Source organism: Symsagittifera roscoffensis, chromosome 5 (assembly GCF_963678635.1).
Source record: "Symsagittifera roscoffensis chromosome 5, txSymRosc1.1, whole genome shotgun sequence".
Taxonomy (NCBI): domain Eukaryota; kingdom Metazoa; phylum Xenacoelomorpha; order Acoela; family Convolutidae; genus Symsagittifera; species Symsagittifera roscoffensis.
The window spans coordinates 56,809,744-56,872,517 of NC_087066.1; the positions used below are offsets into that span (position 1 = coordinate 56,809,744).

At 38.7% G+C, this 62,774-nt stretch overlaps 4 protein-coding genes across 4 annotated transcripts; 3 read left to right on the forward strand and 1 right to left on the reverse strand.

Moving 5' to 3' along the window:
• The first annotated feature begins 29,600 nt into the window (after nucleotides 1-29,600).
• Nucleotides 29,601-30,899, forward strand: LOC134846247 (threonylcarbamoyl-AMP synthase-like). Its single transcript, XM_063863520.1, has one exon. It carries the CDS (start codon nucleotides 30,099-30,101, stop codon nucleotides 30,732-30,734), a length of 636 nt encoding a protein of 211 aa, XP_063719590.1. The 5' UTR covers nucleotides 29,601-30,098; the 3' UTR covers nucleotides 30,735-30,899.
• Nucleotides 30,900-32,914: 2,015 nt separating this feature from the next.
• LOC134846172 (cap-specific mRNA (nucleoside-2'-O-)-methyltransferase 1-like) lies at nucleotides 32,915-43,091 on the forward strand. The gene is made up of 6 exons (XM_063863413.1): nucleotides 32,915-33,395; nucleotides 35,283-35,577; nucleotides 35,847-36,167; nucleotides 36,526-36,882; nucleotides 38,399-38,955; nucleotides 42,162-43,091. Exons 1-6 carry the CDS (start codon nucleotides 32,925-32,927, stop codon nucleotides 42,774-42,776), a joined length of 2,616 nt encoding a protein of 871 aa, XP_063719483.1. The 5' UTR covers nucleotides 32,915-32,924; the 3' UTR covers nucleotides 42,777-43,091.
• Nucleotides 43,092-45,674: 2,583 nt separating this feature from the next.
• On the forward strand, nucleotides 45,675-54,826 carry LOC134845589 (jmjC domain-containing protein E-like). The gene is made up of 5 exons (XM_063862550.1): nucleotides 45,675-46,247; nucleotides 46,491-47,048; nucleotides 47,459-47,641; nucleotides 50,784-50,923; nucleotides 54,601-54,826. Exons 1-5 carry the CDS (start codon nucleotides 45,681-45,683, stop codon nucleotides 54,695-54,697), a joined length of 1,545 nt encoding a protein of 514 aa, XP_063718620.1. The 5' UTR covers nucleotides 45,675-45,680; the 3' UTR covers nucleotides 54,698-54,826.
• Nucleotides 54,722-60,505, reverse strand: LOC134845588 (uncharacterized). The gene is made up of 7 exons (XM_063862549.1): nucleotides 60,176-60,505; nucleotides 59,648-59,803; nucleotides 59,254-59,445; nucleotides 58,757-58,969; nucleotides 58,095-58,428; nucleotides 57,695-57,777; nucleotides 54,722-55,326 (listed from the first exon to the last, which is right to left on the reverse strand). Exons 1-7 carry the CDS (start codon nucleotides 60,399-60,401, stop codon nucleotides 54,920-54,922), a joined length of 1,611 nt encoding a protein of 536 aa, XP_063718619.1. The 5' UTR covers nucleotides 60,402-60,505; the 3' UTR covers nucleotides 54,722-54,919.
• Nucleotides 60,506-62,774: the final 2,269 nt, after the last annotated feature.

The following is a 62,774-nucleotide window of genomic DNA, read 5'->3' on the forward strand; positions in this document are numbered from 1 at the left end:
TCTCTCCGTTTCTGCGAAAGCCACGTGTAGGATGGCGTATAACTCCCTTGAGCTCAACTTGCCCCTGTCATAGACCGGCATCGAGACCTCCACTATCCTTCTTTCAACCATGAAGTCTCTCAGCCTCGTTAGTGCCAACATCACGTGCTCAGGATCTATCGTGTTCCTTTCATTGATCCTCGTTACCAGAAAGCACAGGTTTTTACCCGGGACTTGTGAAACTGATGGGGGAAGCGCAGCTATTCCTCCCAACCCCGGTCTCTGCCTAAATGGAAACTCCACGTTCTGATATTCTCTCTGAAATTTGGCCTCTAGTCTCGATTTGAAGCTCATGTCCGCCGTTATACAGATCGCACTAGTCCTGTCTGACAAAATGAAGTCGCTGACTGTTATCAGGATGTTCTCCGAGTATTCATTTGGTATCTCAAATTTTGTTTTGAAGTTTCGTCCTGTGGTAGGCTCAGCCTCTTCCTCATCCAGTTCCAGCCCGCTGGTCTCTCTCACTTCTCTGAGTTTCTTTATCATCAAAGTTTCGGTGTGGGTAAGTCCTACCCCCACTCCCCGGACAAAAATATTTATCGTCGTCCCCGTCGATGATGCTGGGTCTAATTATCTGGTGGTATTTCGAGCGGCCTGTCGGTTGCCGTCCAAATGAAGAGGGGCTCTTCCGTTTTCACGTGTTGTTCTGCTGACACGTCGACTTGCTGGATGCTTTGCCCTTCATCTCCTTTGTTCTTGACATCACGCATCCACTCTAGTACTCTCAAGTTTGTGTTTTCCCTCCTCTCTATCTCGCTTTGCTCCAGATCTGTTTCTTGTTCTGGTGTGGAGTATCCTTCCTTCGGGTAGTGTTCGCGGTCGTTGATGATTTGCCATTCATCGTCCGCTACCAACTCACCGACACTCAGTAACTCCTCTCCTAGCTCATCAGGCTGTATCTTATCAATCAAGAAATCATCCCTGTACCTATTGTACCTCATGCCTGTCCGTTTGCGGTTGCCACTCCTTGTTTTGCTGTTATCGGCAAGTCTGGTTCCGTCCACTTTGGCACCTCGTTCTGCTCTGGATCATTTCAGTCTTCTTCCACAAAAGTTTCCGCGTCTGAGTCTGCTTCTATCTTTTCATTATCATCCATGCTCATGTCCTCGTTGCCATCATTCTTTCCTCTGGTGCCTTTTTCGTTCACTTCGCATGCTGGCTCTACCAATAGGTACTCTAGTCCCTCCAAATTCTGCGGTACGCATCAGTCCTCCGGAGATGGGACATGAGCTTTCAGATTTTCATAGTTCGATGCTCGCCCCGTACTCAAGCGGTAGAACCGTCCCTGCTGGTGTACTTCTGTGATCATGAACGGTCCTCGCACTTTCTTGAGTAGTTTTTTCGTCCCCTTGGGATGTATAACATTCTGGAACACCCAGACGTATTGGCCCACTGCATACGGTTTAGCTTGAAGTATCTTCTCATCATATTTCTTCCGCTGCCTCATTTGTGCTTGCACCGTGTTCCTCCTGCAGAGCTCGTTTAGTTCCTGTTGCCTCTTGACCGCTTCCTTAACATAAGCTTGAGGCGACGTCTTTTTCCCTTCGTATTCTCGGTAAAATAACGTCAGGGGCATTGCTCTCTCCCTGCCCGTTAACATCATGAAGGGACTGATTCCTGTTGTAGAGTGTTGCGTGCTGTTGTACGCCCCTACCACTTGCGGCGGATATTTATCCCAGTCTGTCATGTATCTCGAGCAATATACCCTCAGCATGTTCACCAACGTTCTGTTCTGTCTGTCCACTAACCCTTAGTCTGAGGATGGTAAGTCGTTGAGTGCGCTTGAGCAACGTGTGACCTCTTCATCAATTCTTTTGTCAGGTCACCCACGAAGGCTTTCCCGTTGTCCGACTGAAATGTCATCGGACAACTATATCGTGATATCCAATGTGTTATAAAGTGGTCACAAGTCACCTCCGCTGAGGCTGTTTGACAGGGCATCGCTTCCACCAACTTTGTAAACTGGTCTATTATGACCAGTATCTGGTTATATCCCGACTCTGTCATGCAGATCTTCTGATGGTCTATCTGCACAACCTCATTGAATTCCGAGCTCTCAACGGACTTGAGTGGGAACTTCATCTTCCTTGGGTCTTTCACATGTAGACATGCCAGACTATCGTTCACCCATCTCTCGCAGGCCTTCCTCATTCCCGGCCAATCAAACCTGTGTAGTATTCTCTGTTGCACTTTGTCTATCCCCTGATGCCCAATTTGATCGTGCGATCTAAATAACACCTCCGTCTCGTACAAGTTTGGTAGTATGATGACGTTATCCTTGTGTAGTACCTACTCCTCATCCTTTCTCCTGCATGCTACCACCCCATCGGCTGTGTGATAGAGCAAATCTTTCCTCTCCTTGCAGAACTGGCTCATGATCATTTAGCTGTCTTTTTCTAGGTCCCCTTTCTCATCGGCTCCCGTCCGGATCCATTTGGAGAGGTCGCTTGTCATCTTGTCATTCTTTTGGGCTCTTATGAGATCCGACAGCCTATATCTCGCCTTGACGTGTTCCTTCAGTGCCATTATTTGACCATTCAATTCTCCGGGACTGTGGATGTCATCTTTCAGTTTGACGCAAACTATCCTCCTCAAGACCTTCCCGTCATCTTCTGGCACCAGGTTTGTTCTGACATTCGAGTTGCATGATAACTCCCTGAACGGTTTCCTTGATACTGCAATTCTCTCAAGTTCTTCACCTCCGCGCACCTCCTGCTGATCCAAATTGTACGTTCCTGAGAAGGGATCCGTCTGTAGTTCCCTGTCGCGGTGCCTCATCTTCTCTTTCGCCAATATCATGCATAGACTATCTTGGTCATCGCTGCTCTTCTCTGAGTCTTCATCCCATTCTTCAAACTCCCCGGACAAATTTTCTTCTTCAGCATCTTCCTCTGCAGTGGGCCACTCCCCGGACTCTTGACTCAGTCCGAGGTGTTCAGCCTCCTCCTTGAAAGCCACCTTCTTCTTTCTAACCATAGTCCGCTCAAGTATGTCCTCAGAGATCCTCTCAACCAATGACTGCACGACTTCTTTCCTATCAGGTTTCCTTTCTTTCAAGGAGTCCTCGCTACCATCAGCATCATTCCTTCTCAATATCGTGACCTCTGGTTCCTCTTCACCCTTTTCTTTTACCACGGGTTTATCGTCTGCCAGTTTCTCGAGTAATCTCCTCAAGTCTTCATCTATCTGTGCTCTTCCCGTTTCTTCTTGGTTGAGATCATTGCATTTTGCTTTGAGTATTTCTCTCACAATTTTTGATTTGAGCATTATATCCATTGGCATCGCTTGGGTTTTTTCAAGATTCTTTTCTCTGGACGTTCCTTAGGTAATTCGCAGTGATCTTCTATAGGTTTGACAGACTTGTCGAGTCATTTCGTGAGTGGAAGACTATCATACGTTTCCTTATCCATGATGGAGAAGCCATCTTTGATTTCTGGCCTATCTGCCTCCCTCTGTTCCTGTCTCTCGTAGAACTCCGTCTTCTTACTCAAGCTATCGGCATTTAGATGTTTGTCTCTCGTCCTATGCCTAATTATCATGTTGTATCCATCCAGGGGAACTATCCATCTCCCTATGTAGCTCTAATCCATTGAGTACGTTTTCAACCAGCTCTGTGGCCTGTTGTCGACTCGTAGCTTGAGGGGCTCGCTACCTAGGTATGCCCTGTATTTTTCGACAAAGGTAAACACCGCGAACATCTCTGCTTTGGGCGCCCCGTACTTCATCTCCGTATCACTCAAGACTTTACATCCGTATGCTATTGGTCTCAAGACTGTCTTCACACTCCATTCCTGCTCTTGTTGGAGAATGCCAGAAATCGCTACTACCGAGGCATCAGTGTCCAGCACGTACATTCCCTTTTCCGCTGGCATCCCTAGCGCCGGTGTTTCACACAACTCATTCTTTATTCTCTGAATGGACTCTTCTGTCGCATTGTTCTACGTGAACTTCTTGCCCTTGTGCCTCATCAGTTGTTGCATCGGATACACTTTGTCCGCAGAGCCCTGAATGAACTCCCTGTATTAGTTTGTAAAACCCAAGAAATTCATCAGTTGATGATTCGTTTTTGGCGATTTCCAGAAAACCGCTTCTACTGCATCTGGGTCTGGTCTGATGCCGTGTCTATCCACCATCCTCCCCAGGTATTTAATCGAGTCCTTGAGTACTTCGCACTTTGATGGTTTGCATTTTAGTCCCGATCTCTTCGTGCAGGCGAACACTTCGTCTAGTCGCTCGATGTGGTCCTCTAGTGTCGGTGTCGCAATTACCACGTCATCCACGTAGCAAATTACCAGGTTGCCGTATTTCTTCGTTACACCTATCAATGCGTGTGCCATCAATCGTTGAAAGGTAGCCGTGGCGTTGCAAAAACCAAAGGGCATCCTCTTCCATTGAAACAGCCCCAGCTCGCAGGCAAACCCTGTTTTATCCCTGTCTTGCTTCCTCAGTGGAACCTGCCAAAAAGCTGATCCTAAATCAAGAGTCGTAAAAATTTTTGCGTCCCCTTAATTTGAGAGGCTCTCATCAATCCTACGTATGGGATAGGCATCCTTCACCGTGACGGAGTTCAGATATCGAAAGTCGCATCAAAACTTCAATTGGTCGCCTTTCTTCTTAGCCATCGCTACTCCACACGACCACGGTGATTTGGATGGTTCTATCATATCATACTCTACTAAGGTCTCTATCTATTTTCTACATGCATCCGAATGGTGCGGGGTCATACGCCTCGCCCCCTCCCTGTGCGGCACCGCCGACTGTTCAAGCTCTATTTCGTATTCAACAAAACTACAACATCCAATGTCTGCCTTATGTTTCGAAAAAACGTCCTCGTTCCGCTCTAGTACGTCCTTGATTGCTTCGAGCTGTTCATCCGTTACCTTGCACCTCAAGTGCTCTATTTCAGGCAAAACCGGTTTGTCCATTTCCATTTTCTCTATCGTGGGTCTTTCCGGGAAATTCGAACAGCTCGAAAGTCCATCGTCTGTTTCTGACTTAAGTGATTTCACAAGACCTCATGAATCTTTTATTTTTTTTTAATCTTCTCAAGATACGAATCTTGTCCCTATGATTAGGACAATCATGAACTTCATTCTCTTTTACATTTTCAGTCATTTCATATCGAGTTTCCACGGGTAAAGCGTATCCCATCTTCCTTCCCCTCTGGACTGTGATGGGTATATCAAGACTATTCAACAAGACACTGACGCAGGAACGCTCTTGGTTATCGAGAGGGATCTTCCTAAAACAGCAGCACTTTTCTTTGACTATTTGGATTTGGGACTATGCACACTTGCTTGTCGTCACTTAGTTCATTATAATTTTTCTTTCGCAAGCTTACAATTGCCGCTTCGTTTGCTTTCAGCCTCAACCTCCTACTCAAGAATACTGGTGCTTTATTCTCATTCGCCATTATTAAATTTACCGGTTTAATTACGTACTTCCTTTTTCGATATCCGAATCCTGAACATGACATTGTTTAAATCGCTTCTTGTTATGTCGAAATTTTGATGAAGTCTCTGGCTAAAATGAATTGGTCAGACTCGTCTAGGTTCTCCACCACAAGAAAGCTCATCCACAGGTTGCGTTCCCCTAGGTTTAGGGATATTATTGGTGTCCTGCCTAGTACCCGCAGTGCCCTTTTGTTTGCAGCTGAGTGTCGAATTCTCGAGTCTATCAAATCGTCTTTGTCGAAGCCCATTCGCTCCCAAGTTTCGATTGGTATAATGCTCAAGGCCGCTCCCGTGTCCAGTAACCAGCGTAACTGAGTCCTCTTGCCACTTATGTCAAGCACGTGTGCTTTTACGTCCGCTTCTGTACCGATATGCATTGCATCCTCTTCCAACATGACGCAGTGTCCAATCGATCTCACTTTCACCTCTTCCCTGCCCACGTAGATCTGTCCGGCTAGGTCTTCGTCACATGTTATCATAGTCTTCGTGTAGATGTTTATTCCATCTATATTTAACATTACCTCATGTGGACCGTAGGCCTCCGTGTATCTATTTTCGATGCGGACTGACTTGCTGCCACCCCTTGTGAGTAGTGCTCTCAAGGCTCTAGAAGTTGTCTGTGGACTTATTGCACTTAAGTAATCTGCGTACACATCAATGTGCATTGTCGTCTGAACGCTTGGTTCACTCAGGTTTCTCGTTAATTCGTGGCCGCCCACAGTGATTATCGACATTATTCTGGCTCCGATTTTTGTTATGCCGAATGGCTTTTCCCGTCACCATTTTTAGATTGTTGCAATTTCCACTGCTTGTCGCTCCCACTTCGGCTTCTGGCATTGGCACTGACCTACTTAATGTCTCATTTACCTTCTGCCTTTCGATCTCCTGTTTTAGTCGTTGCTCAATTTTTTTCGTTGCTAGTTCATGTTTGTCTTTGTTGATGTCCTCCGCAGCTGCTTTCTCATAGTTTATCTCTAAAGAATTCCTGGTCTCATCTTCTATGGAATTTTTGACTTGCGCTACAGCCTTCACCGTTTTTGTCGTTAGTTCCGCAATTGGTGCCTCCGAGTTTTTTGCGTCAAATTCGGCTTGCCTGTTCCTCGTGTTCTGTACCGCCGCCAGCGCTAGCTTGTGTTTGGAATGACTTTGGTTGTTCACTGCTTCCCAAAACAACAGATAGTCCATCCGGAAAGTGGCCCTCTTGATTGCAGAAGAAGCATCTCGCACCTATCTTGATGATCAAGCCACTTTAGAACTCAAGTTTTTCCGTCTGGCTCATACCTTCTTCGTCCGGCGCGTATCCCAGACTCTTCGTGCCTTGCTTGTACGTCGTGCAATCCGCCACGTGATGATCCGCTGATCCGCAATATGCGCATGACCTACGTTTGTTCATATCATCTCTAGGCTTGTACCATGACGACCTATCTTAGTTGAACAATGTGACTAAGGTCTTGAAGCGCTCTTGCAGATATGAGAGCAGCCATCGATTTGTTGTACGTTAGGGAGGTACTTAGTTTGTCTTCAAGGACCACTCGAGTCGAAGTTGACTCCCCCCTTGCATGTTCTCATTCTCTGAGTACGAGTAATTCTTAGGTTTCATCAACATGTGCTCCCTTGACTTTTGCCTCATTTCTTCTGGAGTCGATGCATTATCTTTCGACAGTGTATAGTACGTTGCCAACATTGTTCTCAAGTCGTCACTTAACCCCATCGATAAATTTCGAGGCGATGCTGAAGTTCCTTCTGTTTGTTGATTCTTCAGGATCACTCCTTCTTCTCAAGCTCTCATTGGTTCACCGTCCCTTTGTCTTCTCTTTTCGAATCTCATCATAGCTTGGTGACCCTTCATTCCTGGTCCGAATCTGTTCAACAATATCTGGATGATTTTGTCTGCAGTATCACGTTTCTCTTCCTTCTTTGCAACTACACATTTTAACGCTGTGCCTTCTAAGTTGCTGAGTATCGCCGTGCAGGCCTGTCTCTCATCATTCAAGTTGTCTTGTTCCAAATGTAGTCTCATTTTCTACCCAAGGGTCGATGCATCCATTTGAGTCGTCCTTAAATTCTTTTGGCTTCCTGAAGTTTTTCCTGGATTTGCCACCTCCTCTTTCTCTCGAGTCAGTGTTCTTTGTAGCGAACGCTTCCATTGTCCTATTCATCATTTCCCAGGTGCTAGCCCACGTCATGCCATCAGGTCCCACATTGTTGCTCGTTGTGGAGTCCCCTGGACCATTTGTCGTATTTGAGGTTCCACTCATCATAATTGTCTTGCCCCCCCCCCCTGGTCCTATGCTCGCTGCACCCGGGGTAACGGTACCGGTGTGGACTCCCGCTTGTTCCGTTGTGATTCCACGAAATTGACTCTGTTGCCTTGCGTTCGATCTGTTACCAGCTTGTCTTATGATGTAGAGTTTCTCAAGATAGCATACAGTTTGGAGTGTATGGCACATGAACTCTCAGACTGGTCTCTGCTCATTGTGTCTATTCTCGTCTCCAGACTCCCCAACTTACTGTTCCCATTGTCATACCGTTGCTTCATTTCTCGCATGTCTTTTTTGATATTTTTGTCTCTCTCTTTGTCGGTAGCCTCTACCTTGTCTGACATTTGCTGTAGCTTCTTTTCAGATGCCTTCGCCAGATTGAAGCAATTGTCCAGGCTCTCGCTTATTGTTTCGTATCTCTTGTTTTAGAATTGGCGATCCTCTTCACTGTGCATCAGTTTTTTGTCGATTTGTTCTAACTTCGCCATCAAGTTGCCCAGTTCAAGAGAAGTTGTTTTCTCTTGGTTAGCTGTTGCCCCATTGTTAACTGTTGTCTCATGGTTAGCTGTTGCTACAAGTTCGACCTGATCATCGTCTCGATTGTCCTCTGTTGTTATTGCAGAAACCGTTCCAAATGTCTTGCCTTTCTCGGTCGTTGATGCTATTTCCTCCTTCTCTCTTAGTTTCATTCCGACTATCAGTGCAATCCTCTCTGTGAACGACGTTCTTTTTGTTTGAGAGTCATCCTTTATCGTTTCCGGCGTGTTGCTCGTTGTATCATCTACAATGTCAATCGATGAGAACTCTATCTTCTTCTTTTCTTGTTCTTCCTCATTCCGCATCAGTGTTGACTCCGTTGTTTTCCTTTCCACCTCATCAACACTCTGACCTGGTGTCTCAAGATCAATTTCTATAGCAGGTACCGTTCGTCCCTCCTCAGCGCTTACTTTCGCTTTGCTCTCCTTTGCGTTTCTTGTGTTGACGATGCTCACTGAAAAGTTCTTTCTCATTATTTTTTGGTCCGACGGCATTGCTTTCCGTTGCGACGAGTTATGATTTTTCTTTGACTCTAGAACTGTTTTTTCTGCTATTGGTACCCTACTTCGCCTCATAATTCTTATTTACAAATTTCTCTCTTTACAATATTATTATTTACAAAATTCTATTCTAAGGATAAAAGTTCTAAAAAAGTTTTCCTAATTCTCTTAAAATAAAATCTTTCAACTCGTGATCTTAATAGAGCGGGTTTTTCCTGATTTAATCGTTCTGACCGGGCCTTTGTACTCTTACTTAAGTGTTGGGATATTTCACACTGTCCCAAGACCTATCACTCAAGTGTTGGGCTACCTGGCACTGTCCCAAGACCCTTTTCGCTCCAATGTGGGGACACTTCGCACTGTGCCAAGACCTCTTAGTACTGTCCCAAGACTTTTTTGTACTGTCCCAAGACTTTTCGGTTTTGTCGCAAGACTTTCCCGCACTGTCTCAAGACTTCTTGGTACTGTCCCAAGACTTTTCCGCACTGTCCCAAGACTTCCTGGTACTGTCCCAAGACTTTTCCGCACTGTCCCATGACTTCTTGGTACTGTTCCAAGACTTTTCTGCACTGTCCAAAGACTTCCTGGTACTGTCCCAAGACTTTTCCGCACTGTCCCAAGACTTTTTGGTACTGTCTCAAGACATTTCTGTACTGTCCCAAGACTTTTCTGTACTGTCCCAAGACTTTCCCGCACTGTCCCAAGACTTCTTGGTACTGTTCCAAGACTTTTCCGCACTGTCCCAAGACTTCCTGGTACTGTCCCAAGACTTTTACGCACTATCCCAAGACTTCTTGGTACTGTCCCAAAAATTTTCCGCACTGTCCCAAGACTTCTTGTACTGTTCCAAGACTTCTAGGTACTGTCCCAAGACTTTTTGGTACTGTCCCAAGACATTTCTGTACTGTCCCAAAACTTTTCTGTACTGTCCCAAGACTTTCCCGCACTGTCCCAAGACTTCTTGGTACTGTTCCAAGACTTTTCCGCACTGTCCCAAGACTTCCTGGTACTGTCCCAAGACTTTTCCGCACTATCCCAAGACTTCTTGGTACTGTCCCAAAAATTTTCCGCACTGTCCCAAGACTTATTGTACTGTTCCAAGACTTTTCTGCACTGTCCCAAGACTTCCTGGTACTGTCCCAAGTCTTTTTTGCATTGTCCCAAGACTTCTTGGTACTGTCCCAAGACTTTTCCGCACTGTCCCAAGACTTCTTGGTACTGTCCCAAGACTTTTCTGCACTGTCCAAAGCCTTCCTGGTACTGTCCCAAGACTTTTCCGCACTGTCCCAAGACTTCTTGTACTGTCCCAAGACTTTTCTGTACTGTCCCAAGACTTCCTGGTACTGTCTCAAGACTTTGCCACTCAAGTGTTGGGACACTCCACACTGTCCCATGACCCCTTCTTTTTTAGTGTTGGAATAATCGGATCTCTTCTTCTTCGTTGTTGGGACTCTTGAACCATTATCCCTGGTACCACCACTTGAGCTCTAGTATACAAATTTCCCCAAATTCCAACCTTACTGGCCAAAAGTTTCGATTGCTATCCCCCTGTGTTTATCTCCCTTTATTAATCGGATGCAAGTTGAAATCCAACTTGTTCGCAGGTGTCTTGTGATCACCATTTCGTTCAAAACCGAAAACTAGTACCGAAAACGTAAAAATTTAAACGAGAAAAATAATAAAAACAGAAAAATGAACGCACCTAAAATTCAAAGGTGACCAATGTCGTCCTTTTGTAAAAAAATGTCTGGTACCTGATTGTCACGCGTTTCCCCCCCCCCCCCCCCCCTACTAACAGTCTTTTGGGGTATTTCCCTTCCGGGTCACAAAAACTGTTCATTTCCGTTCCCCCCACCCGATCCCACCAGGGTACCTACCTTAACTCGATCTTAAATTTGGATATCCTCTCTCTGTAATTCACGCCTGTAAGATTACAATGTAACTGAATCGTTTATATCGATTGATTAGTTACTATAACGTGTCCCCCTTTTCACAATTTGCAACCGCCAACCTCTAACCTAACCAGCCCGCCGTCTAACCTCCCCCTTATTTAGCCCCCCTCTTAAGCCGAATGTTACTTTAAGCGCTGGGTGCTAAACCTCTTGAGATAAAACCGTAGGAGCTGTTTCCAAGCTCTGCTCAAGTAAAAACGTTCCTCTAAACAGTGGGGTTCCGCTTATCCAATTTCACACTTATCCTCTATAATGTATTGTGGATTCTAACGATACCCGATTGACCAACCAGAACACCCCTGTGTGTCCTCCTCTGGTTGTTCTGATTCCGTGCTGGATGTCTCCTTGTCGTGTCCAGCACTTGTCGGTTTCCCTTCCTGTGAACCACTTTCCTACTTGGCTGGTCCTCTTTTCCAGTCACGTCTCCTAGTGATCCAGATAAGTTGCAAGCTATCTGAAAACCCTTGACAACGCCCCACACTCGGGCACCTTTTTAAATTGCTGAAATGATCGAAACGATTGATCTTATGAAAACGGTATGGGTATACTATTTAATTAATATAAATATTTGATCCAACTAATCTGGTGTCAAAGTCACTGTCCTTTTCTGTTTTTAGTTTTTGTTCCATTTTCTATTCTTTTTTGGTTTTTTTTCGCTTTTTGTCTTTTTGCTCGTTTTTTTCTCCCCCTAGTTACCCCCTTTACTCGGTTAGCTAGGTCTCGTTCGGAGAGCGTACCAGGAAATTTTTTCTCGAGTTTTCCTAAAAAGGTATCCTGGTACGACCGGAAGGTTCACACGTTCCCGCTGAACCGTACCACCGGTACTCTAGAATAGGCATGTATCCCGGAGCTGTGTCAAGTGGTTTCGTCATGATGTCGTAAAAACACCCAGGAGCGCCATAAACACACTATGTAACAGTCGCCTACTTAAGTCACATATGAGGTTAAAGAAAAATAGGCCCTATAACCATTGGCTCAAGAGTTAGGGACACTATCTCTTGTGTTTTTCTACCTCGAACGGTCGGAGCCAATTCGGTTTACTTGCGACATGAGACTAATACCCGTTACAGCTTAAAGGCTACTACCAAAATATCCCCCCACTCTAGAAAATAAGAACGTTCCCATACTTAGGTCTCAAAATACCCAAAATACACGAACGCCGTTAAAAACAGGGTCGGAACAGTCCGTTAGTTACTTTTTATTAGACAGTGGAACTTTGATTCATTTCAGATGGATCAATCTAAAACTCTCCTTACCTCAACATAACAATTATAAAACACACTCAAGAAAACTAAATTGGGTACTCACATACCAGCACACTCGAGAATTGGAGTAACTAATTTAATGAGCAACTCTAGCCTTAAAGGGAATTAAGTTTTAACTCAAGAAATTTGTAATTAATGAAATCCAGCAAAGGAAATGAGTTTTAACTTGAGAGCTGAGTTTTTGGGGCTGGACCATTGAGTAACTTCCATGGCATAATACATCCCTAAACAAGGGAAATCCACCCTGAGGCGTTGCTTCCGATTGCAGAAAAAGCCTCTGAATACTATCATTGCCTGCAAGCCATGGTAGAAATAATACTATTATAGTCTAAATTGTCCTCATTCAACGCACAAACTAAAGCATTCTACGAGTTTATGTACTTTGCGAAATCACAACAAGATGATCCAAAACGGGCAAAAGAAGAACTCTCCTGAACCATGAACAATTAGTCTCATCCAAATAACTCGCTTCTCTGGTACTTAAGCAATTTTCGGGATTTTTCTGTGCACAATATCTGGAATTTTGCATCAAGAATTCCAGATAAACCAAAAACGGACGCCATACTACTTATTGTTGCAGAAAAAGCCTCCAACTCGCTCAATAGAGAACTTGCTCTAAAAATTGTAGAAACCCTTTGTCCGGCGCTACATCATGAGCTGGCCAACTCATGTAAACATCCCTCAAGTCTATATGTCAATAACACGGTTTTGACATCTACCGAAGGCACAACGCAAGGTGATCCCCTCGCAATGGCTATGTACGGAATTGGGATAATCCCACTGATTGAGCTCCTGCAAAAACCAAATGTCACCCAAAAATGGTACGCAGATGATTGAAGCGCTGCAGGTGATCTTAAGAGTCTCCGCGCAATACTGGACAACCTGGATGTGCGCGAAAAGGCTTTCGGATACAATGTGAAGCCTTGCAAGTGTCAACTCATAGTAAAAGAAAACCGTCGTGACAGCACCATAAAAGTATTCGAAGGCACAAATATTACAATGGTAGACGGTTTTAGAGTCCTTGGATTGGTTATAGGAACACCATCAGCTTGCGATAAATACATGGAAAGCGAAATTGGAAAGACAGCTAGCCTAACTAAAAAAAACTTTCCAAAATAGCTAAAACATCACCACAAAATGCGTACTCCTGCTACACAAATGGAGTTCAAAGTAAATTAAGCTTTCTAACCAGAACAACTCCGGAAGCGTTTAAGAAAATGGATGAAATTGAGAAAGATGTAAGACATCAGCTACTTCCTAGTATTACTGTTAAAAACCATATAACCGATGAAGATCGCAACCTTTTTGCACTACCACTAAGAATGGGAGGATTAGACCTCCTCAGTAACACGGACTTTTCCAGTAATTAAGAGTGGTCACAACCCATTTGTGATCCGTTAGAAAACAGTGATCCAGAAATAGCTGAAACGGAACAAACTCTGATAAATAGAAACATCAAAACTGAGAGACAGGACATCACACTCTCAAAAAAGGCTAAAATTATGGAAAATTGCTCATCAGAAAAAAACTGACAATAAATCTAGCGTCACAGAAAGAAGCATCGAATTGGCTTAGCGTGCTACCCTTAAAAAGATACAATTTTACCCTCAACAAATCAGAAATTGAAGATGAATTATATCTGAGACAAGGATAGGAACCACCAAACACCCCACATACACGTCCATGTGGACAACCGTTCACACTGATCCACTCTCTACACTGTCCCGAAGGTGGATAGACTCACCTAAGACATAATGAAGTTCGCGATACCTTTGCGACACTCCTGGACGAAGTATGCCATGATGTTGAAATAGAGTCGAAACTTCAATTGTTGGAAGGCGAAAGCTTTCACAGCAAAACAACCACTGCTGAAGATGATGCTCGACTTGACATCAAGGCAAATGGACTCTGGGCAGGCCGATTCAGCCGAACCTTTTTCAAAGTAAAAATTTTCAATCACCATGCTAAATCCTGCCCCAAAACTATATCTGACGCCTACAATTATCATGAGTGTCAAAACATTAAAATATTAACAAAGAGTTCTGGATGTGGAACACAGCAGCTTTGTTCCAATAATTTTTGCGTTTACAGGAGGAGCAGCACCAGGCTCTACAAAAACCATCCAGAAACTAGCAGAGAAACTAAGCGAGAAACGGAACGATTCATACTCGGACACAATAAACTTTATGAGAACAAAAATAAGTTTTGCACTTCTTAGGGGGTGGGTGCAAAAATCTTATAAATACATCCAACATAGACAATTCTATCTGTGCTATAAATGAAGAGGGTATATTTTAATTGAAAAATCTCTTGATGCATTAGTATCGACTTGATTTATTCATAAAATTTTGCCGATGTATTTATAGCGTTGGTACGGCCCTATCCAATTTGTGCACGTACCGTCGCATGACGGAAGGGCCCATTTTAATCAAGAATTCGAGTGTCGGTGCTTTGTCTTCAGCCAGAACTATTTATTAGGCTGAGATGTCTTTATCTAATTAAATTTTGTTTCAGTGAATGCCATAATTGAGTGGCGATGTTTTTCCCTACAAAACTCAAAAGATTCAAGAATTTTTAAAACTGTATTATTTTTCGCTGTCGGTGGCTTTCAAAATATTTGTTAATTGGTTTTCTGAATTACTGGGTCCGAATCTGTTCAACAGGATTTCATTTTTTAAGGTTGCTTTTTTGTGCATAATATACAGCTGTGGATGAAACTTTTAAGCATCAAGTGGCATTTCAGATAAATTTGAATTTCTCGAGGAGCAATGGTTGCCTCGCTCTAAATGTCAACCAGGAGATATCAAATTTTTAAAACATCTTCGTCAAAGAACCTTCTGATAGCAGATTCGCAGGCGCGACACTTGGAATTCCCAAACACAAACATCTTGTCATTACCTGGAGCCCGTATCGCTGCGGTCAGAGGCTTCCTACCTCCGAAGGACAAATACAATACCATTGTTTTGCTCATTGGGGGAAACGACGCTTTTGACGGAAGAGAGCCCTCCACGGTCCCTGAAGAAGATATTGCAAACGAACTCTCAGAATTAGCCGAGGAGCTAAGCAGACTAGCAAAGCAGATTTTTGTCATCGGAATCCCTCACCGCAGTGAATATTGATTCCGATCGGCGAGAGTGAATCGCGAAATACAGAAAAAGAAGGGAAATTGGAAGTATAGAGGCGTGTGTGAGAAGATTTACAGTACTTACCATCAAGGCAGTGACGAAATTCACTTAAGCCCAGAAGGTCTCAGGGGCATCAAAAGCATCATAAAGAACAAGATACTGTACAAGAAATACTCTGACGCTTTCAACGACGAAGGTCATCTCACCCAGTACGAGTGCACCTTCCGACACTGCCACTGCCCTTACTGAGTGTAAGCTGCCGGTTTGTGAGCTGTACTTCCCTCTGTCCTTTGTAGAAATACAAACCGCAGGCGTCCCCTTTTTGGGATCCACAGGTTTGTATATTTCTCTGACCCCACCGAACGTTCTAGAAATATCAAAGCGCAGGCGTCTCTTCTCGGGAATCACAGATCCCTCTGTAAAGTCCCCATCTGTTAACTCTTCAACGATGAGTCGCACATGCCGAACCTGCACAAGGTCCATACCGAAAGCCGAAAAAAGTTACAACTGTGTAGCGTGTGGTTGTCACATGCATCTAGAACCAACATGCACAGGATTATCAAACGTAGCCATCAACGGATTAAAGGAGCTTGGTCGCAACGCAATGTTACTCTGTAACGTCTTCATTGAAAACAACGAACGCGACAACTTCATTCGGAACAGGACTGTCAACAACCTGGAAGAAAAAAACAACAAAAACAAATCTAGCAATGCTGAAACACTCGAAACGCAAATTGCCCAAATTGTCGAAAGAAAATAAAAGAAGCTATGAGGAAAACACACGACAGATTAGACGAGAGTTACGCAAACGTCGTGAAGAAAGTTGAAAGGTACAAAAACGTGAATAGTCCCCAAAACTCCAAAAACAACAACAACACAACAACTCACAGCATCGAACCCAATGTAAGAGTGCAAGGGATCCATGAGGATCCTAATAAACCACGCGACGTAAATCTTGTCCAAACTCACAAAAAACTAGAGGAAATTTTGGGAACCATAGGAGTTAAACCGAAAATAATCCAGTTTAAAAGACTTGGAACATTCAGCAAAGAAAGGAAATGCCTAGAACACTTCTAGTTACGCTTAAAAATCCAGCAGAAGTCAATCTAGTGATTGCAAAAAGTATTGAAAAAAGAGACGAAATGAAAGAAATGAATAAAGTTCTGTCACGTGCCCTATCTAAAGAAGATTCTATCAAAAAAAACCTCTGCCTGAAACGACGTAGGGAAATGCTTGAAGAAGGCGTACCACGTGAAAAACTGAAAATAAGAAACCTTGAGCTTTTCCATGATGGAGCAAAATTTCAATTAAACCAAACATCCCAGCCAGAACAAGAAAATGCAACATCCAACGTTTGACTAGATCATCTATCTCAACATTTTACAATTTAATGCACGCAGTTTAGTTAACTATGAAAGAAGATTCAAAATGGCAAATGCAATAAAAATTGGTTTGTACAGCGTTATTTGTATTTGTGAGACCTGGTTAAACAAAAATATTTATAACTCTGAACTAATACTTGCTGAATACAACATTTACCGAGCAGATAGAGCAAATCAGTCGTCTAACACTCACGGAGGTGCCCTGATTGCCATTAAGAACTCACTAAATTCCCAAAAAATAAAACTCGACGTCGAATGTTGTGTCCTATGTAACATAACCCAAGCAAACGAAACCATCTATATATGCTCCTTTTACAACCCCCCTAGAGCCAGTCAATACAGATATGACTACCAATGTTTCAACAAAATTCTCGAAGCCATCCCTAAAAGAGTAAAGCAGTCATATGTGGAGACATTAACTTTCCATCTACAAACTGGGTCATCTTCAGCAGTCAAGAAAACGACGAACAAGAAAACCTAGAAATTTTAGAAGATAGGTTTCTTCAACAGAACATTAACTTTCCGACCTGCGGCACAAACACGATGGACGTTTTTCTGCATCAAAACTGTCAAATATACTCTGAACACGATGAAAATTTTGATAAGATCTATGACTGCTCTGACCATATTGCAATCAGAACAGCAATAGAACTTGAACATTTCGATCCTCCCCCAGCAATGACAAACTTCTACAGTTTTGGGTCAGGAGATTATGACCGGATTGTTGGTGCCATGAAAGATCGGCTCTTCAAACCCCAATGCTACACCAATGTTGACAATATGTACAACGAACTTCAAGACTACTTAACCGACTTGATAGACACTCACATCCCAAAAAAAACCAAATATCGTCAATCGCTACCACCTTGGAATACACCGAGTACATCATATCAGATGAAAACGCTCAACACGCAAAAGAGTTTACTCGAAAAACGACCAACTAGCTACCGAAAAAATATGGTCCTAAAACTAGAAAGCCAAATCACTTGATCATGATCGAATCTCATATCAAGAAAAAATTTTTGTTTCAAGAAATTGTGGTCAAATTTACAAGCACCTTAAGCATATCAATAGAGCTTCGAACATCCCGAAAACGATCAAGTTCAAAGACAAAATGACATCAATTCCAGAAGAAAAGGTATAAATGTTTAACACATTTTTTCACTCAGTGTTTTCAGCTAAAGAGAACTACAACTTCCTTGACATAAAGTGCGAATCACCAACCCTAACAAACTTCAGCGTTTCAAACAAAACAATAAGTAATGTTCTGCCAAATATAGACACTACAAAAACTCGTGGGCCAACGTCTACCTCCTGGGTTTTACCAACGATGAGGCAAACAAATGAGTAATATACTCAATAAGCTTTTCAAGACTATTAAACGCATACGCAAAATGCCAACGAGTTAGAAAATAGCGGCTGTAACAGCCATTCACAAAAATGACGACCCTAAAACATGTTGAAAACTATCACCCAATCTCCCTTCTAAACATTGACAGCAAAATCTTTGAAAAATGCATGTACTCTCCACTCTACGAGCACTTTAAAGACCATCTTTCCATAAACCCACACGGTTTTGTGAAGAAACGCTCCGTTATGAGCAACATGCTCCAATTCCTAAATCGAATCTACAAAGCCCTGGATAGAAATCCCTATGATGAGATCATTGCTTTTTATGCTGATTTCTCCAAGGCCTCCGAAAATTGAGTGATATTGGTGTAGGTGGATGCCTACTCGAAATCATCTACGACTTTCTCAGAAACGGAAAGCAATTTGTTCGGGTTGATTTCTACACATCCATCGTCCTCGAAATAACCAGCGGGAGACCCCAAGGTTCACTCCTGGGCCCACTCCTGTTCTGTGTTTTTATAAATGATCTCCCTGAAGTCCTACGCTTCAGTGACCCCTCAATATTTGCTGACGATCTAAAAATTCTATCTGTTGGACGCAAACAAGATGAAATACAACTCGACTTAAACAAAATCGAAGATTGGGTTAGACAAAACAACATGGAACTGGCATTCGAAAAATGCGCTCAAATAAACTTCAGAGGTGTTGATATAAATCTATTTTTGAAAAGAAAAAGTGTACCTCACCCAAACTCTATAAAAGATCTGGGTATTCACATGTTAGGAGATCTTAGTTGGAGCACTCGTCTAACCGAACGATTAAAGAAAGCAAACAAATTACTATACAGTCTAAGACGAAATGTAGCATATAACGTCAATACCTTTGTAAATTTAGCTCTCTACAAATCAATATTACTACCAGTCCTAACCTACGGCTGTCACTGTGCGAAATTTCTGAGAAAAGACCTACAAAAACTTGAATTTTTTCAAAAGAAAGTAGTAAAGTGGATATGTAGAAAACACTACCAAAAACACACTGATCAACTTAAAATGCTCAACATTTTACCTCTGCCAATGTTCCTACAGACCAATGACTTACTTTCGCTTTCAAAACTCTGCACTGACTAGGAACACTACAGCATCCCACTTCCCACAGCTAACAATACCCTAGACCGACGATTAGAGCCCTTCAAAATTACCCAAAACTCGAACAGAAAAACGCAGGGGAGAATTCGTTTTTCGTACAACCAGAGTTGCAAATAGAATTGATCATTTAGTCAATTTCAGGATAGAATAGGGACTCAAGCAGCGCACCACAGCTCTTATGTGGAAATTCTACAGTAAAAAATACAATACCCTCAACCTCTGCACTTGGCAGATATGCTGCGACTGCACAACGTGCAAAAATAACTGGACAATATTATCAACTCTGTGGAAGAAATTCCCACCAGTATTCTTCTGGAAAGCCACAACAACAACAACAACAACAATCCAATAGTGGCCATTGATTGTTTTCTGCCAAAATGAGAATTCAGAATGTGCTTGTCGCCCTATACCAGTCCAATGGTTGAGTTATCAACAGCAAAAATGATTGGATTTCTAGCCTCCTGAGAGTACCTTTGGTGCGCGGGTTAGCCTAGCCGTCCGCTTATCGTAGTTTCCCGAATCCATCCAGAAAAAGGGTTAAAATTCGAAGTCCATTGTAGCTTTCTATTGCTTTTTGTTTCTGAATGTCTGATATTTTCGAAACCAAGTTTTACCTTTCCGTTGTTTTCATAACCAGAAAAGATGCTCTCTGATGCGACAGTTGCAGATTTAAATTAGGCGAATTTTTCATATTCACTTTGACGTTTTCAATGAAAAAAAGCAAAATGCGGTCTTTTGTAACAGTCTTATTAAGTCGCTGAAGCGTTGAGAATCGGTTATAGGCTCAAACTTATTACAAATTCTGGTTGCAAAGAAGGGGTGTTTTCACTTCGCATAAATTTCTTTAAGGGCCAGTTGCTAGAATTAGGAAATTAGGCTAGGAAATAAGGTCTGTCAGCGCGAGCGTTTAGACTCTTCAGTGGTAGTATAACTTCTGGTATCATCTGCAGGGTTAAGGAATTTCAAAACGTAATACCACTGCTCGTGTTTGGATACGTCCAAAAAGTTGTGTAGTCGATTAGCCGCAAATATCTTGTGTAGTAGCTTTGATGTTCGCAGTGTAGTAGTTTTGGTGTTCGGTCCAGAAAAAGAGCTCATTGATTTGTAACTCATCTGATCGGTAGCGGAAAATGGCAGCTGCGCAGCATATACTGCGGCTTGCTTTTACAGATTTGGAACAATAATCTGTTTTATCGGAGCGATCCTTGCCTTTCTGATGAAACGGATTACTATACAATCTTTGGAACTGCAAGTCACAGTATATGCTGCGCAACTGTAGTAGTAGTAGTAGTAGTAGTGTAGGCTTTAGGATTTCTCCATGGGTTTTGAACCCTCGTTTATAAGTTCATAATTTTTCCCGGTGGGTTGCAGTTTCCACACCAGCAAAGAATTCTCCACATACACAAGTTGTTTTCTGCAAAATTTCTGTTGAAGAATTTCCAAAACGTGTTTGTTATAGATATTTTCAGGCTGTCATAATCTTGATTTTCGAAGTCCACAATTTGGCTAAAGTAGTTGTATAGCGTAATAGAACGTATATAATAATTTTCATTTGACTTTTTCAGTCTTGTTGCATGAACAGCAATCTCACCACGTGTTGCTTGTCTCGTTCGTGATTCGTTTTTATGAATAATTGTATTCAAATCAATGTCATGTTTATTTTTTAGTAGTGAAACTAAGTACAATATGTCGTGTAATTCAAAGTACATTGAGAGTGGAAGGAGCTTTAAAAATTTCAGTCTTTCAGTATAACTCATTTTGAAGTTATTTGTAATCCAAGATGTCGCTCGTTTTTGTACTCTTTCTAGTTGTCTTAATTCTGCTTTGTTCGGATACCATGTTTGCGATGCATAGCTTATGATTGGTACGATGTATCCGCAGTATAAGTTTAATTTTGACTTTAAAGATGTTTTTTTTCGAGATATTTCGTTTGATTTTGTAAAAAGCTCCCATTGCTTTTGATATGCGATTTTCAGCATTTACTGACCACGAAAGGTTGTGACACATTAAAATACCTAAGTCTTTTTGGGTCTTTGCGGTATCAACATTTGTATTAAATAGTGTAACTTCCATTTTCCCTTTGAGGTTTAACAAATTACATTTATCTTCATTCAGCGGCATTTTATTTTCTTTGCACCATTTTTCAACATTTGCCGTGTCTTTTTGCAGATGAATTTCTTCAGTAGACAAGATCTTCATATCGTCACAATAGCCAAAACAATCTGAATTCTCAATGCATTTGGGAAAGTCGTTAATGAATATGATAAAAAGTAGAGGGCCAAGAATTGAGCCCTGTGGTACACCGCTAGTTACTTCTTTCAGAGTTGATGAACTTTTATTGATTTTCACAAACTGCATTCTATCTGTTAGATAGTCTTGTATTATGTCTTGTATTTGAATGCTTAGACCTATGTTCCGTAGTTTGGCGACTAAGATACTATGAGGAACTTTATCAAAGGCTTTAGAAAAATCTAGATAAAGGACTGAGAGTGTTTGAACATTTTTGTCATCGTAGAGTTCATATACTTTGCTCAAAAATTGTACCATTTGTAGTACTGCTGACCTTTTTTGCCGGAAGCCGTATTGTGCGTTTTCCAGGAAAGGTTGAACTTTGGGGTATATATTATCAAAGATAATTTTTTCGAAGACCTTCGAGGCGGAGCATAAGAGGCTAATTGGGCGGTAGCACTCGACTGACGCCTTGTTCTTTTCTTTAAAAATTGGGGCCACTTGACTTGTTTTCCAGTAGGTCGGGAAGAGCCGCTTGTTAATGAATGTGCGGAAGAGAAGATAGAGCGATTTTGACAGAGTTTCAGAAAGATTTTTTAGGATTATATTACCTATACCATCAAAACCTGACGCTTTATTTGTTAAAAGATTTTTGAGAATGTATTGGATTTTGGTTTCTTCAATGTGTATTTGTGTACAGATTTCTTCTGTAGGAGAACAGTTTGTATTTCGTGCGAGAGGGTTAGGAATTGATTCCTTTTGATATACACTGATGAAAAATTCGTTAAAAAATGTAGCTTTTTGGGTGTCATCTCTTGTGGATTTTTCCTTGTAGAACATTTTTTGGGGATATTTCCTGGAACTACTTATTTTGTTCAAGTATTTTTGCAGGTCACTGAATCGTCTACTGCTTGCTACTGTTTCTTCGTAAATTGCTTGATCTGCAGTCAATGCTATTTGAAGATTTTTTTCCAGTTTTTTGTGTTTTAGGATAATGCTTAAATTAGGTTTGTTTTGCCGATCGATACGCCGTTTTAAGGTTTGTACTCTTTTTAGCATGTGAGACGTACTTGGCTTCACCCATGGGGGGAGAGTTGATCTGTGTGATGTAACCTTGGGTACATTGTTCTTTATTTTGTCCCATAACCATGCATACCACTGACGAAGGAGCTCATTTACATTACTGTAACAATACGGTATGAAAGGTTTGTCTTTTATTTCTTGATTTATTATCTTCCAATCGGCTCTGTTAAACGCCAGACTTTCATCTTTGTTTATTTCTTTGATACTGGCTTCCATGTTAATTGTTGCAGAGTAAGCATAATGATCTGAGCAAGAAACTTTGTCGATGCTGTATGCGTTTGTTGCTGAATGGTCCGTGTGCCAGTTGAGTATTACTCCAGGGTTGTTTGTTAATAAAACATCAAGCTGCTTTTTTTTGGAGTCGAATAATTGTTCATAGTCAAGTTCAATGAGCTTTTTTAACACTGCATTTTCATATTTGTCCTTTGAGTGCATCATTTTCCAATGAGTGTATTCAAAATTTATATCTCCCGTAATCGACACTGCGTTACAGTTGTGTTGTATTTGTAATTTTGTTAGGTTTTCGAACAAACTGATGAAGTTTTGTTGTTTCCATTGGTATTTACTGTTTTTCGGGGGATTATAAACACAGCAGAGTATTTGATGATGCCCAGTTTCACCTGTTAGTTTGGCCACTATGCATTCTTCATTTTCTATTTGAGCATCAATTTCTTCGTAATGCACATTTTCTTTTATCGCCATGAGTACGCCTCCGTGATTGGTTTTTAAAGTGGAGTTTTTTCTATCTTTGCGAATTATATTAAAACCAGCCAAATGCAGAGCTTTATCTGGTATTTCCTTTACCAGCCATGTCTCTGTGAGACATAGTATATCGTAGTCTGTTTGTAAAATGGCATTTGAAAGAGCTATTCTTCTGTTGATGTCTAAAATACTTCTGACATTTAGGCATAACATTTTTAAATACTTGGCAGTAGGTAGTCAATTGCTTTCTTCGACTTTTTTCCAATTTCCACTTTCTTCGTCATATTGGTAAAGGACAAGGTCCCTTAGCCTTAGGTTTTTAGCTGATACTCCAGTTTCTATCATTGTTCGTCTTTTCATAAGAAGTTTGTTCTCAATCAGAAATTCACTTGGGCTGAGCTCTTTTGACACAAAGACAGTTTTGTCGTAGTTTTTCAATTTTGCCAAGGACATTAGTATCAGTCGTTTTTGCCATTCATTTGAAACATTTACAACTATTGTGCGTGGCCTTTTTCCTTCTTCGTATTTTCCTAAACGTTTTAAATCTGTGATTTTTGCTTCAACTGTTAAGAACGCAAACAGTTTGTTCACCTCTTCCAAGTCGTGTTCGTGTCTATCTCTTGAACTTTTTGAGCCCAGTTCAAGCAGTCCTCTTATCCGGATTCCGTTATAGCTTGATTCTGGTTTGTTTAAGGCAGGTTGCTTTGGCTCATTTCTGTTTTGTGGTTTTTTGCTTGTTTCATCTATCTTTTGCTTAAGTGAATCTATCTCTTGTTTAAAAGTAGAGAATTGTTCGGCGATTTCATTTAGTTTTGTTTCAGCAATGGATGGACGGGTTTGCATCAAATCGTTGATCATCGACTCTTTCCTATTGTTTCCAACACAACAGTTACAGAGCAGGAGGACGTTCTGGCTGATCTCCGAAATTCCAAGGATGGCAGTTTCAGATATTCCAGTGCATGTTTTTGTCATGTGCATAACATCGCCACAGGCAATGCAATTAAAGATTTGACTTTTGTTTGTGATCGGCTTTTTGCATGTTTTACAAGATTTCTCAGATGCTTGCGAGACGCTAGCATTTCTGCGTCTTTCTTCTGAGCCCATATTGCTCAAAAAAATCTTCTCAGAACTGACACTCCAAGGTATAAAACCTCAGGAGAAAACCAGACTAGAGAAGACTTATTGAGTTTTTTTGATTCCCTTGGACTGATACTCCAAGGTATAAAAACCTCAGGAGAGAATAGTCTCAAGAAAATCAGACTCACCAGAACTAGTGCGATGAGGATTGGGCTGCTTGTTTTTTCTTTGCTGCTGCTCTCTTTGATTTGGTGGGCCGTACTCTGGATTTTGATCTTTGCTGAAGTACTAGTGAACGAAGGTTGTGACGTTTCGAAAGTACTTTGTTGAGCAACTTCAGCTCAAGAGACGGAGGGGGGTGTAGTTTAGAGAGGGCAACAACTGTATCAATGTCGTTTTGTTTTTGTTTAGGAAGAAGTCGTTTTATCGCGTCGATGATAAGAGGTTTCGTCTTCCGTAACTTTTCAAAAATGTGAGGGGTACCGTCTCGACGAATGTATATGATCGCAGCTATTTGATGCTGAAAATTCGTGATGATTTCAGTTAACTGCTCCGGGGAACACTTCGTATTAAAGTTTTTGGGATGTTTTGTGATACTATTGTTTATCACGTCGTGTTTATCACGTCGTGTTTATCACGTGTTTATCACTGTCCTTTTTCGTTTGCGAGAAATTCGAATTAAATCAATTTAACTTTTTTCTTGTCACTTGTATGGCGCCATTTCAAACGTTTCAGCTTTTTTGTCCAATAGTAGATTTGAATAAGTGTTGGATGATTGCCTTTTTCCTGAAACTTTATCGCATAGCAAACTCCCATTTTTTAAGTTTTGATTCATAGGTTAACAGTCACCAAGTTTTGATATTTGAGTTTAAAATTTTGATTCATGCGTTAACAGTCACCAATTAGATTTGTAAACAGTTGATTGACTTTGTAATTAGATGGGGAAAGTCGCAGTAAAAATGAAATCAAGTTCCAACATCAGTTCTTGGAATTCACACATCAATTCATCGAATGAACAAACAGGTTTCAAATCTTCTTATATCATTTTTCATCGGCTGCTCTTTCAAGGCTTTTTTTCCACTTGCTCTTGTTTTATTTTCTAATCATGTTTTATATCAATTCGCTTGCACTGGCAGCCAACCCGAGTCGGAGTGCTCGGTTTATGATTCGATGTTGAAAGTCGAGCAAGTGCCGTTTTGTGACTGAAATTCCGCGGTCCAGAAGCAAACTCAGGTCGAGCACAAATCCGAAACATTCCCAATTTCGGTCGAGAGAGATGAAACAAACCTAATTTGCAAAAACTCAATTGCTGGCAATAATTTGTTGCATTTCAAATTAATCTGGAATGCTGACCTGTTCAGTCAAATTTACATTTCAATTCCTGTTGCTTATCTTCAATACTGACAAAACGTTCCGTTCTATCAAGTGCGTATAATACAAGCTCAAATCTCTCTAATGAATAATACTTCATTTGAACTTCCAATCTAAAAATTCAAATATATACAGGATACATCGTACAATTCTCTCCCCCCCCCCCTTCCAAGTTACTTAGAGCGATTCAGAAATTGACTTAAGCAAAAGAAATTGATTCAAATGAGTAAAAAACACTCGATACCAAATTATGATAAGTTAATTACGCTATCAACAGGATAAAAGAGCGCTACGATAGGTCCTTGTGGAAGAAATGGTACGGTGAATCCTTAATTTGTTTGAATTCTAATATGATTGGCTTCGAGTGCAAAAATTAGTTGTCATTATACTTAGAATTTTTGTTTAAGTATCTTTTTTCATTTAACTTTCTGAAAGTTTTCAAGATCGGTTAATAAAGTGGTTGTTTTTGGAACTCTAGTTTCTTATCTCAATTAAACTTAGTTTTTAAAAGACAATAAGGAAAATGATTATAAGGATATATAACTAAATAATCAGGTGAGGCAATAAAAAATAAAAATCTAAAATTTTTCCCGAGGCCATAGGCTCGATCCACTGTTTTAGCCACCGTGCTATCTCCGCTAGGAAAGTCTTGCTAGAAACGTTTTCAGTGCTTTAGTGGAAGATCCTTTGCGTTTGCGCTTTCCTTTGAGTTTATGTTATGTTTATCTCAATCGGTTACCTGGTCTATGGGTAGCGAAAGCCATTAGAATGCAGGGCTTTTAACGGTTTGAATCCTTCCCAATCCAATCTCTTTCTAACAAAACATAACGAAGTAAATGTGTATTTCTAAATTTTCGTGGCCTAAAACTTTCTAAATTTTTCTTTAAAAAATAAATCATAAAAAAATTTAAGGCTCTTTTTAGTGCTATAAATTCACCCATAAGTGATTAACTACACAAATCCCTTGAAACTAAATCAAGTAAAACTTGGTTTTAATTATTAATATGCTTAAACCAAAAATAGTTATTAATGTGTACAATGGTGTGTTAGGGAACGTGTTTAGTTTAGTTCTAAGAAGCTTAAACCAACAAACATGAGTTTTCAAAAATTTTGTAATTGATAAAAAGTGTAATTGACAACAATCTGTAATTTTGTCAAGAACGCTGTTGTAGCGCTCCAACTCACTGAGTGACAGGTACTGTTGGCACCGAAGTGCCAGAAAGGTCCAAGGCCGACAATGAACAGAACTCGCTGAATGACAAAATGGTAGGTAATGTTGGCACTGTATTGACAGACAAATCCAAGGCCATCATTGATTAGCAGTCGCTGAATGACAGGTACGCTTGCTGGATGAGAGTGGTTGAAACAATAAGTTAAAGAATCTTTGACCTTTTCAGGCATAATTTGGGTCTCAAGGTCCTCTGCAACATCGAGATTACATGCAAAATTTTGTCAAAATTCAAATATATGCAGGATCGTACAATTCTCTCCCCCCCCCCAAGTTACTTAGAGCGATTCAGAAATTGACTTAAGCAAAAGAAATTGATTCAAATGAGTAAAAAACACTCGATACTACTTGATAGCCTGCTGAAATATTACTTTCATTACACAAGTGAAGCTTTGTGTGATACTTCCAGATAAGTTTTTTCCGACCCAAGTCGCAAGTATTGGTGCTACTGTGGTGGTGGTATGTTTCAGCAGAAAGCTAATTTGGATTTTTAATAGCACGTGCTCTGATTTCTGATAAGTTGGTGCAACAACACAGTTGGTAAAACAGTTGCACTGTTTAAAAGCAGTTGTTGCATTTTGATTTGAGCAATTGACCTGAAGAAAGCTATAGCTTTCACGAAACAGTGCTTCAATTAAAACAGCCATCAGAAAGTTTCCAACTCAGACTTGATCGTAGCTTATAAAAATTATGGCTTTATGATTTCCATTTGTCCCAATTTATCCAACCCAGCCATCCGTTAATTAAGTGATCAATTATTTTAGCGATCATTCTATCCAACCAACTTATCATACAACCAGTCATCCATTCAATCAGCCATCAAATCAGTTATTCATTAATTGGTACATACATTTAGCAATCCTTCAACTCATCAATCTAGGCATCCGTAATTTCGTTTAACCATCCATCCAAGCCATTCTTTCATCAAGCGATCCATCAGGCCATCCATCCGTTCATATAGACATTCATTCGGACATTCATCTAGCCATACATGCAAGCATCTATCCATTCGATCATCCATCCATGCATTAGGCTATCCAGCCATCAATCCAACAAGCATTTCATTCATTAAATCATCTATCTAGCCATCATTTGTCTAGCCATTCATCCATTTAGCCATCCACCATCTACAGTCCATCCAACCACCAATCCAGCCAACCTTGCATCCATCTAACCATCCATTTATTAAATTAGCCGTCCATCACACTCTCCATTTACCCTGCTATCCATCAATCCAAGAAGTCATCCAACCAGCTATCCGCTCATCAAGCCAATTCCTTGTCCAAGCATCTATCCGTTAAGCAATCATCTGTCCGTTAAGCCATCATCCGTCTAGCCATGGATCCAAACAACCATCCATTCGTTTAGCAGTCTATCGATCAACGAATCCAACCATCCATCTAACTTGCCATCCTTCAACCCATGGATTCATCCAACCAGCTATCCGTCCCGCAAATCAACTAGATATCACTCAGATAACCCATCCTTATCCAATCATCTTTCTAACCAGCCATCTTATCAGCCCACCATCCATCTCGTAATATAGCGAGATGTAATATAGCCATCTTATCAGCCCACCATCCACCCACCCATTCTAGAATTCGTTTAACCAGCCATTCATCCATAAGTTCGTTCATCTAGCGATCCAGTCGTCTATCCAATCTATCATCCATCTAACCAGCCATTCATTCGATCATCTATCCAAGCAGCCGTCTCTGTGTTCAGCCATGACTTGAGCTATCCATCATTCCAACCAGCCATGGCTATCCATTAGTTCATCTTTTCGGCTAGCCATGCATCGAAAGATCCTCCCATCCATAGATCCTAATCATCTCTATACTCCCACGCATCCACCCAACCGGCCATCCGTCTATTTTTCTTCCATGGATCTAGCCATTCAGCTGTTGATCCCGCCTCACATCCAGTCAAAAGCCAGACTTTATCGAAATAGCCCTCCGCCCATCTTGCCATCGAGCTATCAACTCATTTTAGCCAGCTATCAATCAATCGGCAGTTCATCCACTCGTTCACTGAGTCATCCATCCAGCCAATCGATCTAGCCATCCATTCATTTATATATCCACCTTTCCCGCATCCATCAATCCATCCGTGCATCCTATTATTCATCTACGCAGTCATCCATCATAGATCTAGCCATCCATCCAAGAAGCCATCGATCAACCTGGCCATCCATTCCGTCCCGCTATCTACCAAACTGCCAGCCATCTATCTAGCTATCCAGCCAGCCATCAATCCATCTATCCATCCACCCGTGCTGTTTTCAATTCAACTATCCATTCAACCCTTTATCCGTCATGCCATCCATACATACAGCCAGTCATCTTTCGGTTCATCCATCACTCCAAGCATCCTTACAGCGAGCTATCTAGACAGCCATCCATGCGACCATCCTTCAGACCCGACTGGCGCAGGGTAGCAAGAAACAGGGTAAACGAGCTGCCACAGGGTATGGATCCAAGAGAAGCGACCCTGAGAGGAAAAGATGCAAAGAACGAAGAAAGGTACCAGACGGAAACACCACCAAACTCAACCCACCGACAAGCTTGCAACGGAGAACATCTACCACGCTCAGTAAACAGAACGCGCGCAGAAGAGACGTTTCTGTACAGACTGAGAGTAAACAGAGAAACATCACTCAAGGACGCCAAGTACAGATTCCGGCTATCACAGAATCCTATATGCGAGCACTGCGATGAGGAAGAACCAGAAACAACGGAACACTACCTACTGAAGTGCACAAATTAGGACCGGGCCAGAAAACAGCACCTGGGAAGAAACCCAACCTTGACGCTTCTGCAGACCAACCCCATTAACATCATCTTATTCGCAACAAGCACTGGACATTTCAAGTCCCCCGATTATCAAGAGGGCTCCTAAACACACACACACACACCATCCAGTTATCCATCCATCTATCCTGCGTTAATTCCATACATTCATCCAGCAATCTCTGCAACCAACTAACAATCCATCCATGCAACTTTTTTTCTGTTATAGATAAAGCCATAGTTATATATTATTCAGATTTAGCTGCAGTAGGCATGCTTGATAAATTATATGTATGTTTTCGTTTCTAGATAAAAAACTTGGGTTTTTGCGAACCAGTTCAAGTTTTCAAAAACAATTTGAATTTTAGCAAAGTTTCATCGCTTGATAGTTAGTAGCTAGTACCACTCAACGAAAGCTTAGAAGAAGCTCTCCATTTCCAAATGCCGCGTTTGAAGTTTTAACGCTGAATAGCTCATTGTTTTGAGCCGTGTAAAAAAGTTCGACTGCTAAAAGGCGCAGTCGCAATTTGGCTGCTCCTTTGCCTATTATTACTATTTACTTCTTATAAGAACCACGATGTTTTTTCGGTCCTGTAGATGTTCTTAAATAATGATAGTTGACAAACTGACCAAAGCAGTTCTGTCAGACATTGTTAATGCATTACGCAGTGGAGGAGTGATAGCAGTTCCGACAGATACGATATACGGAGTGGCGTGTCTCGCCCAGTCTGCAGAGGGAATCAGCAAAATCTATTCTATCAAATGCAGAGATAACTCGAAACCGTTGGCCATTTTGGTGCCATCTGTGCAAAGTATTGAAAAAGTTGCAGTTGTAAATGACGATACAACGATGAGTATTCTGCGAAAATTGTTGCCTGGCCCTGTGACAGCTGTTTTAAGAAGGCAGACCAGTTTAAATCCTGGGTTGAACCCAGAGATTTCTTCTATCGGGGTCAGGGTGATAGATACAGATACTTTGACTCAGTTAATGAGCGAGGTCGCCGAGCCCTTGGCTCTAACAAGTGCAAATGTCAGTGGGAAAAAGAGCTCTCTTTGCATCAGTGATTTCGAAGAAATTCATTCCAAGATTGATTTCATCATAGACGGGGGGAACCTGGAAACTCCACGAGACGGAAGTACTGTTATAGACTTGACAATACCAGGAACATATCACATTGTCCGAAAAGGACAACAATTTGAAAACACGTTGTCAGTATTGCATGATTTCGGCCTTGAGAGTGCCTAGATTGTGGTTGTTTTTGTACATATTGTAGAAAATTTACTTTCTATCTGTGTGATCAGTGAGAGCTTAATAAGTGAGCGTTTGACCAGCCGAATTTTTTCTTCAACCAACGCATTGGCTTGGGCCGATTTCTGCAAGTGTTACCAAAAACATATTTGACATTGCGATTTGACCGGGAATTCAATTTTGTTGGCAAATGTTTGTTGAAATTGATCCATTGTTTACCTTAGCGATAAGCAAGGGTATTACAATCGGGTACTAGAGTTTTTTCCGTAAACAACTTTGTCCACAGGACTCATTGTACTCCTGATGTACCTTGGTTCATAATGAATTCAAATTTTGTAGTGCCTCTTTTTGTGGTGGTAACGAATACGCTTGGGACAGCAAAGGTTATTGGTTCGGATCTGACCAGAACCAGTTTTTTCAAACGGTAAATATTCCGGTTCAAAAAGATATCGGCCTATTATTTGTCTGCTTATGTTTTGTCGGCTTAGTTCTCACATCTCAGAGTCGTTTATGTTAGCTGTAAACAATTTTCGCTGCAGTTGTTTTTAGCATTTTAAAAATCTGGCAGAATCGAAATTTGCTTTTCACGTTGGTTGTAAATATTAGCAGCTCGATTTGTTAAAATTGCTTTTTTTTTAAAATTTTTTGTCTTTTTAGCGGCTTTATCGTTATCGACTCAACTAAAATCGACTTAGTGGCCTCTTTTTGCGTCCTTACGATCGAAAAGTTTTTGTGCACGTATGTGTGCTCTGAGGGGATAAGGGACTTAATTTAGTTTTTTGAATTTTTTTTCGACATGAAGGGTTTCTTAGGTATTTTCGGCTTTGTTACTACTTGGTAATTATAAATTAAAATGCAACAAACGATCCGGCGCATTTGGCGTAGAGGTAAAACAACAGCTTGAGACGGTAAAGGGCGGTAGTTTGAATCCGACCGGGCACTTTTTGCAAACTACAGTTTTTGTGCTTTTTCGCATTATGGTCTGTCTTTTCGTCGGCTTGGATCCGTAGCTCGATGGTCCCGTAGCTCGATAGTCCCGTAGCTCGATGGTTCAGCTTCATTCAAAGTTGCTGTAACCCCCCATGCTTGAGACGTCAAAGCACGGTAGTTCGATTCCAGTTGAGACCTGTTACTTTATTTTGCAAATAGAAAATTTTTGCTAATTTAGATTATTTTCTGTCCGCTTTTTTGTCTGCTTAGTTCCGCAGAAATTTTTTTTAAAACTTGCCTTCTTATAGCATTCCCAAAGCTCTTTGTAGAATTTTCAAAGCTGCACGTAATTTTGTTTTGAATTTTGTTCATTTTTTTCGTTTGATTTTACTTATAGTCATTCTATTTTATATCGCTAGTGGCGCGAAGCTCAACTTCGCCTCTGTGTTACTTTTGTAACAAGAGGAGGTACATTTTTCTCGGTTGGCATTCGTAAAATAACGCGGATCCCGACGTAAAATAAAGCGAATTGAAGCTAAAATCAAACTATTCGTAATCTAGTTACCCTTACGATTAGCAAGCGTTATCAAACCGGAATGTAGAATTTTTGCGGTTCAATAACTATATTAACAGAATCACTTGACTCATTTTAACTTTGGTTCATATGAAATTAAACATCAGGCGTTAATTTGCGCATGTGGCGAAAAGGTAACGCACCTGCCTATAAATACTAAGGTCAATGGTTCGAATCCAGTCAGAACATGTTTTTTTTATGCGAGCGGAAAATTGTCCGCGATTCAAAAAATCTTCATTTGTCTGCTTTTTATTTCGGTTTAGTTACCGCAGCACAAAATTCGCGGTATTAAAAAGCATTTCAGTGTATTCCGGGTTTGGACCAGTAAGACTTCCGATTACTTTTGCCTACTTCATTTATTTAAAAATTTTTCATGCTGTTCATTAAAAAATTTTGATAGTTGTCTTTTTTTTTATAAATTCAAGGAGAGTTCTGTGCATTTAGTGCTTGAGACGACAAATCCCAGAAGTTCGATTTCTGTCGGGACCTGTTTTTTTTTCGAAACTGAAAGTTTTCGATTATTCTAGACTTTCGTGCCTGTTACTTTTTGGTAATCATAGTCATACATTTTTGTGACGCAAGTGATGATAAGGACGACTGATGTACAATTAAAACATTTTTCTGAAAGCAAGTGGATAGATCAAAGAAATCAAGAAGCTGTTTGTTTTTAGATTAGTTCAGATATGGCTCTAAAAAGAGACATGAAAAGGGATCACGACGATGAGGAAATAGATTGGAAACGACAGAGAAGTAGTGCCTTCAACAACTATTTCACGCCTTACCCCGAAGTCTCCGATGATGCTATCCCTGCGCTGAACAACTTCAACCATCACTACACATCATCAGACAATGCAATACCAATACCGATGACGTCTCATGGTTCATTGGTGTCACCAGGGTTTCCACACAGTTCAGCGATGCCTGAAACTTCTCATAATCAGGCCAACAATCAATACAGCTCCTTCGCCCAAAGTTTGATGAGCAAAATGGGTTACCAAGAGGGCAAGGGTTTAGGAAGGGACAAGCAGGGGATATCTGCACCTATTGAAGCAGAAGTGCAGATTGACAAGAAGGGTCTGGGGTTCAATCGTGGAGAGTTGAAAACCAACTTCGGAGCATCGTTTGAAGAGGAGGAGATTTACTGGGATAAAAAGGCTTGTAAAATGTAGTTCAGTTCAGAAAATTGCAAAGAATGGAAACTTGCTTGTCTTTTACTACGCTTACGATTAGTGTTTTGACTTCAGAAACAATCGCTCCATTATTCGTATCATCCGCACTTGCTTTTTGTCCCGAATTTCGAGGAAAGTGACGAAATATTTGCGCTCAGTGTGTTTATTTTTATACAAAGAAATCGATTTTGAAAGCCATTTGAAAAATACTGACTTCATGAGCTCAAATTATTAAGATATTTCACCTGTAATCTTTTTTCATTAAGTTGCATGGGTTGTGATAATTTTAAACATTTCAAGCTTCATTTTTTAAAATCAAATACCAATCTGGTCTTCGCCCTTTATTACGAGCAGTCTTGCATGTTCTACTTCGCCTTCCTTAAGTGCATATATTTAAGATACATTTCTGAACTCGTTTCTTATTTTTTGCAGCGTCAGCTTAATAATGATTAACTTGTCGCAGTTTTAGCCAAATCGTAGCAAAATAGCAATTGCTAAATTTTCATTCCGGGCAGTTTTTGTTCTTTTTTAATCATGCTACCGCGACCAAATTTTGATGACCGTCCCGACCGAAATGTGGCATGTGCATGCCATAAGCGCACGAATTGAAAACTGAACAAAAACAGGATTAAGAGTCGAGTTCCCAACTTAGACACTGCATAACCGCTTATTTTAAAACTTTAAATCTCATAAATATCTTTAAATTAAAAAGTACTTCTTCAAATTAAAAAGTACGAGCATAAAGACGGGGAAGTTGGCGCACAACAACGAAAACGAATCTACAATATTTTTTTGATTTCGTTAAATTATTTTGTGTCGTCCAAAGCAAAAAATGATTGAATATTTTGAAATCAGGTAGTTAATGTTGCAGGATTTCAAAGTTTTGAAACCTAAATGCTTAAAAATTTTTATGAGAACAATTTTTGTCATTTTTGTTTTCGGGTCAGTTGGCTTCTACCCACTTTTGTCGGCTTAGGTGCCGCTTGGTAAATACTAGAGCTTATGTGATTTTTGATTATTTTTCTGGAATTATTTTTTTCCCCAAAAGATATATTTTTTTTTATTGATTTGGTTATTTCCGTCTCATTTTCTATTCGCTAGCTTGCAATGTCGCGCTTGCAATGTTTCGCTTCGCCTCTGTGTGAAATAACATGGCATCATATTGCAGGTTGTATTTTTTTTGTTTTTGATTAAAATTGGAAAGTTAAATTTTCTGACTTGCTAAAGTTTTCAGTTTTTTTTTGGTTAATTGTTTCATCCACGCATTTAGAGTGGCTGAAGTTTTTTTAATTGTTAAACTGTTTTCTTCATTTTTTTTTCTCTAAGATCGGAAAATTACTACATGCATGCACAACAGCCGGATGTATTATTTCTTTGTTGTATTATTTCCCCAAATTTTACACGGCGGTTTTCTAGAGCGGAGCTTCTTGTGGCTTAAGGCTGTTTTCCCCCACCTTTACACTCGCGCGTTATCATTACTGCAGCTGAAATTGGTACGGCTGAGGTCTTGTTCATACTATCATTGCCACGGCAGGGGTTCGAATACACGATTTCAAAATGAACGCCTTGAGACAAAACTAAGTGCTTTTATTGGCTAAATTAAAATGCTCTATTGGGTGATATTTTGCCACTGTTCATTTGGGTTTGGAGCAGTATTAGAAGGAAATTTGGTTATCGAATGGTTTAATTTATCATAGGATGTCAAGTGAATGTAAAAAAAATATTAAAAAAAATAACCAAAAAAAATTACATGTAGTTCTTAAACGGGCACAACAGCGGTTCGCCGTGATGAGCTGTACAGCTCGTATGTTGGTCCTTTCCACCGTGGATAAATGGTCTTAAATGTTAGTGTTTTGAACCGTTTAATTGTAGGTCGAGTGGCTGACTACCTACGAAGGTGAGATGCCGAACGACGAAACCTTGAATGACTGGATGGACTTCGGAGACAAGAAAACGAGTTTGGACGATGAAGATCTCTTCACGGAGGGAGATCTGCTCCTGAAGATGCTGCAGCTGAAAACTCAGTTTGACTCTCTAGATGGGAAGCAACTGATGAAAGCGAGGAGTAGGGCAAATCCCTATGAGCAGCTGAAGTGTGCTATATTTCAGAACAGGGCGGCTCTGAAGATGGCCGATATGGATTACGCAACTGGGTTCATTTTTTCGGGTATTTTTGTCGCCATATTGAAAAATTCGTCTGAAATATTATACCTTGCATTTCGAAGGTTAAGGAGTATTAATTTATATTTGAGTCATTGCTCTGAAAAGAAAATTGCCATGAAGCATGAGTAGAATACCACATAAACCACGGCAGTTCAAGAATCAAGTTTTCTATTTATATTTTGACGGTTTTAATGATATTAACATCACAGCTTGTTTGAAATACTGGTTAGTAAGCAAAACATAATGTGATTATTAAACTTTAGATTTGTTTAGATCCAAAAACGTCTGCTGGAGAATCGAGGCTATCTGCAGACCAACCAGAACTGCTTCTGTTTGCCGATATTTGTGCGGGACCCGGAGGCTTCACAGAATATCTGACATGGAGACGCGGGTGGCGCTGCAAAGGCTGGGGACTGACGCTTAAGAGTCCAGAGAATGCCAGTGATTTTAGGCTGGACAAATTTCTGGCCGGGTCCTCGGAAAGCTTCGAGCCTTACTATGGCGTGGACGGAGCAAATGGTGATGGAGATATTCTGAAAACAGAAAATATTGATGCGTTCAGAACTTATGTGTTGGAGCATTCGCAACCGGAGGGTGGGTATACTTTTTGGATCTTTACAAGTTTGTCAAAGCCAAGTCTTAATGAAATAATTTTTTGAAAGAGGTTTTTTCTAATCAGCTCTTTGCGAATGTTCAAATTCATAATACGATTTTGATCAACCTAAAAATATCTGCACCTTCCTGTTTGTGAAACCGTTGATCCGCTGACTAAAAACGGAATTTTTGCGTTGAAGTAATCAATAAGACATATTGACAAACGTTTGTGTTTAGTTAATTGTTCATAACGTATTGTATCAATAAAAAACAGACGAAATAAACAGATAGACTTTGATCTGACTCTCATTCTCAGCAGAAGAGTTGGCTACTTTTGATAATAGTTGAATCTGTCCAGGTGGTGTTCATACCGTAATGGCCGACGGAGGATTTTCAGTGGAAGGCCAGGAAAACATCCAGGAGATCCTCAGCAAACACCTTATCATGTGTCAGATCCTGACTGCACTGAGCATCTTGTGCAAGGGAGGAAACTTCACCTGCAAGCTGTTCGACTGTTTCACTCTGTTCACTTCTGGTTTGGTGTACTTGTGTCACATGTGCTTCGAATCAGTTGGCATATATAAACCAATTACGAGTAGACCAGCTAATTCGGAGAGGTACCTGATGTGTAGAGGCTACAAGGGTCAGCAGGAGTGTGCCAGTATCATTTCACACCTGGAGAGCACCTCGGATAACCTCAGAAATTTGAATAAAAGTTAGTGCAACGTCATTTGAGTTCTGAACCTTCCTTCAAAATGAATTCCTTTCAAGCGTCAAACTCATCGCCAGCAAAGTTAAAAGCAGCAAAAGGCTTGCGAGAAAATTTACAGAAAGAGAACGCAAGTTTGATATTTGAAGAAGATAATGAACCGTTGAGACCGTCAATCAGTAAAAATGACCAACAACCCCAACTCAGGGTTTTGACACCTTGGCCACCCAAAGCTTTATGTTTGGTAATTTTTCATGATACCCATTTTGGCCTACAAAACCCAAATTTTTTCGAAAGGAGCCTTTGGTGCCAATATTTACTTATTTTTTTACTTTTTCGGCGCCTCATTCTTCGGTTAGTCTGAGTCAAAACGAAATAATCTGGGTGAGATTTGTAAATGAAACAATCTAGTTGATAGGGGAGCGATGTTGAAGTGGTAACGTCTCTGCCTCTCAATCGAAAGGTCGGATGTTCGAGGCTCTTCGATGATCAGTTCTCGTTGCTTGAGGATGAGTCAGCATTTCATGTCTCAGAAAAATAACCAAAAAAGTTGCAAGTAGTTTTTAAGCAGGGGCACAACAGTTGTTCTCCGTGAAGAGCTGAACAGCTCGAATGTTGGTCCGTTCTCTTGTGGATAAACCGTCTTGAAAAATATAGTAAAATATCTCTCCTCGTCCTAGAATTTGATAGCTGGATAGATGTGGAGCCTTAAATTATTAAGATTCATGAAGTTAGTGGTACTCTTATAAAGGTCTTCGTGATTTTTTTTGTTTTTCTTTTAGAAAAATTTTGTTTGCACTTAAATTTGGTTTTTCAAGGTTTCAATTTTGATTTCTTATGTTTAGTTCGTTTCTTTTATTAAATAGAAGACAAACTTTAATATTGAACAGTAAAAATGTAAGAACGTGATCGGCTTCTAGTTTCATAGTTGATTTTAATTTTACATTTGCGATAATCAGATATCGCAGCGGAATAAAAAATTTTACCAATTGATCGAGTTTTCTCGAATTGGGTTAATTTATCAAAAAAGGAGTGTCAAACAAATTCCTCTTGAAATTCGAAGAGCTCTAAGGCCGTTTTTCTTCCTTTTTTCCGTAATTTTGATATTCGAAAATTGAAATCTTTTAAAAAGCAAGCAAGTCAGTTTTTTTCCTGTTTCCTTGCGTTCATTGACTCTTTTTCAAGTGACTCTTGTCTTAATTTCTCATTTTGCTAGTGTCGATTTCTTTTGGTTTCCAATATGGTTTTCTTACTTTCTTTCGCAATAGTTTATGGGCCTTTGGCCAAGTGAGGTGAGTCTCAGCTTGGCCTCTGTGGCAGTTTTATTTAAAAAGAAAAATATTTTTTGCAAGAGTAGTTGTATGAATTTTTAGAATAATAAAAAATGTTTTGTTTGAGATTTTTTAATTGTTCGAAAAATGATTACTTGATGTTTATTTTGAAAAATAGTATTCATATTTCTCCTAAAATGACATACTAATACTTTTTATTCATGTTTTTCATTCCTTACGTTGATGTTCAGATTCAGACGATTTTCCACAACAAGACGTTTTGTCACTAGTTCCACACGATCAGATGTCATCCGAGTTCGTTGACTACCTAACTAAATCAAACAATGAAATCTTGGTTCAGCAGGTGGCAGCTCTGCGAAAAGTCATTCAGTTTGTCAAGAATCCAAATTTGGTCGAGTCCAGACAAGATGAAATTAGGGACAAATACTTGGAAAAGTGGAAAATTCCTAGAACGGGACGCAAAGAGAGTGCAAGAGTGGGCCCAGTGAAAAAGTTTCAGGAGCTCTGTTCGGGTCAAAACAACCCATTTTCTGGGTGTCCGAGCGAAGATGTTTGCGTTAAACTGACAAAAGATAACTTCAAGAGTTTTTTGGATTCGATCCACGAATTTCGGTTTTCCTTCGTGGGGTCATCGTTGGCGCGTGAGGTGTGGCTGAGTGAGGGTGGGTTTGTAGTGCATCGGTCGACAGATCTGGAACATTGGTCACGTGTAGAAGGACATTACAAAGTGGAACTGCCCAAAGATACAATAATAGAAGTGGAGAAGCTACAAGAACACCGCGTCGAGGTAAAATATTAGGCTTAAAATGGCCCATACACTTGTTTCGAGGTTATTTTTCTTAACATTCAATTTGATTAATCCGACAAATGAAAATGAGGAGGAACTTTGTATTCGGGTGAGTTTAAGTTTTTTTGTTTTTTTTTTCACGCAAAATCAGGTTCCACAAATAATCATCGGAATGGGTCGAATGATATATCATATTAAAGTATTTTCAGTCCTGATTCGAACGACATCAGAAATTTTTTCAAAATGTTGTCTTGGTGTTGAGGCAAAGCGGTTTGAAATATTAGATTTTTGGTCTTATTTTGAGCGAATACGTTTAACGAGCAGGCTTTTTCTATTGAACCAAAAGCTTTACCGCAAATATTTATCGCAATGGGTTGAGTGATTTGTCATATTAAAGCTCTGTCAGTCTTAATTCTAACGACCTTAGAATTTTTGCAATAAGTTTTCCCATTGTAAAGAAAAACTGGTTCGAAGTTTTAGAGTTTTATTCCCATTTCGATTGAGTAAAGCACGCGAACGGGCTAATTACAGAAACATGAGCCATGATTTTTTTCCGGTCAAATTATTTTTCGAAATTTTTAGCGCCATTTTAAGAATGAAACAATTACTGAAAAAAAAGTTTTTGTTTTTCTAGTTATTTTTTGACAAGAAATTTTGCCCGGTTTGCCTACGGTGACTGTCGAATATGCCTAAATCTTTTGCATTTTCTTAAATTATGGTCGGAACATAGTGTTCTGCTTGTATCGCAACCTACTATCCTTGTGTACTCTGGCGATCAGCTTAGTCTATTAAAGTGAATCTTCTTTTTTTTACCTAACTCGCAAATAAAAGTGTTCATTGAAAGTGAAAAGGGTTCATTTACCATTTATGTGGTGACACTTTTGCTATAATCATGATCTAATATGGGAAATTTCATGGCATCTGTTCTTTGCTTTCTTTGTGGCTAGTGTTTGTAATTTATTAAGCATGCGTGGCTCAGTGGTTAGTGCGTGAGAATCATATCTCCAGGTCGCAGATGGAATCCGAGACCTAGCCGAATTTTTACTAATTCGAGGCTTTTTCTACTTGTTCGTATTGCACTTTATGGAGCTGCTGTTTGTCGTGTTCTCGCTAGTGTTTGCGAAGCGAAGCTTAGCCTCTGTGTTTATTTAGCTTTTAGACAGCTAGCGTCTATAACAGATGTTTTTCAAACAGTTTTTTTTTATTACTATTGCCCTTGCGATAGCAACGGTACTGCAATTGGGTACTAGATTTTTTCTTTGTCTACAGGACTCATTGAACTGGTGGTACCTTGGTTCATAATGAATTCAAAATTTGTAGTGTGTCTTGCTGGCTTAGCCCAGTGGTAACGAATACGCCTGGTCCGGGGTCCGAATCTGACTAGGACCAGGTAATTGTTTCGGTTCAAAAACGAATACGCCTGGTCCGGGGTTCGAATCTGACTAGGACCAGGTAATTGTTTCGGTTCAAAAAAGTTTCGGCCTATTATTTGTCTGCTTCTGTTTTGTCGGCTTAAGTGCCACATCAAAGAATCGTTTAATTTAGATGTAAATTTTTTTAACTGCAGTTGTTTTAAGCATTTTAAAAATACGGCCGAATTGAAATTTGCTTTTGACAATGGTTGTAATTTAACCAGCTCGATTTGTTAAATTTATATTTTTTCGTCTTTTTTTATCGGCTTAATTCATTGCGGCCTAGTTAATATCAATTTTATGAGCTCTTATTGCGTCGTTACATCCGAAAAAAATTTTTGTGCGCGTGTGTGAGCTCTTACGGGAAAAGTGTGCTTTTTTTAAGTTTAGAATTTTTCCGAATTTTTTTCGGCATGAAGGGTTTCTGCTCGGATTTTTTCGGCTTTGTTACCACTTGGTAATTATAAATTCAAATCCAATCAACCATCCGGCGCATTTGGCGTAGAGGTAAAACAACTGCTTGAGACAGCAAAGATTTATCCGAATTTATTTAGTTTTGGTTCTAAAAAGTTAATTTGATTTGTTCCTCTTATTTGGAAATGAAACAATTAAACAATTGTGTATAAGTTCTATGACAACAATTTTAGGTGACTTTGGTCGTCTGCCCAAGTATTGTCCACCTAGTTACCGCTTGGCTAATTTTGCCTGAATTTTGTTTTAACGCTGCCGATTGTGTTTGACTTTGTTTTCTCGAATTGTATTTTGTTCGATACCAATATTTTTCCCGAATCTCATTGCAATCTAGTCGACAGAAATTGAGATGAGACGGAAGCCACTGCTTGTATTGTTCTGCACATGTTGAGAAGCTTTGGTTTGCTACTAAGTCTCTTATTTGTGCTATCATTAATTATTTTATTTGCTCAAGCCAGTTAGCGAGCATAGTAATGAGCTAAGAATCCACAATTTTCCCAAACCAACTAGCATAAATAAGTGGTCAGTTTTGGTTGCGTTTGTGCTGCATGCTTAGAACAGCAATTTAAAAGCTTGTGTTCCATCCATCCGGTTTATTGGTTGCTAGTGTTTACGCTCACGGCCAGCAAGTGTTATTACATCGGAGTATAATGTGAATCGGTTTTCTTTGATTTTGCTGATTATAAGAGTAATGAACGTAGTGATTACTCTTTTTTTTTGAAGTTGCTGTTTTTTTTTCAGAAGTTCTTGAAATTTGCTAACGTTAAAGTTTGCTTTCGTGGTTTGTTTTTTCAAGCTCAGTTCATTTCCTTTGTTAAAAGGATGGTAACTCCACTAACGAACAGTAAAAGTGCTAAGGTCACGAAAAACGTGATCGGCTTCTAGTTTTGATATTGGAGTTTGTTTTTCAGCTTTACCAGCGGAATAAAAAGTTCATGTATTTATCCACTTTTCTCAAATTGTTATCCAAAATTGTCAATCATAATTTGTTCTGGAGGCTCAAAGAGTTTTATGGCCATATATTTTCTCCTTGAAACTCGGAATTTGAAGTTTTTGGATTACAAGTTAGTATTTTTTGTTTCTTTCTGTAACTTACATGATTATTTGGTTTTAGTCTTTCTCATTGTTTACTTGCTGTTTTATTTTAGCTTTTCCATGGAGCTTTGTTGAGGTTTCGCCGCGTTCACTAAGCTGGATATTTCGTATTATGATTTTGTTGGTTCAGTGTGGTAAATGTTTTTTCAATGCAGTAATGCTGATAGAAATTAGTATTTGCTTTTTTTGAGCAAGCAGTTTTAAATTGAGAGTTTTTTTTAATTTCAGCAGCCGAATTCTAAAAGCGACAGACCCAGCAGCTGCAAAGCCATACACATCACAGATGTGGTTGCAGTAGGTGGACAAACGGTGCATATCAAACCCTATAAAGAACGTCTACACGTCGCAGAACAGTTAGTCCGAGCAGTTTCTAAACCCAGTCTACCTAACAGGTGCAAGCTACGAGTAAAAGATCTAATCAGATTGGAACACCTGGAGGATAAATTGAATTCTCTGCAGCGTCGGAAACTTACGGTGCCCTCGTCACGCACAGAACTGTGCGTTGATGTGCCTGATGGATACTTTTACCAATGTCACGGAATTCGCATTGTGCGAATCTTGAAGAGTACATACAACATGATCATATCGAAGTCGACAGGAAAGTTTTACTTTTTCGACAAGCGCACTGGCACTTCGCAATACGAGTGGCCGAGCTCAGCTTCGTCTTCATTTTGGGACTGTAAAGAGAATTGTGCGAAATGGGTTAAGGAACCAGGAGTTCAATTTAGTCTCGAAGAGATACACAGGGCTCCAGATTTGCTTTCCAGAACAGAATTACTAGAACATATACGACAATTGAAACATGAAAACAAAAACTCGCCCCCCAAAGCCACAAAAAACTGATAAAGTTATTTATAACTTATCAATACCGATTAGTAGAAATTGTCTGAGTTTTGGGAAGGGTTATAATTAAATGGACTCAGAAATACATGAATGCAACTACTTTGGCCTTGGAGGCGGTTTTTTGAAAACAGTCATGGCGCCGATAAATAATTAGCCAAGATATAACGTGAGTGATATTATCGTAAGTGTCATTTGAACCAACAAATGAGAATTTTTGAATGTCATTTAAACCATATTGTGTTATATAAACAGATAAGGCTGTGATTTAAATAATGAGTTTCTTCAAATCATAAGATAATAAAATCTTGAAGATTTTTTTCATTTTATGTTTATGAGATTTTCTTCAGAATAGCTTTTTTGTTGCATAAGTGTCTGTGTTTAGCTGGGTAAGCACAAAATTTTAGCAACAAAAATAGAAGCCCTGTTTCTGGTCGATCAATTTGCCGTCCCGAGTCGCCCTTCAGTCATCAGAACTTAAAAATCGGTTGGATATTTGAGCACTCCAACATTATCAGAACAGTACTTGCTGATTTTTTTTTCAGGAACAAGTCCTAAAATTTGTTCACGCTCAGTTTTGATTTTTCGCGGTTTGACTTTTAAAGTTCAGTGCATTTCCATTGTTAAGAGGAAGGCAAATTCCACTATCGGATTTTTTAAAGTTCAGTGCATTTCCATTGTTAAGAGGAAGGCAAACTCCACTATCGAACAGCAAAAGTGTAAAGGTGGAAATTAATTATCAGATTTCCCAGCGAAATAAAAGTTTTACCCTTTGATCCAGTTTTCTCAAATTGGGTTAATTTGAACAAAAAACTTTCCATTATAAATTGTTCTACTAATTCAAAGAGCTTCAATGCCATCTATTGTTTTCTTAGAAATTCAAAAGTTGAAGGCTCTTGAAAAAACAAGTCAGTTTTTTTCAGTTTCCTTTATTAAGTGTCAATAAACGTAGTGAAGACATTTGAACTGTACAAAGAAAGTAACGCAGCCAAGTATCGATTGAGTAAAATAAATTTGTTTCTTGCTGATTATGAGATTTTTCCAAAGCATTTGACTCTCTTGGTCATAATTTTCTTCAACAGAAACTTAAAATTTCGAATTTTTCTGAATCCAAAAGATACTCTTTCACCAGCAACCGGTAGCAGAAAACAACACTAAATCAGATTGGATTTTACTTCACCAAGGTGTCCCTCAGGGCACCGTATTAGGACCTCTGGTATTCAATCTCAATATTTGATTTACTTAAACAAGTAGTTTTTGAATTTGTCCAGAAATAATGCAGTACACAGTTGACACACTTTTTCTTGCGAAATTCATAACGCAGAGTAATATTTGGCCAATTTTAATCGTTCCACGAAGAAATTGAAACGATGTCGACACAAATACAAGAAATTATCAAGGATAGCCGGTTAATGCGCAAAAAGTACAACTTTCCGACCATACTCTTAAAGAATACAAAAAAAGGTTTGTGAAATTAGTATATACATTTTTTTCTGCATGGTGTGATAACAGGATCTGGAGGAAAAACTACAGCTTACGCCTATTCGACAGTCATAGTGAAATAGGTTATTTTGGGCAACAGTTTTTGTAGAAAAAAGGTTAGAAAAATAGACAAATCGTTTTAACCAGAGAAAAATTCAAAGTTATTGATTCTCAAAAGTTCGCTAAAAAATCCAAAAAGTAAATTTATTCAGATGTAATTAAAGTTTTGCGGCCTAAATTAAGCATAAAAAGGTTAGTTTAAGCCTGTTCGCCTTTATTCGCGCGAATTTAGACGAGAAGTCAAAACTTTCAATCTAGTTTTTCTCAACACGGAGAATTGTCTCGAATTCTTTAATCACGACTGAAAGGACGTAAGATATATTACTCGACCCGTTCCAATGATTTTTGTGGTACATCATTTTGCGTGACAAAAAAATAAAACACAGCCGAATAAAAAGTTTCAAGTGCTCGGAACATAAATTATACTTAGAGAGCTTAAGTGATCTGTCTATAGGAGGAAGCTCGTTAAGAAAGTCTAACTGTATGGAATATGGTTTAAGATGAAAAAAAGTTAACCTTTGTGATATAACCATTCTATCATTTTTCAACGAAGATCCATCAGTGGCAACCGATGGTAAATTGTCATGGAATATTACCTGCATTTGGCATATTTTTGATTTCCTGTCGATGTTGTATACATTAAATTTTTTCTTATTTCAAACCTAATTTCATTGAAACCTGTGCAACCGGGTACCAAGAATTTTTCGTGTGAATAACTTTGTTCGCAGGACTCACTGGGCTAATTTCCTGGACGTCTCTGCTAGCTGCAGATTCAACTGCAACAGACAATATTTTGTGCATGTTAGCTTTTCAAGTATGTACTATTAAAAGTTTGTTGATATTTTGTTTTTGTTTTTTTTTATTTTCCTTTTGTTCGGCTTAATAAATTTCGGCCTATGCTATATCGGCTTAGTGGCCTCATTTGCGTCGTTCGACGAGCGAAAAATGTTCAAGTGTGCATGTGTGTGTTCATGGTGAGTGGACTTTATTATCTTTTTTGAATTTTTTTCGGCTTGGAGGGTTTCTGCTACAATATTTTCGGTTTTTTTTCGCTTGGTAAGTTTTGCTCTGACGCAAATTTCACATTGTATTTTTTTGACGTGTTTTTGTTTCAAAACAAGCTTAATTTATTTGGGTAGATTGGTTTTTTTGACATTTTCGAGTTTTTTCGATCTTACGACTATATTCGTTATGTGATTTGTTAGTATTGTTGTTTAACTTGATTTTCTTGACGAATTGTTTTTTGGTTTTTGAAAGCGAGTTGTTTGCAATTATGTTATTGATACTTCTTAGTCAGATTTTGCATGCTAGCACTGACTGGAGTTCTTCGGTTCCATAACGGATTTTTTTTTCAGGTGCGTACTGATGGCTATGACTTTGAATGCTTGTTTATACTTGGTCTATTGTATTACTACCGTCAGTTGGGCCTACACTCAGCTTTCTGATGTAATCGAACTGCGAAAAAACTATTGCATAGTTGCTCTGCTCAATTCGGCGTCACAATCTGCCAAATCAAAATTTTTTGACTCTTTTATTTCGGAATTTGTTAACAATAGAACGAACCATGAGATTAAATTTATGCAGTTTGAACCGCCTTTCAAATGGAAAGATGGATCAGAATTGAGTTTAAATTGTCAGCCAAATGATAATTTGGAAAGTATATGCGGATCAGAAATCGTTGTGTTTGCAAAACACCCTGAGGACCAAACCTGTTTGCACCCTCCTCCTAGCGAGGAAATGATACGCTACGATGCAGTTGTTGAAACCAATCTTTTGAATTTCGATGATTTTGCCGAATTTGTTAATGAACATTGCGAGAGTTACTTTACCTCAGAGGGAAAATTAAACGAATTTGGAGTTGTGAGGTCGAGATTAGAAGACCACTTGCCATGGAGTTACGATGTAAAATTCGAAGATATTTTACACAGTAAGGTATTCTAAATCAAATTACTTTTTCGGTCGGTAAAATATATATGATTTTTGAGATTTTGATTAGATGTGGAATCAAGAAATATTTTTCTACTAATGCTCGAAAGTTTTAAATCAGATTTCTTTGAAGTTTTGATCAATTTTCGATTAGGCTTTAACGGATTGCAGTTTGTTAAACGTGGAATTTTTTGACTGTCCCAGTGTACTGATACAGTGATGGCTTTTAGATTGAAGCGCTTGTTTCAGGCTGATTTTCCAAAGTGCCCAGAAATCACTGGTCCAACATCAAGACAATTTCTGATTGACTACATATCAAAATCTAAACCCGTGATCATCAGAAACGCCGCTGGAGATTGGCCAGCTTTGAGCAAATGGAGCTTGAACTATCTTAAATCACTTGTTCCAAAAGACAGAAAAGTGCGCATAAAAGTTGCGCCTTTTGGTGAATTCGAAGGAGTTGAAAACATAACACTTTGGGAAGATTTCTCGTCGTTCGAAATTCCGAGTTTTATCAAGCGGCAATTAGCCTACGATGACTTAGTTGTGGTCAGACCAGCCGTGTTGAACATGAAATTCCACTCGTTTATTGATGCGCTGAAGTCGAAAGAATTCGGAAAACAAAACGCAAGTTTGTACCTCGAGTATTCTTCCGTCAAAGATCATCTGGAAGAAGTTGAGGGTGATTTTGGGGAGTTTGAGTTCATTTCGAGGTGGTTGAATTTGGATTCAACTAACATTTGGCTGTCAGACGGAAATACCCTCGGGAAGTTGCATTTCGATCCATTTGATAACATACTAGTTATGGTAAGTTGCAATTATTTTCCAAATCTTCTTGTCTAAAATCAATAGCTGACTTAGGTGCTTTAAAAGAACGTTAATTTTTATTGCAAAAATTTAACTTAAATCTAAGTTTTGCTTGTCTTTTAATGTTGGGCGTCACTGCTTGATGGACCTTCAAGGTATAGATGTTGAATTTTCAATTTAATGTTGATCAATGGAATTGGGTACAAAGGGTACTTGCAATAAAAAATCTAAGTTTATATTTTTTTCAAAAAAATTTCAAGATTTTTTGAAAGTATTTGAAATGTTATTTTTCAAAAAGTTTGCGGAAAAGAGATGAAATTTTTGAATTAAAGAAAATTCGTCATTACAGTACATGCGTTTAATAACATTTTACGACATTGGAATTAAATTTGATTTTTTTGCTTGTGAAGGTAGAAGGAGAAAAAGAGTTGACCTTGTTTGACCCCTTTCACAATGAGAAGCTGTACGAAGCACACATTCAGGAAGCGAACCTCAAGTTCGACCCACAGAGTAAGCTGTTCACGCGTCAGGGGCTGCAACACTCAACGTCTATTGTGATGTCGCCCGTGGATATCCAAAGACCAAATTTAGTGGCAAGTATTCCCAAACATCCTTCCATATCCAAATTAGAAATTGCAATTATCAAACCATTACTTTTTTCAGTCAAACAACCTATTGTCAGAAATGTGATAACTTTTCCTGGGTTTTATGTATTACGTGTGATCATAGATTTTCTTGTGGACAAGGGGCCATTAGTTAATTCTGTATGCAAACTAGGCTCGGTAGGGGGCGGTAGTATATGAACACAACACCGGTGAGTATTTGAGGTCCATATCTTCTGGAAATTAACTGCCCCGACATAGAGCCTTCATTTCTCCTTGGGCCAAAAATTTTTGCGATGCCTGCAGTTGATCTGCAGACAAGTTGTCCAATTCGAATTCCTTTTCGTCTCCTATTTCCTTGTCGTCCATTTGCTCGGCGTTTTGGTCTGGACAAGTGTCCTGCGTCTGTTAAGAAGTAAAATTCACGTCTTTCAAAAAAACGCGCATACTTGATCTTCTTGCAGCTGTACTGGTTACTTTGACCCAGCAGACGGCATGTCCAACACAGCTGCTATCGGCCCTTCTTCTTTAGTTTTAGAAAAAGCGAATTCCTGCAGTATTTTGGACTCAATCATTTGAATCATAAAATTCTTTAGATTAAATTCAGCAACGGACATTTTTGAGATGATAAATGAAACACGAATCCGATCAAAAACAGAACTTAGATTTGAACAGCAGTGAAGTTTTTTCAAGGTAGGAAACAACGTGATTTACATCGCCAGTTCATATACTTTCCTCCAAACAATAGAAAGAGAGATTGATCGATAATTGTTTTCATCTATTTTTGATCTTTCTTTATGTAGAGAAAAAACCTTTGCTTTGCAAATTTCTTTCGGATGCAAGCCTTAAATAAAAGAATGGTTAATATTAAAGCCTAGAAAGGGAGCCACTATCTTAGATGAAGTTTTTACTTTTACATTACTCATGTAATCATGGCCTGAAGAATGTTTGTTATCTAAAGCGTTAATAACATTCATAACCTCAAATGTGTTTACTTTTCTTAAGATACATTGAGATAAGAGGATAATCAAGAATCTGACGGGCAGCGTTTGGAATGCCATTATTGATGATTTTCCTTACGGTCGTAAAAAGTATGAAAGTTATTGGCTATATGGGCATCCGTAGGATTTTCACATACGTTCAGACAGGGTTGTAATGATGGGATTTTGCTCGATATGATAATTTTGCCAATGATAAAATCGAATAGTTTAGAAGTTTGCCTTGAGTCTCCGATACAATTGTTAAATTTATTACGAAAGAAGTTTTTTTATGGTCTAACTCCTTTTCGAAAGGAGTCTGTAAAACCTTGAATTAATTGAAAAAAGTTCTAGATTTTTTTGATTGAATTTATTGAAAAATAGTAATAATTCTGACTGGTTTTCCTTTTTCTGTGCTTTCCATTTTGCTTTTTTCTAAGATCTCTGAGTCTATTTGTACCAAACTGGCTTTGCTCTTAATGATTTTTCGTGCATTTAAAAGCAAAATCCTCAAGAATCATTACATATTACCTCTGAAGCAAATTGATCGCTTAGTCTGGCTCCTGTAAACGAAACAGTTCCAGCTAATGTGCATCAAACATGTTATCATGCTTAACTCAGAAATTTTACGTGCAAAGAAAAGATGTCTCGCGGTAAGGATTCTCATCGTCGCTCTGATCACTTCTCATATTCCATTCTAAACCGATAGAATAATGGTCGATTTTTTTCATAATTGTGTACTTTCGAAACAGACAAAATATTTTGATATAGGAAATGATCTAAACAAGCTTGCCTATTTTCTGTTACACGTGTTGCTTCGGTACTAGTGATCTCATAGCTGCTTGAGAATTTGCTGTTTTTTGTATTTTTGAACAAATAAGTTGGTTTGCATAGTATGAATTTCGAAATCGCCACAAAGAAAAAGTCAGCTTATGGACTTTTTTTCATCTAGAAATTGATCCAATTTTTTGACGTAAGACATTTTGTTTGCCTTGGAGTTTTTGTTTACCACACAAACAAAGACTATTTATTTTTTTGATAATTCGGCAAGTGTTGCTTCATCAAAGGGCATCACCATCTGATTCAGCATACACCAAGTATCTCTTGTGTGAATCATGAGACCCTCACCATGCGTGTTTTTATTTATGATGTAAAACTGATTATAGCCATTAACTAACCAGCTTTCTTTTTGTCATTTTCTGTTAGCCATGTTTCAGTTAGACTTGGAATATCAGGCGTAGACTCAAGACTTAGTATTAGTTCTGGCAATTGTTCGAAGTGTGGTTTCATTGATACTATAATCAAATGCGTAATAAACAATTTATAATTAATGGAAGGGTTTGAGACTCATTGAGATGCAGCAGTGAACGAGGGAATATTATCAACGAATACAACTTTCACATCATTTGTTATAACTGAGGTCCATTCCTCCATCATACAGATTTGAGATTTTGTAAATACTTGGGTCATTGTGATATATTTTGCTCATATTTCCCTTCTTGTCCATGCATTATTAATACGATAATATCTTTTTAGCATATCGACAAACATGGCTCGTGCTACGCTTATATCTTCATAGATTTTAACGTTTTTGAAGTTGTCCAATTTCCTTAGCTTTTTCTTATTTTGCACAATGTGCTCTTTTGCAACTTGTTTTCTTTAGTAATTTGTCCAGATGGTATTTTTTTGCGTTGAGAAGACAGTTTTTTTTTTTCAATTTAAAAATTAGATATTTTTTGAAAAACTTGAGGTATAAATTTGATGGTATAAAAATTCAGGTGGGGTCCATTCAGACTCCCAAACAAATTTTGGAGGGGTCAATGTTGTGGGGGTATGAGATCTATGAAGAAGTCGGTTTGTGTTGCGCGTAGGGGGGAGGGGGGTCTCGACAATTAAGTAGTGCAGAGTAGACTTATTCGTCAAATCATTGTAAGTTTCGATTTGATCTACAAGCTCATAAAAAGAGTTGATATAGCTATTCGTTGTTTCTTTTCACAAATGATTGCTTGGCCTGTGTTGAGTTTATCAGAATATGGGCTCGGGAATAGCTCCTTCCTCGTTAAATGTTGTTTCAATAGAAGTTTTTAAAACCTTTTTCTAAAGTTCTTCTTTTTTCTCAAAGTCATGTTTTTTATTTATTTTTGAATCCTCTTCAGAAATTTCCGAAGTTTGCAGATGCGCGTCCAGTGCAGTGCAGAATAAAAAAGGGAGATGCTTTGTTTATTCCTGCATTCTGGTGGCACGAGGTCCAAAGCTACCCTTCAGAACAGAACTTCAATTTGGCCATCAATTTCTGGTTAGTACTTGGGACGCGTGTTGTTAGTGTCAATGAACAAATTGAGGATACTTTTCAAGTCGTTTGTTTAGCCAAAAGTTCTAGTGTGCACCTTCATTTTTTTTAAGCGGTTTGAGTTTTCATTTCTTGTTAAAGTCATTTAAAGTTCAGTTGCTAAAGTGAAGGCACATTACAGTCTACAATAACATTGCAAATGGTGCGAAATGATTGACTTTAGATCTAAATACGGATTTCAATTTTAAGGTTTAACCGCGAATTCAAAGAGCTTTAAGGCATTATATGTTTTTATGTGAAATGGTTGCACTGATTGGTTTCCTTTTTGGTTTTCTTGTGTTCGTCGCCACTTTTCGTGCTGTCTGTTGGCTATGTTTCGAGAATCAGTGAAAGCTAGTCGAAAACTAGAACTAAATTTGAACTTGAAATCGCCAAAGCCAAAGCATTTTATCACCGAAAACTACCAGACGCTCGAAAATCTTTAGTTTATAACTATGTTTGATAAAGAGTTTCATTTTCATCTAAATAGAACTCGAACCCTTTTTCGGGGTGCGTACAGTAAACCGATGTGTCAGTAAATTACTAGATCAGTAAACCGAATTACGTAATACTTACATAAATTGCGCAATTAAAGATTTATAGAAAATATTTTTTTCTAAGATTTATAGAAATTATTTTTTTCTGAGCTAGAACAATAATTCAAAAACTATGACTACTATGAGGCTCATGTCACGAATTTTTATTTCGGTTTCCATTTCAATTTTTGTTTTGAAGGCAAAGTTTTTTATTTTGCGCAAATTTAAATTTTGATTTAATGTATTTACGTAATTAAATAATGCTTTGAATAATGGTTTACTATCGGATTTGCCCGTTTTGGGCTAACTGATACATCAATTTGCTGGCTTACTGCCACTTTTTTTGTAGGGCGCTTCTCTTCCAAGTTTTTAATCAATATTGTATGAGAGAGCTACAATATTAGACAACTTTTGGAATGTCACGCGACCGACTGATTGATGCTTTTGTTGTTTTTCCAGGTCATACCAATTTGTAAACGTACAATTAATGAGCCAATTTACTATTCAATTTATGAAACATCCGATGTGTCAAACATCCGCTATGTCAAATCTTCTAACATATATAATAATTATGTAATAATTTGACGTTAGAGTTTAACACACCTGAGATATTTCAATTAACCAATTTGAATTTAGCCGACTATTCATTAAATGTCGCCGGTGGGCACGCTACTGGCGCGTGGTCACCTTGCGCCAATAGCCAGCTCTACTTTTTGTATAGATGTCCTCTGATGGCGTGCTAGCAAGACGTTGGCACAAATGCGGCGGTCTGTATCAATTCAGTCAAGACATTTTTTTAGCGGACCGTAGAGTTTGGATCATAGCCCTACTTTTAGAAAATTGCTGTTTGCCCTCGTTAAGCTGTTTTTCGGATGCTTGCAACATGTTTAGGTTTTTTGGATGTTTGAGGTGCCCATTTTTGCACGGTACTCGTTTCAAAATACCAGGCTTGAAAAATGACAATTTATTATAATGGCCGTTCAACAAAAAGCAATGCTTTCTTTTGCCTAATTTCTATAACAGTTTTTGATCTTTTTTTACTATTTTTTGGTTATACATCGAACATTGTTGTGAAATGTAGGCATCATTTTCTTGCGCCTTAACCCAGAAAAAAAAGACTAATAAAACTACATTTATAGTGAAAATAAGTCGATAAACTACAAAGTCGTTTGTTTAGCCAAAAGTTCTAGTGTGCACCTTCATTTTTTTAAGCGGTTTGAGTTTTCATTTCTTGTTAAAGTCATTTAAAGTTCAGTTGCTAAAGTGAAGGCACATTACAGTCTACAATAACATTGCAAATGGTGCGAAATGATTGACTTTAGATCTAAATACGGATTTCAATTTTAAGGTTTAACCGCGAATTCAAAGAGCTTTAAGGCATTATATGTTTTTATGTGAAATGGTTGCACTGATTGGTTTCCTTTTTGGTTTTCTCTAGAGTTTAACACACCTGAGATATTTCAATTAACCAATTTGAATTTAGCCGACTATTCATTAAATGTCGCCGGTGGGCACGCTACTGGCGCGTGGTCACTTCGCGCCAATAGCCAGCTCTACTTTTTGTATAGATGTCCTCTGATGGCGTGCTAGCAAGACGTTGGCACAAATGCGGCGGTCTGTATCAATTCAGTCAAGACATTTTTTTAGCGGACCGTAGAGTTTGGATCATAGCCCTACTTTTAGAAAATTGCTGTTTGCCCTCGTTAAGCTGTTTTTCGGATGCTTGCAACATGTTTAGGTTTTTTGGATGTTTGAGGTGCCCATTTTTGCACGGTACTCGTTTCAAAATACCAGGCTTGAAAAATGACAATTTATTATAATGGCCGTTCAACAAAAAGCAATGCTTTCTTTTGCCTAATTTCTATAACAGTTTCTGATCGTTTTCTACTATTTTTTGGTTATACATCGAACATTGTTGTGAAATGTAGGCATCATTTTCTTGCGCCTTAACCCAGAAAAAAAAGACTAATAAAACTACATTTATAGTGAAAATAAGTCGATAAACTACAAAGTCGTTTGTTTAGCCAAAAGTTCTAGTGTGCACCTTCATTTTTTTAAGCGGTTTGAGTTTTCATTTCTTGTTAAAGTCATTTAAAGTTCAGTTGCTAAAGTGAAGGCACATTACAGTCTACAATAACATTGCAAATGGTGCGAAATGATTGACTTTAGATCTAAATACGGATTTCAATTTTAAGGTTTAACCGCGAATTCAAAGAGCTTTAAGGCATTATATGTTTTTATGTGAAATGGTTGCACTGATTGGTTTCCTTTTTGGTTTTCTCTAGAGTTTAACACACCTGAGATATTTCAATTAACCAATTTGAATTTAGCCGACTATTCATTAAATTTCGCCGGTGGGCACGCTACTGGCGCGTGGTCACTTCGCGCCAATAGCCAGCTCTACTTTTTGTATAGATGTCCTCTGATGGCGTGCTAGCAAGACGTTGGCACAAATGCGGCGGTCTGTATCAATTCAGTCAAGACATTTTTTTAGCGGACCGTAGAGTTTGGATCATAGCCCTACTTTTAGAAAATTGCTGTTTGCCCTCGTTAAGCTGTTTTTCGGATGCTTGCAACATGTTTAGGTTTTTTGGATGTTTGAGGTGCCCATTTTTGCACGGTACTCGTTTCAAAATACCAGGCTTGAAAAATGACAATTTATTATAATGGCCGTTCAACAAAAAGCAATGCTTTCTTTTGCCTAATTTCTATAACAGTTTCTGATCGTTTTCTACTATTTTTTGGTTATACATCGAACATTGTTGTGAAATGTAGGCATCATTTTCTTGCGCCTTAACCCAGAAAAAAAAGACTAATAAAACTACATTTATAGTGAAAATAAGTCGATAAACTACAAAATTCGATAAATTCAAAAAGCTTCCGATCTTTATTTTTCTGGGGATAATTGTAGCCGAAAACTTCTGTGTCCTACTTAGACATTAACCGCTCATTCTTTTTATTTAGTCGTCTCTTTTTTGCCCCTTAAATGGAAATACAAGTTAGCACCCTGTTGGGTTTTTCTTTGATCACTGAGCTCAATATGTTTTTACTGCTAGTTATTTTTTGAGGTTTTATATGCTGCTTAACTTTTAACTGTCCTGTGTTTAGGTATGAGCCTCTCTTTACCAAGACGTTTCCGTGTGCAGATTGCAAGTTGAACTTCAATCACAAGTATAGAAAATTACTGAAACAGTTTCACGTTTAACAATGAATAGAATGAAACAGAGAAGTCTTCCAAGAATGAATTTTCCTGCCAAAACTGTACAGAAAAGCTTGCTAATGAGATGTAGTTTTTATTAACGCGTTTCTGTAAAATTTAAAGATAATTCATAAAGTAACTTTCAACTTTTAGATTGAGAGAAACTGAACAAGACTTGAAATGGCATCCTTATAATTTCAAGCTTTTGTTTTAGTCATGAAAATGAGCTCAAAGGCTCTTCAATTTATTTTTTTCGGAATTAAAAAGGAAAGCTACTAGTTTCAGCGTGCAAAAAATACAGCTTACGATAATGGCTATCATAGTTGCGAGAATACTAATGATAATTCCAAATATGAGAGTCAGTGCATGCGCGTATGACCAGACATTGCTCTGTTTTACGTCAAACCTAGTCGAGTGTCTTTTTTCGATAAGACTGTCGATGAACTTTTCTAGTTTTTCTTCAGATCCGATTCGCAATTTATGGTAAACTTTCTTGACATTTGAAGCGTAGAAGTCGATGTTTTGAGCCATGTCGTGGACTGCTTTTGAGACAGAATCGCGAGTTGGAAATTTTCCGAGAGGGATGCTCATGTTAGCTCTGCGCATCATGTCTTCGATGTAGAATTGGTCGCGACCTGTTTGAAACATTATCAGTTCAACCCAGCATGTTCAAAGCAAAAAGTCGGTTATAATTTTATAATTTGATTACTTTGGAAATAATAATTTGACTTTTCGGTATGAATTTAGGCACGAGCGATGCTATATTTTCACAGGCGCTTTTGTTGTGGTTCCGAATACCTTCCTAGAGTTGGGAAGGAATTGTTGCCTAGGGTTAGTTTTTTTTTCACGCTAAATCAGGACCACGCGGGTGCAAGTGTGATAAAGAGGTCCCTGTAAAAACCAAGCGTGACTGAGGGGTCCCGCTACACTAATTCTCAGCAAATGCAGCTATTAAATAGTTCAGTGGATTAGTTGGTCATTTTGAAGTCTTTTTCTTAAACGTAATTGTTTCTGCCTCATTTGGGCTAGTGTATTCGATGCTTTGATTGACATCAACGAAGCAATAAAACTTTGAGACCCTATTAACATAGAGGACCTCGTGAGTTTCTTGGGGACACTCTTTCACATTTGTACCCAGGACCACTAATAAATGATAAATTATCTTGTATAGAATTTTGACCAGTTGATCAAGTTTTCTCAAATTGGGTTAGTTTCATCAAAAAAGTTTCAGTCATAAATTGTTATTAAACCTTAAAGGGCCTTAAAGCCATGGTTTTTCTTTGAAATTCAAAAAATTTATACCATTTTAATGAAAAAGTTTTGAAATGCTCTAATAACTACAGAAATGCATACTTAATAATGTTTTTATGAAAACACTTGTCCATGTATGCAAATTTTTGAGTATAACTCAATTCATTTGCTAAAAATGAGATATAATTGTGCCTTCCAAATACGAAAGCGTTCATGAAGTGAAAAAACGCGAAGACTTACAGTGTCGAAAGTGGTTTCAATTTTTAAGATTCATGAACGTAGTATATACTTTCATAAAAAGAAAAGTTTTTGTTCAAATTTGATTTTCGCGGTATTACTTCTGATTTTTCAGTTTCAGTTAATTTTTTTTGATAAGAGGAGGGCAGACTCCCCAATCGGGCAGCCAAATTGTAAAGGTCACGAAAAACTTGACCGACAGCTTCGGAAGTGGAATTAAATTTGCAGATTTCCCAGCGGAAAAAAGTTCACCGATTGTTCCAGGTGTCTTAAATTGGGATAATTTTATCACATAAAGTATCAATCTTAAATTAATCTTGAAGTTCAAAGAGCGTTAACCTGATATATATTTCAAAAAAGAGCTGATGAGGGCAGTGAAGACTCCTATTTAGTTCGTGATGATTTTTTTTCTCAGCAAAAGTCGAAAGTCAAGTCAATTTTTTGTTCAATAACTCTTTTTCAACTGTCTATTGGCCATGTTCTTCAAAAATTGAAAAAAAAATCAATCATTTTTTTTTTCAGTTTTCATAGTTCTTATACACCTTTCCTACATTGTTGGCTATGTTTAGTGACTAGTGTTTGGTTTCATTAATAGCGCAGGTCTGTGCGGCAAGCGGATATAGAACTTGGGTGTCCGGGACAGGTCATTTGAAAAATCACTCATCAATTTTTATTTTCTTGCTTTTTTTCACATTTTGACCCTTTTCAAAGCCTTTTCTTGGCTTTTTTGTTTGTGTTTGCGAAGCTAAGCTTCGCCTCTGTGTAAAATATCTTATAAAGTGCTGATTAAATTATCCGGACACAACGCATAAAACTTGAAACTTAAAATGCTTTTTTCACAATTGGGGTTAACGTTAGACAAAACTTGCTTAGAATTTTTACAAAATTATTATGGTGCAATTTTTTTTGCGAAATTCGGTCCCCAAACTGTTAGTCCAAAACCGATGGCTTTTGGCTTTATTTTGTCAATGAAAAGTTACGCCGAAACTAACGGATCAATTGCTGACAAAAATATATCAAAGTGAGCCTCTTATGTAGCCTAACAATTTCAAGACGGGTATGATTGCCAAGAGTTTATATATAATTTTTGTTGTTGTTAAACAGTCAAAAAGCGTTTTTTGTTACTAAATTTGTTTTGAACAATTTTATGGAGATCTTATCCTCTCAAGTTGTTGGGCTCCATCTGAGGCTCTCTTTGATATAATTTTGTCAGCAATTGATCCCGTAGTTTCAGCGTAATTTTTGCTAGACTTAGAAAGCCAAAACCGATTGGTTTCGGTTTCGGGATAAGCTTTTGGGCCCGATATTTCAGAAAACAATTTCAACCATATTAATTCTGCTAAAATTCTAAGCAAATTTTGTCTTCATCATTTTTTGCCTAAAATCAACCCGATTTGAGAAGAACGCGTTTTAAATTTACAGCCTTTTGTCCTGATAATTTAAATCAGTACTGTATCGAAGTGATGCACAAAAATTAGCTGTAAGTTTTTTTGGTTGCTCTGGTGCAACTAGTACCTTGTGGTGAGGTGATGAATGCGACTCCTGCAGTGACCCCTTCGGTTGTTGAACTCATTCCGCAGTGGGTGAAGAAGACTTTGCTGAAAATAACAAGATTAAAGAACTCGTTTATCAAGTTATGCTTTGAAGTGCATTGATCTTGATTTGATGGAAACATAGTTAGAATAAATTTTGGAAAAAAAACGTTTGCAAGCTTGAAGGCACTTATGCAACACCTATTTTTTTAAATAGGTTTTTTTTCAGATTTTGTTTGTGTGATTTTCAACAGACTGTTTTAGGAGTGTTTGTTAATAAATTTAAACAGACTTAATTTTAGGAGTGTTTGTTGTGCTAAGGGCTAACTAGAAGGGACCTAAGACTTTGAAGAGCGATGAGGATTTGAGATTGAACTACATACACTTTCTCGTCGTTCAGGATATGCCTCTGAGGCATATGTTTTTTGATAATCATCTGCTTCTCGTTCTTCACGGGTAATTTACCCTCGTCATAAAACTTGTGTGACCACATCACATTGAACATGTCTTGATTCTCCAAAGCTTCTTTGACTTCTCGGAACCGCGAATCCGAGTAGGCGAAGAAGGTTCCCAGTGCTACATATAGAATTGGCCTCTGGGATTCTTCGAGGAACTTTCGGATGTCGGTGGGGACTTCGGACGTGTCAGTAGGCAAAGGCAGGATCCCAGTGACCATTAAGTTAGGAGGATGGTCACTCATTTGAGTCATTGGTTGGCCTAATTAGCAACAGGTTCTATTAAAGATTCCTAACTCAAGTTCCAATGCCCTTGAACTGTGTCATATGTATTTAGTATATAAATTCAGAACTCCGTTGATGATACATGATTGACTTGTAAAAATAATTATAACGGGCTTAACTATGGCACTGCTGAAATTTGAAGCAAAAGACGAAAAATAAATGCAATAATTTTGGAATTTGAATTTATTGAAATGCGTTCAGTGCACTGCTCATTAGAAAAGACTAAAATTTCATTGAATAGGCATCAAAAATTTAAAAGGTTTTTGGTTAAAAAATTGCTTTTGACAATGATGAAAGAGACTGACCGCCTAAGGATATGCTGGGATATGAATTGATGGCGTGTTCGAAATTGTCGAACATCTCTAGACCCAGTCCCTCTCTGATTTGCCGCAACTGATCGATCGCTTGTTCCCCGAAGATGTTAATGTACGAGATGTAGATGCTGTGGAACAAATACGTGTGTAGTTTGAAATACCAGTCGGGTCTGCTTTCCTTCGGAACGTAGTCCATCGTTAGACCTAAATCGACAATTTGAGGAAAATCAAATCACAAGAAAATCAAAATCAAATCATTTTTTTTTCGCCTCAGCTGCAGGGCAATTTTTGTACAATAGATGCTTTTAATTTTTTTCTAACTTGTACGGGAACCGTCGTAACAAATTGAAGTTTTTCTCATTTTTGGAGTAGTTTGGGGTCTTTAGTGTTGTTTTTCTTGTTCGGTAATTTTCGCATGTAATAAACTTGTCCATCGTTTAGTTTTCAAAGAATCTTGAATCTTGGCAGGATGAATTATAACTACTGACCTATGGTTAAGTTGTGTCCAGATTTCCACGTGGCGATGTGAGGAAGAGCCGGTGTCCAAATGTAGGCAAAGGGGACGTCGTGATTTTCAGCTGCAGTCGCCGCTCCCACCCCGAAGCACTCTGCCAGCACCAGGTCTGGTCTGTCGTGCCGAATCAGCGAGTCCATAGAGTTGTAAGAGTATAGAATAGATGCTGAAATGATTCCAAGTATCAGGGTCATCTCTGAGCTTCATTGTGAAGCCAATCAGCCGCCTTAATTTTGTTATTGATCCGACCACCAAGTACGCAACAATTTTTTTATTCGGGGGTTTTGTACTATTTTTAGTAAGTTATGCTCAAATTCATCAAAATGACAGATGTGGTATGTGAACAAAAAATGACCATCAAAGCTAACAAGTGGTGAGGTTGTTGAAGAAGTGGAAGCCGTTGTGGCTGGTCTTGGGACTGGGGTAGTACCACACGCCAGTGTCGAAGAAGTCAGCCCCCAATTCACTAGCCACTTCCTTGCACTGACTGCCCACTACATACGTCACTCGGTACTTCTCACGTACTAGATACAAAAAAAAATAAAAAATTAATCAGATTGTTCAATAAGATGATCTCTTGATTTTCAAAAAACTTCGACATCGTGATTTTTAATAAACCTTGAAATCCGATATATCTTAGTAAAGATATGTTTTTTAAATTTCAGCAGCCAGAAACAATTTGAGCGTAATTAAGCTTTGGCTTATCTAAAAGAGTGCACTTTGCAAACCGCAGCGCACGTATGATAGGAACCATCTGTTATATTACTGCTTGTGAATTCCAAGGATCATTATTGCTTGTGGACAAGGATCACTACCACTTTGTCACAAAACGATTTTAATAGAATCTTAAAAAAATGCAATAATTTTATGGTTACGTTGTGAGGTTTTCAGCCTACCTTTCTGCTCAACTATGGAAGGGATTTTGTTCAACAGGGTGTAGACTATCGGTTTGGTTGCGCTAATTCGAGAATCGCATGCTGAAAATATTGCCACGTGGAAAGGCTGTGTTCCGCTAGTCGTCTTCTTCGACTCATGTTTCTCACGAGTAGAACTTTTTCCCTTGGTTTCTGTAAATGGAATAAAAGTCAGAAAAATACAGAGAATGAATATTCGCAACTTCATAATGGTTGCAAGTTGGCACTCAAAGTCCAAATTGACGCTTTTCTAAATTTAAACTCAATAGTAAAATGAGATTATTTTGTCAGATGTGACAAATCGGCTATCTAGTTTAGATGATATTTTATAGATTACAGGTTGATGAAACGTATTAATCTTCTCGATCTGTTTGTAAAAGTAGTCATGACTTTCATTTAGCAAATCGATTTTGAAGGATATGGCACAGTTCATAGTAGTCATGTAAGTATCAAATCTGCTCTGGAGCCAAAGATTTCATCTTAGGTTTTTGACCTTCGATCGGTGTGCGTTTTCCGTTTAATTAGCTAACGAACTATTTTCAATGCAGAAAGTTTGCAGTTTGCCTTAAACTACCAAGTTATTCTTATTTTAATGTTCAAGCCAATTAAATGTTCAGATATTGGCATAAATGTAATGAGAATTGATCAGATATTACCGGGACTCTGATAGCTTTGAACCTCCTCCAATGACAACACATTTTTTTTGAAAAGTTTTGTTAATTATCGATTCCCGCGAAATATGTAACGCAGAATCCTAATTTCATCTAACCTTCTTTTTTGGATTCTGCGACAATAAGGACATATGTACTTAGAGGTTCTTTTTCTGATGTTTGTTACCCTGACACCCGAAGCTGGACCTACTTAAAATCATTTATTTAATTGCGTTTGCGATAAGCAAGGGTATTTCAATCGGGTATTGGACTTTTTTTTTTCCTGTTAACAGCTTTCTCCACAGGATCTTCACTTTTAGAGCTTCACTTCCAGAGGATCTTTCATCTCACTTGCTCAATTTGTTAAAAATTCAAATCAAACTATTATCACTTAGCTAGTACTTAATTCAAGCCCGTTTCAGGTAATAATTATCTTTTCAATAATATTTTCAATGTTTTTTTCGGGTTCTTGGTTTTTGTCCTAGTTTCTGTCGGTCATTTTCCTTCTTTTAAATACAATTTTTTTCTGGTAGGGTTTTTATTGGTCTACTTTTTAAAACAGAGGTTTTGTTCCAATTTAAACAGTTTTACTATAACTGAAACTTAAATTTGTAAATTTACCATGTCTGATTTGAGTTTTATTTTCATTTCGTTTTTTTTTAATTGTTTAAATAGTTTCAGTCTATTTATATCGACTAAGTCACATTATTTTGCGTAATTACGAATACAAAATATATCCGTTTGGGAGTATGCGTTTCAGATTGGATTGGTCGTAAAAAATTTTAAATTTAATGAAATTTCTTATGACAACAGTTTCGATTTCGGCTCAACAGGTTTCAACCCAAAGTTTGTCGCATTTGTTGCCGCTCGGTAAATGATTTTTAAGTGCTGTTTATGAACTTCATCTGATACAAATTTGAAGTTTTTGTGGCTCTAATTTTTCAGTTTTTGTCAAATTATTTTTCAAGTAATTTTTTCCAACTTCATTCTTTATTTTTAATTTTTTTTCTATTTTGTAGCTTCGCCTCTGCATCAAAGCTTACAGTTGTTCCGACTTTAGAAGAGGAAGAAAATGTATGTTTGAACTGATTGTATATTCAGATTACTTTCATAATCAAAGTTATAGAGCAGTGATCAAGCCTGGAATGAACGTGTTTTCAAGCGTGTTTTCCAAGCACTATTTTAAACGTGCTTGGAGCTCGCAAACTTTATAGATGAAAATTTTTTATACCACCGTGGAAGCGTATTATTATCCCGCAGTCGAAACTGTTCCAATGAAATCAGGCAATTTAATTAGCGATATTATATTACTTTCCCTACTTTCGAACAAAGTGGTTTTCTGGTGGTTTGTTTTCTGGCTAAATTCGACTTTCTAAGTAGCCATCTTTGTCGATTATAACATCTGAAAGCTTTTGAAGTCCAAAATTGAGAAGTAACATAAATCACTTGAGACTTATAAATCTCTGTAATTCAAATTGAGATTTTTATTGCGCCATTTTTTTGCCCCATTACGGTGTGGGCGCCAAATTAAATCATTCCAAATTGACGAGGTGAGCTATTTGCTCATTTTTACGTTATCAGATGCAAGACATATCATTTTGTTTTACTTTATATGGCTTTTTGCTGATATAACCTAAAAACCAAAATGCAGAAGAAGTTGAAAATATTTTGCTTCACTCTCTGTAGCAAATAGTTTGGTTTCATGCAGAGAAATTGCAGATTTATGAACCAGGACGCCATCTTGATTGATAGATAGTACGTTGGCTTTATAGAGTTTGAAAAGATGTGATTTTGGGCTCTTTTCCACTTCCCCCCAGCTTTCAAAATATCGAGTTTTTTTGTTTGTTTTTTGTGTTATTACGGCTAAATGCGTGAAGTTACGATGTAAAGTATGAAGAACAAATCTGTTCACAGTTGTTGATTTGTTCACC

Bases quoted from the DNA above. Each gene is read 5' to 3' on its own strand.
- LOC134846247 (XM_063863520.1), top strand. From the start codon at position 30,099: ATGATAGTTGACAAACTGACCAAAGCAGTTCTGTCAGACATTGTTAAT.
- LOC134845588 (XM_063862549.1), bottom strand. From the start codon at position 60,401: ATGAAGTTGCGAATATTCATTCTCTGTATTTTTCTGACTTTTATTCCA. The intron at 59,804-60,175 runs GTAGGCTGAAAA...TTTTGTATCTAG, and splicing joins TTCCATAGTTGAGCAGAAAG to TACGTGAGAAGTACCGAGTG. The intron at 55,327-57,694 runs GTACTAGTTGCA...TGTTTCAAACAG, and splicing joins ATTCATCACCTCACCACAAG to GTCGCGACCAATTCTACATC.
- LOC134846172 (XM_063863413.1), top strand. From the start codon at position 32,925: ATGGCTCTAAAAAGAGACATGAAAAGGGATCACGACGATGAGGAAATA. The intron at 35,578-35,846 runs GTATTTTTGTCG...AGATTTGTTTAG, and splicing joins AACTGGGTTCATTTTTTCGG to ATCCAAAAACGTCTGCTGGA. The intron at 36,168-36,525 runs GTGGGTATACTT...GAATCTGTCCAG, and splicing joins GGAGCATTCGCAACCGGAGG to GTGGTGTTCATACCGTAATG.
- LOC134845589 (XM_063862550.1), top strand. From the start codon at position 45,681: ATGGCTATGACTTTGAATGCTTGTTTATACTTGGTCTATTGTATTACT. The intron at 46,248-46,490 runs GTATTCTAAATC...CGCTTGTTTCAG, and splicing joins AAGATATTTTACACAGTAAG to GCTGATTTTCCAAAGTGCCC. The intron at 47,642-50,783 runs GCAAGTATTCCC...AATCCTCTTCAG, and splicing joins TCCAAAGACCAAATTTAGTG to AAATTTCCGAAGTTTGCAGA.